The sequence below is a fragment of the Quercus robur genome, chromosome 7, assembly GCF_932294415.1.
Source record: "Quercus robur chromosome 7, dhQueRobu3.1, whole genome shotgun sequence".
NCBI lineage: Eukaryota > Viridiplantae > Streptophyta > Magnoliopsida > Fagales > Fagaceae > Quercus > Quercus robur.
Window position 1 is genome coordinate 11781873 of NC_065540.1, and position 72089 is coordinate 11853961.

The 72089-nt window shown below is 36.9% G+C and overlaps 4 protein-coding genes across 4 annotated transcripts; all 4 read right to left on the reverse strand.

Annotated features, from left to right (window-relative positions):
* Positions 1–23580: 23580 nt before the first annotated feature.
* LOC126692259 (NDR1/HIN1-like protein 1) lies at positions 23581–24629 on the reverse strand. The gene has a single exon (XM_050387791.1). It carries the CDS (start codon positions 24457–24459, stop codon positions 23833–23835), a length of 627 nt encoding a protein of 208 aa, XP_050243748.1. The 5' UTR covers positions 24460–24629; the 3' UTR covers positions 23581–23832.
* Positions 24630–39618: 14989 nt separating this feature from the next.
* LOC126692260 (NDR1/HIN1-like protein 10) lies at positions 39619–40635 on the reverse strand. The gene has a single exon (XM_050387792.1). The coding sequence runs from the start codon at positions 40570–40572 to the stop codon at positions 39832–39834; it is 741 nt and encodes a 246-aa protein (XP_050243749.1). The 5' UTR covers positions 40573–40635; the 3' UTR covers positions 39619–39831.
* Positions 40636–61929: 21294 nt separating this feature from the next.
* LOC126691013 (NDR1/HIN1-like protein 26) lies at positions 61930–62790 on the reverse strand. The gene has a single exon (XM_050386098.1). It carries the CDS (start codon positions 62788–62790, stop codon positions 61930–61932), a length of 861 nt encoding a protein of 286 aa, XP_050242055.1.
* Positions 62791–64645: 1855 nt separating this feature from the next.
* Positions 64646–65431, reverse strand: LOC126691014 (uncharacterized). Its single transcript, XM_050386099.1, has one exon. The coding sequence runs from the start codon at positions 65429–65431 to the stop codon at positions 64646–64648; it is 786 nt and encodes a 261-aa protein (XP_050242056.1).
* Between the last annotated feature and the right edge of the window lie 6658 nt (positions 65432–72089).

A 72089-nucleotide genomic window follows, 5' to 3' on the forward strand; every position in this document is an offset into this window, starting at 1 on the left:
ATGGAGAATGTGCGTAGATTTCACTAACTTGAACAAGGCTTGCCCCAAGGATAGTTATCCGCTGCCATGTATTGACCAGTTGGTAGACTCAACTGCGGGCCACAAGTTGCTTAGCTTTATGGATGCTTTTTTTGGATACAATCAGATAAGGATGGACGAGGCAGACCAAGAGAAGACATCCTTTGTCACCAGTCAAGACTTATTTTGTTATAAGGTGATGCCATTTGGCTTAAAAAACGCAGGGGCGACTTATCAAAGATTGGTCAACCACATGTTTCGTCCACAGATTGGGCGGAATGTGGAAGTCTATGTAGATGACATGCTGGTGAAGAGTCAGGACGAGGGAAGGCATCTAGACGACCTGCAAGAGACATTTGACACACTGAGACAGTACCACATGAAGCTAAATCCTAGCAAATGTGCTTTTGGAGTATCATCAGGGAAATTCCTTGGCTTTTTGGTCTCCCACAGGGGAATTGAAGCGAATCCTGATAAAATTCAAGGAATACTGGACATGAAACCTCCGCAAAATACCAAAGAAATCTAATCCCTTACTGGACGAGTTGTGGCACTCAACAAGTTTGTCTCTAAAGCCACTGACAAATGTTTGCCATTTTTTAAGGTTCTTAAAAAAGCATTCGAATGGACCGACGACTGTCAGAAAGCTTTTGAAGATTTGAAGGAATACCTTACCATGGCACCGCTGCTGAGTCCGTCAGTGGTGGGAGAGGAGTTATATTTATATCTAGCGGTAACTCCGCATTGATAAGATAAGAAGATAAAGTGCAAAGACCTGTGTACTATACGAGCTAGGCATTGAGGGGAGCGGAAGGACGGTATCCACAAATGGAGAAATTAGCCTTCGCATTGATCACCGCTTCTAGGAAGCTGAGACATTATTTACAAGCACATGTCATTAATGTCATGACAGATCATCCGCTCAAAAAGGCAATGAATAGATTGGAAGCTGCAGGACGATTAATCCAATGGGCTGTAGAGCTCAATGAGTTTGACATTAGGTATCAACCAAGGCATGCCATAAAAGCTTAAGTACTAGCAGATTTCATTAGAGTTTACCCCAAGTCATGATGAGACAGAAGATAGTAAGAGATGGGTCGTCCATGTGGATGGTTCGTCTACACGGCATGCAGGCGGAATTGGTGTGGTCCTACAATCCCCAGAAGGAGACAAACTGAAACATAAAGTTCGTCTACAGTACCAAGCAACTAATAATGAAGTCGAGTATGAAGCCCTTCTCAAAGGGCTAGAATTGGCTAAGTTTGTGGAAGCCAAGTCTATACTTGTCCTGGGGGATTCTCAATTGATCATGGGGCAAGTAAATGGGATGTACGAAGCGAAGGAAGAACGGATGAGGAAATACCTTAATAGGGTAATGCGCCTTATAAAAAGATTTGAAAAGGCTGACTTCGTTCAAATCCCAAGGGAGGAGAACGTGAAAGCTAATACAATAGCAAAAGAAGCCTCATCGAATGAATCTATGGATGAAGCCAGGAAGTTGAGGGTGAAATCGGCTAGGTACGTCCTTATGAATGAAATGCTATACAAGAAAGGCTTTTCTCAACCTTATCTTAGGTTCTTAGCTCCGGACGAAACAAACTATGTACTGAGAGAAGTTCATGAAGGAGCATGTGGTAATCACTCAACAGCCAGATCACTTATCCACAAGGTCGTCCGTGCAGGGTATTACTGGCCAAACATGCAAGCTGATGCTAAAGCATACGTTAAGATCTGTGACCAATGCCAACAGTTTAGTAACGTCCCCAGACAACCATCAGAATACCTCACCCCGATGGTGGCACCGTGGCCCTTTGCACAATGGGGACTAGACATTTTGGGTCCCTTCCCTCTGGGCACAAGGCAGATGAAATTTCTAGTGGTGGGCATCAATTATTTCACCAAATGGGTGGAAGCTGAACCATTAGCAAATATCACACAACAGAATGTAAAAAATTTCGTGTGGAAGAACATTGTGTGCAAATTTGGAGTGCCGAAGGTATTGGTGTCTGACAACGGACAACAATTTAACAATGCACTCTTCAGGGACTTTTGCTTACACTTTGGAATTCAAAACCATTATTCCTCGCCTGCACACCCTCAAGCCAACGGCCAAGCTAAAGTTGCAAACCGATCCTTGTTGAAAATCATCAAGACTCGGCTTGAGGAGGCGAAAGGAATATGGCCAGATGAATTATCGGGAGTTTTATAGGCGTACAAGACCATAGTGAGAACCCCTACGGGGGAGACTCCTTTCAAGCTAGTCTATGGAAGCGACACAATCATACCTACAGAAGTACATATGGCCAATCACAGGGTGATGATGTATCAAGACAATGATAATGAGGAGCAACTCCGTCTGAACCTTGATCTGATAGACGAGGTAAAGGCAGACGCAGAACACAGGGCAGCAAAGTACAAGAACCTCATGGCTCGGCAGTATGATTCGATGGTGAAGCCAAGGCGTTTCAACATAGGAGATCTCGTCCTAAAAAAAGTCTCTTTGTCAAACAAAAACCCAGCACATGGGAAGTTGGGTCCAAATTAGGAAGGACCCTATAGAGTTATCAACTGTAAAAGGCAAGGATCCTACTACTTGGAGGCCCTGAACGGGAGAAAATTGGAACATCCTTGGAATGTGAAGCACCTGAGGCAATACTATTAGTAAAAGTGAACCTATGGACGAGCTTGGACCTTGTCCGTCTACTTACGTTTTACTCATGTTTGATGTTGTTTGTGTTTGATACTACTTATGTTTGATGTTGTTTATGTCTGAAGTTTGAAACTACTACCTTATTACTTATTATGGTTGTGTCATGGTTATGGACGAAGTTATGAAGTCTGTACTTATTAAATAAAAAGGCATCAATGTGCATGTGCCTTATCTGTAAATAGTATTTATGTTATATACAAAATGTTGTGTGAATTTTATATCTCCATGATATTTTCGTCCAAGCCAATCCACAAGAGAATTGAAAGATTCAAGATGAATAAATTCTCTAGACGCAGAGATGTAACGTCTAAATTTTCCTGAGTAAAACAAGGAAAAAACCATAGATACACCCATCCAACTAATGGACGAGGAAAAGCCTTAAATAGCATTTTCGTCCAAGTTAAGGGCGAGAATCAAAAGCCAACTGAAACAATCCAAACTCTGGACGAGAGAAAAGTTAGGCAAAATAAATTGAATGGTATGTAAAATCAGCTTGTAAGTCTTAAGACGAATAAAGCTAGATAAAAATACTACCTGCAAAGACGAGTTAGACTAACATAATATGAAGAATATATATTTTCGCCATGGACGAGCCAAAGCTGGAGTTGAATTGCATAACAGCACTCGCCCATGCAAAGAAAATAAGAGCACTCGTCCATGCAAAGAAAATGAGACTTCATTCATTCAAAGGGTGGACGTCCTACGTCCAAAAGCCCTTTTTTAGTCCAAAAAACTGAAATGACTGATTAAAAACCCCGTCCTAAAACCATGGACGAGGCTAGTGTATTCTGGTTACATAAGAAGGTCCCAAAACAGAGGACTAAACAAAAACCAAATAAAAGGAAAACAAACAAAGATTGCTTTAAGTGTAAAGCTCTCGTCCTTAAGCAGAGGGAGCATTGACATTGGGGTCATCTTGGGGTGGTTGAGTGCTGGCATCATCCTCCACATTGATGTCATCAGAGCCGGTCTGAATAAGAGAGCTGGTGGCAGTAGCAAGGTTAAGTTTGATTGAGCTAAAGTCAACTTCAGGGAAGTTCTCAATAGCATCCATTCTGAAATCCTCAAAACCAGCTGCATAATTACAATCCAGGGTATCCGTATACACTTTGGACGACTTGAACTCAGCCACAGCGTCCTCTTTTGCCTTGGAGAAACGGGTATTTAGCTCGTCGTTCATCTTTTGCAAATGATCAATATAGGTATCCGTCTCCAGTGCATCAGTCCTTAGCTCCTCTATCAGCTTGTTATGCTCAGTGACTTCCTCCTTAGCTTTTGCAGCAGCCCCAGCCCATTTTTTGCAGTCAGCATTCACCTCTTGAATCCTCGTCTCCAACAAGACCCTTGTCTTGTCTAGTTCTGTTGGCTGTCTGGACGCTGCCATAAACTTTGACATGGCCTATGAATAGATAAAAGAACATAGGATGGTCAAATGAAGAAAGGTTGTTAACTGAACAAGGATGAGAAATGAATATTAACATACCTTAAAGAGGTCATGGATGCCAGAATGCTCAAACTCCTTTAAGCCCATGTTATAACACATGTTTATGTCTTCATCCAGGACAGCCAACTGAAAACGTTCCCAAGCAAGATCTTCATTTTCAATGATGTTCGTAGAAGGCTGGGACAAGCCAGGCGCAGTTGACTTGGACAAAGGAGTTCTGGACGGAGGAGTTTTGGACGGTGTGGACTCGACCGGAGTGGACGAGTCCACATCAACTATCTGGATGGAAGGCTGAAACTGTGGAGGTTTAGACTTAACCACCTTGGACAAACCCTACTTCACTCTTTTGTCTCGACGACTGGGGAGCCCTTCTAAATTGATGTTCTTTGGCAAGAACTTTCTTTTATCCCTAGCCGTAGGACGTACCTGAACCTCAGGACGATCCTGGGTCTGAGCCTCAGGACGTTTTCCCTCACCCACAATTTCTTTCCCTTTGTTTTCTTTCATTGTTGACATTCCTAAAACGAGATAATAAGCAAATCAGGAATGTATAACATAGAACTTTCAAAAAAAATAAACACAACAACAACAACAAAACCCTTAGCTTAAAGCTTACTTTTGCGCATAGTAACCTCGTGTGCAATAGCCTCGTCTGACGGCTCAGGACCCAAACCCCACTTGGCAAGACGTCTAAGAGTGACAAGAGAATGAAAGCTCTTGTCTATATGAAGACGAGCCCTGTGGACACGGTCACGATGAAATTTGCTCAAAGATGGACGCTTGGCAACTACAACACAGTAAATAAAGGTTAGAAATTGTAAACGGATCAAATAGAAAGAGAAGGATAAAAATAAACAAGGGGAAGGGACGTACCTTCTGGACGAAGGTTCCCTAAGTCCCCAGTATAAGGAGGAAAGGGATCCCTGCCAATGTCCACAGGGTTCCCTGCCCAGAAGCCTTAGATAAAGATGAATTCCGTCTTTCATTTTCTATCAGACGAAACTAGGGACTTGATTAACCTACAATCATTCCCCCTAGCAGTGAACTGGTAAAAACCCTCAGACTGACTTATTCCAGAAGGTTTATAACAATAAAGGAACTCGTCCACAGTAAGAGGACGATCCCCACCAAAAACTTCCCTCCACAAAATTTGCATGGAGATAACTAATCTCCATGCATTAGGATTAAATTGACAGACACCTAAACCTAACTTGACCAACAACTCTCTAGCAAAGGCATTTAAGGGAAACCTAAGGCCACCCAGGAAGTAAGATTCATAGACACCTATTCCAAAACGTGGATCACAACACCACTCTCCACGGACGGGCAGCCTAGGGTTAAACTCGTCCGGAATTTGATACCAAGATTTAAGACTATTTAATCTTTGTTCGTCCGTCTTAGAATGAACGCCTACTGCACAACTAAAGATGGTCTCCTCCTCGTCCGTCCGATTAGACTGAGGCACGTTGGACGAAGAGCCAGCTTGAGAGCCAAAAGCTCTTCTAAGTTGTTCTTGGACGACTTCAATAGGGAGCCCAAGGGTCCCAGAAGAATAATTCTCGTCTGTACTTCCTCTACTATCGTCACTAGCACTACTAGAACTAGATCTATCACTACTGTCCTCATAATACTCGTCTATAGCCTTATCAAGGCTATCAATGGACGAAGAAGCAACTGACATTTTTGACAAGAAACTCAGAACCTAAAGACGGAGAGAATAAGAATACCTGGCTCTAGACGGAAGAAGACTCTAGACATAGAGGAGCTCCTAGATGAGGCTCTAGACGATGGATGTCAAGGAAGAAAATCTCTGAAATGAGAAGGGTTAAGGGAGGCATTCCACTATTTATAGGATGTTGACCTGGGCATTTGAAACGACTCTACCAATACGAAAATGACACGTGGTATCTACCTCGGAAAACTAAGTCGACGGGATCAGTCGCCAATAAAAAAATGACACGTGGCGCATTGATTTATTAACCAATTATATACGTCCAAGGACATGTCGGCAGCTCACCCAACTCATTGGACGACTCACATGGACGAGGGGGCAACTGATGGTGTCACAAAAAACATTCAACTCCTGAACTCGTCCATATGTCTCGTCCAACGAAAGACAAGCTAGGACAAACTAAACAGGCGAAGTGATCGTCCCAAGCATCCCGGCTAACCTCGTTCGTCTTTGGACGGACGAGATCCCATGGGAATCTTACCCATCATCATTTGGACAAAGGACAAGCTGTCCTAGATGGTCTCGTCCGTCTTTGATGAAAGATGGACGAGTTCACCATGGAACGAGCCGTCCAACCTAGGTAACTTCCATAGCGGTTATGGAAGTTACCCCCAATTCTCCGAACTCCTCGACATTAGGAACGGTTATCAAACAGATAACCGTTCCACACATACTATATAAGGATTCTTCGATGAATGGTAAGTCATTGAGACATTTTTATTAAGAGAATACTCCTTTCATACAGATAATTCCAAGTTCACTAACTTCATCATTGGAGGACTTTTGGCCGGTCCCCACCGGTCTCCTCTGATTCAGTGTTGTTGTTTCATAGGATATAGTCCAAAGATCATCATCGTTCGAGACTTGTCAACCTACTGGTATCCAAGGAATTATCAGGTTGTACTAAGAAAGACTCATACAATCAAGAATTGAAGAGTTGATGCAAAGTGAACCTCTTGCTTGTTTTGAGTTACGTTTGGACTACAAAATATTTTTCAATAATCAATATGGACTACTATGTATCTAGCATATGGACTTGACCAAAGACACTAGTATATAGGTGCGGTTTGGATCTGCATCCACGGCTGCGTTTTATGTTTTCACGCATTTTCAGTTTTTTTTTTTTTTTTTTTTTTTTTTGGCTTCAGCCGCACCTTTTGACTAAGTCAGCAGTAAACAGTGCACTCATACACTGTTTACAAGTCCCACAAATTACACTTTTTAGCAACTTTTTCATTAAAAATGAGTTTCATGATACTATTCACATATTTAAAAATTAATTATTTTGTTACAGTGTTTTCAGTTTTAGCAATATAAGTTCTATCCAAATAGACCCTAAGTAGTATGTAATGGATGCGTTTGTGTTAGTTTTTTATTCTGCTGATAACTCCAGTTTTAAAGAGGGGAAGGTTCCCAACTAATTTCCTCCCTTGATCTTCTTGTATTTTCTATTTTGTACCAAGCAAACAAAGAAAAAAGGTTTAAAACTCCTGCAAGATTTGAAAAATCAAACAAATTCAACGATATTGCCGGTTTTGAAAATAGTATTGAATGGTGATTTGATGGACTGGTTGGGAATTATATTTTGCCCCGTTAAAATATAAGATTGTTAATGACCTTAACCTGAATTTATTTGTCTTCTTTCTTATCCAAGTTCTTGTGAGTTGTGAGTGTTTTTCTTCTGCTCTGCCATATGCTTTTGAATCATTGGTCTTACTAGCTCTTTACTTCTTAGCAAAGGTTACATTAGTTCAAGTTACATAAGAACGGATTGTTGGCCTAATTTTGTGAAGTGTGACCTTTGAGAATGGATTGTTGGCCTAATTTTCCTGTTATAATGTGAACAGATGAACGAACAAAATTCCTAAAAAAAAAAAAAAAAATGATGAACGAACAAAAAGAGACATCTAGGCCAATTTTATTAGAAAAGAATAAACAAAATAAGAGTGGAGATGAACTGTAGTGTTAGAAATTAGGTTGATTTTCCCTTATTCATGACCCATGGAGGATTCACATGGGTCATGTTAAGTAAAACATTAGTATTATTCGATAAGAGAGTTATGAGATATAAGTGGAATAACCAACCATTATTTTAAAAGGGTTGTGTTTATTATGTACTATGTACACACAAGCTGTTAGTAAGAGAGTGTAATTATATGTGTGTGTGTTTAGCAGTTAGTTTGTTTCTCCAAAAAAAAAAAGTTTTAAACAATTTTATTCAATCCAAAATACAACTAAACCCCAAGGTTGGCTTAGTGGTTTTTAAGGTCTTATGATATTTATGAGATCCTGGGTTCAAAACCTCCAACATCTTGGGCTGTGTTTAGTTCATGAAAAATATTTTCCGAAAAATAATTATTTTCCGGAATTGCTATTTTCGGGAAAGGAAAATATTTTCAAATGTTTGGTTGCATTATGAAAATTGTTCTAAAAAATATTTTCATGTGTTTGGTAACATTCTAAAAATGCTATTTTCCATCACCACCCACACAAAACCCACCACCACACAACAGGAAAACCACCAAAACACCACCACCCACACCACCACAACAACAACAAAAAAATCAGAGATCAAAGAGAGAAAGTAAAAAGTCAAAATCACACAGAAACGTAAATCGATTCATGGGTCGATCAAAATCACAGAGAGAGAGAGAGAGAGAGAGAGAGAGAGAGATTGGTTCGTGGGTTCGTGCCGCGAAGGCTCTAGGTCGCCGGCAAAGTCGAAGGCTCGTGGGTCGAAAGCTCTAGGTCGAAGATCGGTTCGTGGGTTCGTAGATCGGTAGGTCGAAGGCTCTAGGTCGAAGATCGGTTTGTGGGTTCGTAGATCGATTCGCAGATCGGCGAAGTCGAAGGCATGATCTGAGCTCTGGGTTCGTGGCATGATCTTGGTTCATGGGTTTGCCGGCGAAGTCGAAGGCGTGATCTAGGCTCTGGGTTCACCGACGAAGTCGAAGGCGTGATCTGGGCTCTGGGTTCGCCGGCGAAGTCGAAGGCTGCTCTCTCTCTCTCTTTGCGCATGAGTCCGAAAATGATTTGAAGTGAAAATTTTGACTGAAAATCATTTCCGGCTTTGGAGGGGTATTCTACAGTCAACGCGGAAATTGATTTCCGTTTAACCCAATTTTCTGTGCTTACCAAATACTCAGGCTGGTGTAAAATGATTTCCTGAAATCCTTTTCAACCAAAACAAACACAGCCTTGGAATCACCCCATGAGATAACACCCTTGTTTGTCAAAAAAAAAAACAAAACCACAATTAGACTGTATCTTAAGATCATGACTTCAAGTCACGGTTTTAATTGTTTTAGGTTGTATGTAAAACAGTTTGCATGCAACAAGTAAAAATGTGTAAGACAATTTGTATTCTTAAACTGCTTAAATTATATTTAAGTTGACTATAAATAAGTATATTTCAAAAAAGTCTTAAAATTTTTTTATATATTCATTAATACTTGAAGTTATAGTACTAATCTAAATATAAGATATTCAAACAAATCATTTAAAAACTTAAAATTAAAATGATCGCGAACTTAGAAATTTTATAATGTTTTATGTATGCCTTGATATTTTGGAAAAAAGTTGTATGACGATTTTATTTTTGATTTATTTTAGAAGTATCAATATTATTCTTTCAATCTTAGATTTCAATTTTTTTTTTATCATTAAAAGGTGGGTTAATTGCAAAATACCTTTCTTTCTTTCTTTCTTTTTTGATATTGCAAAATACCTTAAAAAGTAAATAGCATTGTAAATTTTATTTTTTTAATCTAAAAATCACAACATATATAATTCGACACAATGGTTAGGGGATAATGCAATAATAGTTACATAAAAGAATTTTTTTACCTTGACTACATTAAGGGAATTAAAAATGAATAAAGAAGTTTGAGTTTGAAATATTAGTACAAAATTGAAATCTTTTTTTTTTTTTTTAAGGGAACCAAGAGGGAAGGGTTGGGGCAAATTGTGCCCCTCTCATTTGCCCCTCTCGCCCCCTTAGCTTTGTCCCTAACTCCCAATAAGAAAGTGTGATACACCCCTCACAAATGGTCAAATACATCCATTAACCATCGTAAATGTCTTAAAACCCAAACACCAAAATGAGCATAATTTATGATGTTGGAAACTTGGGAGAGGTAAGGGTAATATGGCTAGGATAGCAGTGAAGCTCACACGTGGCCCAAAAGAGTGGAGGAGCAGAAAAATAAGTATAAAGCAAGAAAAAGAAGGCTCGTATGCATGGAGGCACGTGTGGGCATGTGAGACAATTTCGTGGGTTCCACTTTGACTTACATGGCATTTGTAGGACCCATTTTAACACGTGGAAAGCCGTGCCAGGTTAGATAGGGTAATTTCCATAGAACAAAATTGAGATACTTAATCTTTTTTTAGGTTTCCTCTAGATTTAATCACGTAAGATTTAATTATGTAACTATTTAATTAAAAATTTCACTTTTATTTTATGAGAAAAAATCACATAACAAAATCTTAAAAATAAAATCTAAGGAACAGTATCTAAATATTTAAGTGCTATACTTAAGTCTTGCTCATTTTCATATAGCATTATAAAATAATTTATTTTAATGTAGTGCAATTTTTAATTGACAAATTTCCCTAATTTTGTTCACAATTTAGGTTGAAAATTTTAAATTAATTTAAGGAATTTGAAATTTTTTTTCTCTTTTTTGGAGTGCAGTGGTATTCTAACTCCAAACACCAGAAATTATAAAGGGTGGTATGAGTGGCGGTACCACGTTGAGGTGAAGGTGTTCCTGAATTTTTTTTTTTATATAATAATTAATTTTTTTTATTTATTTATCCTTAAAAAATATTAGGAACACCCTCAATCAAAATTAAGAACACCCAAAAATTATATATATATATTTGTTCTACTTTCAAGCCAAAAAAAAAAAAGCCAAAAAAAAAATTTTGAACTAAAATCTTTAAAAAAAAAAAAATTAACAGAGCAAGCCCACAAGAAAAAAAAAAGGCCCAACATCAACCCTAAACAACAGATTACAAACCCAATCTAACGGAAAAAAACAATGTAGCAAACCCAACACGGTAGCAAACCCATGGATCGTAAAAACAAAATAATAAAAAACCAAAAACGCAATTTTAAGTTGTCAAAACAAAAAAAAAAAACCTCAAATCTCTAAAATTTTTACCTTTCTTTTGCTCATTCTTGCTCTGCTTTTTTCTCTCAACTCATGCTCTCCGCCTCTCTCATTCTCTCTCCACTCCCACTGTCAGGGTCGGCCCTAGACCAAGCTTCCTCCGATCTCATCTTTTTTTTTTTTTTTTCCAGCTGCTGCTGAGTGCTGCGTTTGGGTTTTGATTCTGCAAATGCAGAACTGAAGAATGGCTGGTTTTGAGTTTTGAGGTACTGCCTTTCTCTAGACTCTTCTAGTCTTCTTTAGATTTGTTAAAGATAAGTTTTCTCTGGGCAGTTGGCTGGACGTTTCACCACGTCTGGGCCTTTTTTTTTTTTTTGCTTTGTTAAGCCCAGCCCCACCCCCCCCCCCCCCCCCCCCTTTTTTTTTTGGGTGTGTGTGTTATTGGTGCAATAGGATTTGTTTTATTTTATTTTTGTGGGTGCCATCTTGGCAGGCATCCTCTTGGCTAGGCTAGGGCCCTGGGCTTGTATAGTATTGTGTTTATTTATTTTTTTTTTTTTAAACTTGTGTTTTTATATATATATTTTAATTATTGGGAATATAATGAATAAATCTTTATCTATGCAGGTTGAGATTGCTAAAAAAATTTTATTGTTCCGTGAAACTACAATAATACTTTTTATATAAATCAGATTTTATTTCTCATTTGTTCTACACTTGAAAGTTATTTTTTTATTTTAGTCTTTGTAAATATATAGTTTGATTAGAAATGTTTACTAGAAAATATGTATCTGAATATGAAAAACTTAAAAAAAAAAGAAAAAAAAGAAGAAAAACTAATGGAGTCTCAAAAGGATCAATGGATAAATTTGTTATTAGTAATAAATAAAATATAACACAAAATTTAGATGAAAATATCACAAATGAGCAAGAAATTCACCCAAAATGGATTTTAAATGAAATATATTATAATATAAAAATATTAAATAAATATTAATTTAATTAATACATAAGTATAAACAATAATTTAATTAACCAATAATTAATTGGGGGAAACAACTAATAAACAATAATTAATAATTTAATTAACCAATACATTATAAAAAACAAACAAATTAAATTATGTTAGGCTAAACAACAATTAATAATTTTATAATTAATGAAACAATAATATAACTGTGGGGCCCGATAGTTTATAAACCAGGCCCACTTGCTCGTGGGGAGCCCGCAAGCCCAAACTGAAAAAAGTTATGGCTCAAGCTTAAAAGTATAAGACCAAGGATGGTCCAGATTTGCTGCCGAGGACGGTTTAGTCCTCGGCAAGCCTAAAGCTCCCTTGACAAAAGGGATAAAAGAGAACTATAAGAACAAATCCATAAGAAGATCAGAAAATATCTCAGGGAAATTGTCCTTAATACCCTTCACTGATAAGACTCTGCACCTAACAGAGCCGGATTTTTAGGCTTTATTAACCATCCCAGCAATTCCGGGATTAGACTAACGGGACAAATATCAGTCCTGAAAAAACTGACCCTACACGTGGACGAGGGACAACAAACGTATGCTAGTATAAAAGGAAAGGTAAACTAATTAGGTGAAGGATCCCCCATCTCACTTCCTGGGAAAAACTCCAGGGATGAGAATGACCGGACAATATAAGTACTCCACCACAAAAAACCCACCGCCGGGTAAACGGGAAAAGGCATTAGTGCTGCTCGGACATGATCCGAGGAGTCTAATCCTTCGAGATACAAAGTTGTAGGGCTTGGATGTCTAGGCTGAAGCCTTTTCTTACCTAAATTTCCCTAAAGTCCGGTTTGGACCAACGCCCCGTGACCAGACGCCAGCCTTTCAAGCCCACTCTCTACAAATCTTATTGTGAGGGATCCTTCACGTGCGAGCCCAACGTCTTTGTTGGGCCGTTTGAGGATCGTGTCCCTACAATTGGCGCCGTCTGTGGGAAGGCTTGCGCGTTGGCACGGGTGGCGCATGAGTCAGCTCTCTAGCAAGCAGAGATTCACGAGTTTTTCCCATCTCCGGCGACGTGCAGTTGTTGCTCCGCCATAAGCTTCTGCTAGGGGCTACGCCTTGCACTGCTAACGGCGCGGGCAGCTCTAGGGGCTTCCGGCCTCAAGCCAACTCTCCCCTCCCTGGCCTAGGGGTTAACCTTCGAAAAATAAATAAGTATAGAGAAAAAATTACTTAAAAAAGAAATCTTACAAGTTTTGGACAGAACCAAGGCCTTGTATGGTCCTCGGACCCAAACCTATGGGGAAACCAAGTACAAAAAAGAAATCTTACAAGTTTTGGACAGAACCAAGGCCTTGTATGGTCCTCGGACCCAAGCCTATGAGGAAACCAAGTACACAAAAGTATAATCGAAGTTCCCTACTTCCCAGTCGACTGCTCGCCTGGACTATCTAGAGATTATCAGTCGTGGACGGTATTCACACGCTTATCACAGAATATTCAACTGTTACTCCGGTTAGTTTCCTAAGTTTAATTTACTATGAATTATAGATATAATGCCTGGTAGTATTGGTAAATTAGAGTTAGTTAGATTATGTTTCAAGGTATCTTGCTCTAAATATTCTTGAAGAAACACACCCATGGAGCACACTCATTCACAAAGTAGTGTTGCGAAAATATCAGTACTCAAAGCATGTAATTAAATTTCTATTTTTATTAAAACAAAGAAATAGTATAGCGTACAATGAAAAGCTGGAATCAGCTTATGTCAGAGCTCACTACGTAACTGAATAGGAAGATACAAGAAAAAGTGTGTAAAACAAAGCCGAGGAGGTGGCACAAAAAAGAGGTTGGCTACTGCCTCAAGACCTCATCCTTCCTCGGAGCTTTTACATGCCCAAAACTCGGGCAGCAAAAGAACCCAGCCTGGGGCCCGCAACCTCGAAGCTCTAGAGTGCAAAGAGAACCCAACTTGAGCTTGACACCGTTGAAGGAAAGGTGCAGGGAGCCGGAAGTTGAGGGGCTTTCTCTAAATATTTGCCTGCCACAAGGCAGAGGCACTGATGGCGGAGAATCTTTCTTCTGACACGCCAAGATTCTGGTATGAACAGAACCTGCTTCGGATTTTGACTAAAAGGGGGAGAAACACCCTTTCCCCTCGGTCGAAATGGAGTATTCCCCTGAACTTATGCTTCCTGCGCCCATACCATACTATTTCGAGTCTCATGAGGACACGGCGCTTCCGTGGCGGAGAGAGTTCTTCCTTCCCAACCTTCGCCTCAAACATGTTATGTTAAAGGAGGACAGTACCAAATATAGGAGTTGTGATTTGGGAGGAGGCTGAAGGAGCTGTGTGTATATAAAGCAGCTCTCTCTCTCTCTCTCTCTCCCTCCTATTTATTTGAAAAGATAAGGTAGTGGCTGTCAACTCACGCAGCGTCCCAAGGAACGCTACAGACAAAATGGCTCATGTCCAACTTCCAACGTCAACTGCGACCACAAGAATAAAGGAGCCTCGTAAAGGCGCACCTCGAACACTGGGACATCAGAAAGTACCGCGTGGCCAAAGATTGCTTAAATACCTCTTAATTCGTGGGCCTAGTGAACTCGCGGCCCAGGCCCGTTCTGCATAAGGGCCCAAGGACTATAGCCCACGCCGAGGAACAGCCGCTGCCGAGGGAAACCTCCTGCTCGGCGCCTCGCGATATACCTGAAGAAAGGGAGAAATTGAACTCTAAAAAGTTTTGGACAGAACCAAGGCATTGCATGGTCCTCGGACTCAAGCCTATGGGGAGACCAAGTACTCTAAAAAGTTTTGGACAAAACCAAGGCATTGCATGGTCCTCGGACTCAAGCCTATGGGGAAACCAAGTACTCTAAAAAGTTTTGGACAGAACCAACGCATTGCATGGTCCTCGGACTCAAGCCTATGGGGAAACCAAGTACTCTAAAAAATTTTTTGGACAGAACTAAGGCATTGCATGGTCCTCGGACGGGAAAGTCCTCGGCTCCAATACTGTAAAATATTAAGGCCAGTATGCTAAGATGGCAAAACAACCCCCTATTCAATAACCCAAGGAAACTGTTCGTTTCGCGGACGACATGTCCTCGGATAGTTACTTCTTACACCGTATCAAATACTTAGTCCTCATCTTGGCTAATTTTGAGGTAAGTGTCGTCCCTCCCTGGTCGGCATCGCAATGTTAAGTAATTCTGTTAAAGTTATGCTGGCATCTTTTTATTAGCACGTATTTTGGTCTTAGTTGTCATTGATTCGACTGCTATACTATTGTGCCGAGTAATGTTTGCAAATATATTAAAACATATAAACAGAACATGCGAGGTAGAGTAACAATAACTTTTATTAATATGAAAAATTATTACAACGTACAAAGAAGGGCTTAAACAAGCCTATACAAAAAATGAATTGCTAAAAGCAACAATAGCATCCGCAATACAGATCAGTAGACCGTCAGGTGTCTTTTAAACTCGCCTTCAAAGTCTCTCCAATCTCTGCATCCGTACTGCTCATATCAGGAGAAGAACTTCCTTTAGAAAAAGATGAAGGAGAAGGAAGAAGAATTGGAACACATGGAAGCACTTCAGCAAGCTCTTGTCACCAAGGAGCGCAAAAGAAAAAGAAGATGGAGGACATGAGCAGAAGATGGAGGAGATGAATGAAGAAGATGGAAGACATGAGTAGGAAGAAGGAGAAGAAGAGAGAGAGGCAAAGGGGGGCGCCAGTGAACAAAGAGAGGAAGAAGCAGAGACACTTGGTCCTTGCCCCAGTCCTGACTCCTAACACGCTGGCGCCATGTTAGATATGCTCGTGAGAGAGCGGACGGTGGTGATAATGGCTGTTTTTGACTCAGTCACACCGAAAGTGAGATGTGACGAGTCCCTGCTTCGGATTTTGGCTAAAAGGAAGGGGAGACAAATCTTGAGTCTCCGCCATCCTTGCCCTGACCGAGCCATCTCAAGCTTTATTAGGACATGGCGTTTCTGGGAAAAGAATGGTCTATTCATGGGTGACTGCTATGGTGAACGTATTATTGGATAGGGTATAACCAGAGGGAAGAAATGAACTCTGGGAAGAGCCTGGGGGATTCGGATATGAGAGAATCACTTTTTGTCTTCTCTCTTTATATAAGGGACGAAGAAAAAGGGTGCACAACACGTTCAGATCCCCAAGGAAACCTACAAATAAGAATACGCCGTTTCGCTCTCCCACACCATCAATAACCGTCAGATCTAGGAGGCCTCGTAAAGAGAGGATATTAAAGACGCGCCTTGAATACCCAAACGGCATGAACGTATCGCGCATAACTTGAGGGAAACGTCCTGTAGACCGGCGCATTCCCTGGGGAGGTGAAGAGTTACCCGCGTCCTTCAAGGGTTGAAATGAATGATCCATAATGAAGGCACGGTATTACCAAAACCCACCTTTCCAACCAAGATGTTGGACAGCAGGGTTTTGAGGGGCTATTGTGGGGCCCGATAGTTTATAAACCAGGCCCACTTACTCGTGGGGAGCCCGCAAGCCCAAACTGAAAAAAGTTATGGCTCAAGCTTAAAAGTATAAGACCAAGGATGGTCTAGATTTGCAGCCGAGGACGGTTTAGTCCTCGGCAAGCCTAAAGCTCCCTTGACAAAAGGGATAAAAGAGAACTATAAGAACAAATCCATAAGAAGATCAGAAAATATCTCAGGGAAATTGTCCTTAATACCCTTCACTGATAAGACTCTGCACCTAACAGAACCGGATTTTTAGGCTTTATTAACCATCCCAGCAATTCCGGGATTAGACTGACGGGACAAATATCAGTCCTGGAAAAACTGACCCTACACGTGGACGAGGGACAACAAACGTATGCTAGTATAAAAGGAAAGGTAAACTAATTAGGTGAAGGATCCCCCATCTCACTTCCTGGGAAAAACTCCAGGGATGAGAATGACCGGACAATATAAGTACTCCACCACAAAAAACCCACCGCCGGGTAAACGGGAAAAGGTATTAGTGCTGCTCGGACATGATCCGAGGAGTCCAATCCTTCGAGATACAAAGTTGTAGGGCTTGGATGTCTAGGCTGAAGCCTTTTTTTATCTGAATTTCCCTAAAGTCCGGTTTGGACCAACGCCCCGTGACCAGACGCCAGCCTTTCAAGCCCACTCTCTACAAATCTTATTGTGAGGGATCCTTCACGTGCGAGCCCAACGTCTTTGTTGGGCCGTTTGAGGATCGTGTCCCTACAATAACAAATTATAGTTTATAAAAGACAAATAAATTAATGAACAACTAAACAACAATAATTAATAATTTTATTAATATTTCAAATGGACTTATAGTTTATTATTTATTATTTTGCTAGAATTATAGACAAATATTTGATAAGAAAACCACGTATAAGACAATTGTAAACTTTATTTCTTTACGTGTTTTTTAATTGTTGTTGTTGTTAATATACAAATTTTTCTTTTTATTAGATCGTATAATTTATTCTTGTTGAGGAATACCCTGAAAAAAATTTCTGGAGCCGCCACTTATGACAAATCAAATTCCAAATATCACACCTTAAAACAAAGTATGGATGCATGGATACATTTTTTTATTTTTCTTTTGAATCGTAACGAAAATAAATAAATAAAATCACATTTAATTTCATTCATGCAATTTTTTTTAATAATAATTTGATAGTAACAATAATTGAGAAGAAAATTTGAATTTTATACGTTTCTATTAACAATACCAAAAGATACTAGTTGACAATTTGCATTGGTCCTTATGATCATTGATCAGTGGTGCCTCTGCCCCTTATTCCTATGTGCTCATCTTTTATGATACTATTTTCCAAGATACAGTTGAGGGAACATCCAAAAAAGAAGTCCATCAATGTGTTTGAAATACCAGATTCTCTCCACCTCATAGAAAAAATTAGCGGCCAATAGGCAATCCCCAACCCAAAAATAAATCCCAGTTCTGCAATTATGTAGTTCCAGTCAATCACAGTCCCGGAAGTTGAATGAGTTTCTTCCAACTCAGATATGGTAAAAAATATTAGCCCTGCCAATTTGGTGGTACTTAATAAACAAAGTGTGCCTTCTGAGTCTACTTGACTAAAAAATGGGTCATTGGAAAGTTGTAGTCTTTGCAATGATGGAATGGAAAATAGAGACACCAGAATACTCCCTTCTAGTGAATTGTAACGCAAGTCATGAAGTCTCACTAGATTCAGAAGCTTTTCTCAGTGAGTTGAAGTAATCTGACTTGTTAAATTATTATTACTAAGGTTTATTTGGGTCAGATTCTTGAACATGTTGAATGATAAAATCAAAGAGGAATCGAGATGGTCTGAAGGATGATATAGCAAATATGCTTAACACTCTTATATTTGACTGTGAAGATGGTAAGCCCCGAGACCACTCATTCATTTGAGGTGAAACTTTTACAGCATCAAGATAAAGTTCCTTGAATTCTGAAACGTTTTGAACTAGCATAGCTAAATTTGGGTGTTCAATTTTCAGCAAAGCAATGTTCAAGAAAGAATCAGTAGACAAATTGAGAGTAACCAACCTTGTGAGGCATGAAGTCTCAATCGGAATCTGCCCTGCAAAGCCTGAATTTGACAAGTCGAAAGAACTCAAATTCTTCAGCATGTTAAACCGAGGAGAACTGAACTTGTTATAAGCTAGACTCAGGTTTTGGAGACACAAATGTCCCAAATGGCTACTTGAATGGTCAAGTCGATCATTAATTGATTCTTTGATCAGGTTTTGACCAATAACACTTGCGTCGTTGTAAGCTACACCTTCCCATAAATAGCCATAGATACTTTCATTCCAGCGCACCAGCTTTGTGGACGAAGTATTGTTGAATTTCAGGTCACCAAGACAATATTGGCCAGACACTACAAAGATACTGAAGCTGAATATGGGTATCAAGAAAAGCCATGAAAAGAGTGGAATTCTCATTGGATGTTGTAAAAGAAAGACTCATACAATCACGAATTGAAGAGTGTAGACTCATACAATCAATGTAAATCTCTTGTTTGTTTTGTATAACATTTGTACTACTATGTAAGGAAAATGGATGCGTTTGTGTCAGTTATTTATTTGCTGATGACTTTTTAAGTTTTTAAGCTTATGATTATTACTCCAGTAAGCTTAGAAATACCAAACCCATTAGTAGAAAGACTCCTAATGGAGCACTTGGCTTCACTCAAAGTCCTATAAAAGCAGAGCTCTACCACACACAAAATGTATGCAAAAATACTATCTCAATCTTTTGTCTGAGAAAATTCTCAAGAATTACAACCTCTATTTGAATATCTCAATTCCCATGTGATGTGAGAATTCTAAATCTCATATTTTAGGTAGAAAATATCAATCATCACTTTGTGTACGGAGAATTACTAATGTGATACTTAAATCCAATCTGCCACTTTTTCTTTCGTAAAATAATCTAAATAGAGTTAATTTTAAAATAAAAAATATTTATTTAACTTTTCACATTATACATTACAGTCAAATTATTAATTCTGTGGTTACTAAAATAATGTATATAAGATTATTTTAAACAATTAAAATTTATTTTTTAAACATGTGTTTTCTATAACATGATACAAAAGGTCCGTTTGGATAGAACTTATTTTGCTGAGACTGAAAACTGAAAACACTATAGCAAATTAATTTTTAAATGTATAAATAGTATCGTGAGACCCATTTTTAATAAAAAAAAGTTGCTCAAAAGTAAAGTTTGTTGACCAAGTCAGCAATGTTCATTGCTAACTTGGTCAACAACTACGTCTGAAGCAAAAAAAAAAAAAAAAAAAAAAAAAAAAAAAAAAAAAAGGAAAACGCAGACTTAAAATGTAGACTTGGATCCAAACCCACACAAATACAAATTTTAATTTTATCTAGAAAAATATAACTTTTCACTCTTTAGATTTTTAAATTTTGTAAGCTTAAAGTGTCGAGATCTTACGACTCTTAAGATTTTACGTTCTCAATAGCCAAACAGACCCTAATTAGAGAAGTGTTAGTCAAAATCAGCTCGAAGTCCTTAATTCAATGTTATTATATTCGTAGATATACTGCCAAAGTTCAATATTGTTACATATACTGCCTAAAAGGCATTTAAATGATATTACCCAGTACGCAAATAATAATAATAATGATAATAATAATAATAATAGGGTAATGATAAGGTATGGTTAACAACCTACTTAAAGAAAATTTTTATGGATAAAAAAAAGTAATTAATATTTTGACAGTTTTTTTTTTTTTTTTTCCATAAAAATGATATCAAAACTTTCCTAAAATAGATTGTTAACTATTGCCTTAAGAATTACACTCGTTAGCATGACTCTTTATCTCTTAATGTTGACATCATTTTTGCATTCTGATTGGCCTTTGTAAGTATTAGTGTTGAAGAATAGAATTTGCGATCAAAATGATTGCGATAAAAAATGAATACTTTAATGTTGTGAAAACAATGATCAGCCTGGCATCTTGGACCAAATGAACCTACCAATCATCAAAGTCATGTCGGCCATGGTTGATATAAAATTATGTTTTCTAAGCCCTTTGATCATCCTAATTTCAATATAATTGACTTTACTATTGGGCCAGATCATGCGAGCATGTTTTCTTATGCGTGGCCTTTTTTTTATTTTTTTATTTATGGTAAAAGAGGAGACTTTATTTCATATAACTATTAATTTGGTTCGTTGTGACATTACATTATATTATAATATTATGTTATTATAATTTAACATTAATATAATTCCAATACAAAAATATAACATTAATGTCATATTATCGTAATATGCATTACATCTATCGTCCCTTAGTATGTTCTAATGCTAAGTTATTCGCTATAGATGGCAGGATACAAAAGGGGTCGTGGGGAATGTTTATCTGCAAAAGATCCCAGGGATAATTACAAGATACCAATATTCAAAAAAAAAAATTACAAGATACCAGGAATAATTACATGGTCTTCAAATCTGCTTCCTTGTTCTCTACCCCTCTTTGCAAGTCCGTCTACTACTCCATTAGCTTCTGGGAAAATGTGATGAGGACGGACCATTCATTCTTGGCACATGGGGGTCGTGCAATCAAAAACAATATTTTATTTGAGCAGTCGGTTCTCTCTACAAAACTGCAGTATGTGTGTGTTTTATGGCATGCATAACAGCATAGCATTTTACTATTTTGCACTACACACCGCTTATCTTATTGGTCAGCATACGCCAAATCTGCCTTGTAAAAGCATAGTCACAGACTTAATTTTGTGCCTCCGGATAGGCAGATATGGTTGAAGAAAGTTGTTTCTATAGGTCTATAATAAATGCCATTTCTTGTTGGCCAATTGTTTTGATTAGGTTTTGTCAAACTCCTGTACTATATATATGATTTTTATCCATTGTTGTTTAGCATTATTGTAGTTTAATGAGCTCGTGAACATTTAATAAGTCATTCAATTTTGAGGCCCTGTATAAGAAAGATACAGATGCATGCCCCCAATAAACCTTTTATTGATGACACTTTTTTCTACCTTGACTAGACACAAGTCACACAACCACACATGCCACAAAATAGTAATCCGATACATATAAGATAAGAGCACCGATCCTATATATTCCTAGAGTAGAGAAGACGTGTACCATTTCTCTTCGCAACCAGCAATCCAGAAAACTTCTAAGAAAATGGTAAATCAATCTGGACTAACTTTAGAATTGTTAATTGTCGGGCCCAAAAAGACAATCTATATAATGGACCTGTCATTTTCCTTTATTCCCCTTTCTCCGTGACCAATTCGAGAATTTTTATAAAAAAAATCACAACTTCTTTCACTGTCAAAGCATCCATGAATAAAAAATTGTTCTTATTAGCAGAGTAGTGCTTTCATATAAACTCAACTGGATATTACTTAAATTAAGCAGTTTCATTTGAACCGGTTAATTATTCGATATACTCTGACAACAATAATTTCTCTTCTCACATAATAATAAGTGCCACTTTATGAGCTTGTGGGAGATTCTCCATCCAAAAGCTATGAGTTTCGAGGGCTGGACGAGCCAAGGCATGTGCTAATACATTGCCCTGTCCTTTTACAAGAGAAAACTTGTGCCAAAAAAAATAAATGCCACTTACTAAATCACTCATGTGAGAACTGGTAGCATTAGTCTACCAGTATTGAAATAATTTTTCCATTTGAACACATTTTGTTTCTTATTGCCCATTGACCCAGCCCGGCCCCATAAGACTTCATTTTCCACATGGTCATGGCCCAAGCCCGGCCCATACGCAAAATAAAAAATGGCTGAAGTGAAGGACTTTCCAATGTGAATATCCTGGTCAAGTCTGGGCACGCCCATTAAAAAACAGTACATTCTACAAGCCTTTCTTGACCGACCTAAACCTACTTTTGGTGTAACTTTATAGCAACTTCATGTGATTGGCCATTACGGCATTACCTGTCTAAATAAATCCAATTTCAGTCTTGAAAAGGAAGTCGCGATCAATAAAAAATGGCTACTTTATCAACAAAGATAATGTGCATGTTATGAGTGTGATTTTGTCTTTAACAAATAGGTCCTGCTAAATTATCTGTTAATTGAAATACAAAAAACTGTCATAAATTTTTTTTAAAAATAATTACTAAACCAAATAGGGCACCCTATCCTTGCTCAATATTTCTGATTAACAAATCACATATTTTAAGCATGTGTTGGGTGGCTAAATCTTTCATTAAAATTAAAGGTAGATATGGGCCATTGCTTAAGGGCATAATGAAAGTCCCTTTCCATCAAGCTATCATTATTATTATTATTATGTAGAGCAGGTGAGAGATAGAGGTGTTGTTTTTGAAAAGGACCTCCACCAAGACCATGTGGAAGTTAGAAGAACCCTCCCCAAACACGCCAAGACCCCCTCAATAATTCAATGCTCCGACCTCTATTTCCTTATGTAAATCAATGGCACACTGATAAAACTACTGACTTTCAAGCACAGGCCCATTCCTAACTCGTCCTATTCACTAGCAGTATTAATGTACGTGTTTCGGAGTTTCGGAGTTTTTTTTCTCTATATTAAGTTGAATTTAATTTCGCCTCCATTGATTGCACATGGAAAATTTCACTATAACTAGCAAAGTGTCAATAATTATCAAAGGAAATTGGAAATATACATATATATATACAAGTGCCCATACCCTAACGTTTAGGGCATTCTTATCCTTTAAAAAAAAAAAATCAATATAAATTTTACAATTTATTTAAGACGGTAGACTGTGATTGGTGTGTCATGTCGGTTTTAGTAGAATTACTATTGATATCAAGTCTAATATACACAAATCAATCACAATCAACTATCTTAATAATTATGATTTTTTTTATGATTTTTTTTTTAATCATACTAAAGAAATGGAACAAAAGTGAACAGCGAGTAAGCAACAATAGAGTAATGAAAGAAAATGACAGCACAACCTCCAATAGACACTCAAGTTATTATCTATTAAAAATTTATTAAAAAATAAAAACAATTATAACATTCATATAAAAATCACACAACTTGTCACCGACTATAATTAAGCTAAATATTGTCTCATATATTTCGTTTTTTTTTTCTTCTTACAATTTTTCCCCGTTTATTTCTTTAGCCAAATGTACAATTCAAACTCATAAACCCAACGTGTAACAACTAAAGAAAAAAGACAGAGATTTAATATTAAAAATCGCAACACATAATTATGAAAAACAAAAAACTAACGGCGTTAAATAGAGATATTCGGTGAGGCTGTGGAACTTTCCTCTTTCTTCATCATCATCTCATATTCTCCTCATACACTGACGCTGCACTGTTGGACTAACTGGTACTTAATGGCGTTATTCCCGACCACAATTCCAGTGCTCCTCGAACCGAAGGTTATGTAAGCTGGACATCTCACGTAGAAATGGTACCTCCCTGAAATAAAAGTCCCAACTTTCCATCTCACCCGTCCATCAGCTTTGATCAACAGCATCACGGTCCCGGAGCTCTGATCCTGTGAGAGCGCTTCGGCGTTATAGGGCGAGACAGGAACGCTGTTGCCGTAGATATAAGGGGACCAAACGTTGATGTCTTTGTGGCCTTGATAGGTGGGTGGGATTTGCGTACGGAGTGTGATTTGCTGGTTGCGGTAAACGGCATAGACATCGAGCTTGTCGTAGTAGACGCCGATCTTGTCGTTTGGGTTGCGAGAAGAGAGGGTGACTTGGAAGCTGGAGGTGAGGAGGTTGGGGGTGACGTTGAAGGCGTAAACGGTGGCGTCTTGGAGGATGAATTTTGGTTTTGTGGGTTGGAGTATGGCCCAGACTAGGAGGATTGTGAGGAGGAGGATGAAGTTGAAGACTAAGAGGCAAGCGCAGAATCTGCGGAGCCGCATGCGCCGGATCTTGCCGTGGTTGCCGCAGTCTTTCGCTGTCATGGTGTTGTTTGGTTTTTTGAGTGAGTGCTTGATGAAGATGAAGAAGAAGAAGAAGGAGGAGGAGGGTTTGAGAGAGAAGTGGAGGAGAGGGACCTTTCTAAGCTTTTGCTGTGTGATTAGAGAGTGCCTTGCGACCAATGCGCTGTGAGCGAGTGTGTGTATTTATCACTATGATGGGAAGTGTTATTTATATGTTTATTAATTCAATTATGACTTCTCAAAAAAAAAAAAAAATGTAGATAAGATGTGTGAAAAGGGAAAAGAAAGGGAAAGAGAGAAAAAGATACACAAATATAATGTATGGGGTTTACTTAAAGTTTTTTGAGTATAATACATAGTCGTTATGTGTATGAACAGTTAGGTGTTTATAAAAAGAAACATTAAGTTATTTATGTGATGACACATGTATATGTTATTTTCACATAAATTATTACTACAAAGAATAATATTGTGTTACACTCAAAATACCATCAAAGTTAGTGTTACACAATGAACAAGTTACACACAAAATATTTTTATATTTATTTTTAAAAAAATGTATAAGATGGTATTATCAATAACATTGTGATTGTAACGTATAGCTTTAGTATTGAAAATGATGAACATATATGAAATATTTGTTATGTATATATGATGTAAGAAAATATAATTTGTGATTTGTGTACGCACTAGCTTTTATGGGAAAGGTATGCTTTCTTTTTCTTTTCTTTTTTTTCTTTTTCTCTTTTTTGTTTTCCTTAATGGATGGAAATGAAACTTTTTGGGTTGAATGACTAAAGTGTTTGCTTTAATAAATACAATGGCGTCATTTAGGTTAACAAGATAAAGGAAATATATATATAATAGTTTGAATTAAAAAGAATTGTACTCATTGGAGTCTTTGAAGTTAGTGATGTACGAAATGTGGCTTTCATTGGCATTACCATAAAGTTTAGCAGATTAGACAGACAGCATTACCGATCCAGCCAAGCCCCATGTGCAGTATCAAAACTCGAAGTAGATAACTTACATTTAAGATCATTAATAGGTAAAAACGATGCCATAGATTAGGTAAAAGTATGGGCATCAAACAGTTCTACCCCATCCATGAATTGATATATTGCTGTGGTTATTTATTCTTCTTCATCTTCTTTGACTTAAAGGACTATGTTCTATTATTATAAACAAATTTGATTGGAATATCACATGTGAAAGCAAAAATGTGATGTCTTCATCAATGACATATCCAGATCCGAATCATATGATATATGCAGGTTGTCATTTTTGTCATTTCAATGACAATAATATGGGTTGGTGTGACTGTGAGAGGCGTAGTCTTGTAAGAGTGTAGCACAATATTATCATCCCTACAAATAGAATCTATCCATAAAATTATTATCATGGAAAAAGTTTAGCTACAAAATTAGTTGTAGCCTTAGACTTAAGTTACAACCTTATTCAATATCTTTTTATTGAAGATGAATTTTAACAAATTCACCATTAGATTACATCTTCTTCTTATATCCTCCATACTTGAAAAATTATTTAAATTGTAAGTTTTTGTAGTTTAAAATTATGCATAAAATATAAGCTTATAAATTATATAGTAAATAATGTCCGATTGGTACAAAATTTGACATGTGTATTGAGAAAGTAAATAACATGCAATTCAACGGTTAGATTTTTAAAATATGTAATAATGTTTATTTTATTGAGTAAAATTGTAAACTTAAGACTACAAATAATTTTGTAGTTAAACTTTATCTTATTATTATTTTAGTAAATACTTTTTTTTTTTTTTTAAAGAGAGAAAGTTTCAACCTATGGTAAATATTCCTGATGATTGTCCTTTATCATCATACTAAAATATCAATTAATTTTTGATCTAGACAGGGATAAAATCACACATCTCTTATTCGACGATAATAAATTTTACCATGAACTAGTTGGAATCCACAGCACTGATCCCTTAATAGACATAAGATTAGAATTGTGTTACAAGTTATAAAACTTGGTGGAATTAAAAATAAATAAGTTATAACCCTTGGTGGTGCTTTGTCTAGTCAACAAGAGAGCTACGTACCCTTTATGTCAATCGAACTTTTATTTAATGGTAATTAAGAAAACTAATCAAAACGTAGAAAGACAAAAAAAGGTAATCGAAATAAAATAAATGAATAAAATAATTAACAGTTCTATTTGTGACTTGATGAGTAACTCGATGACTTTTTTATTTGTAGAAGACTAAAAAGATTCAAAGCGTTCAAATACGCAAGTGCGTTAATCACCGTCCGATGTTTATCAGATAACTTTCCTTAGTTGATAGGGATATCCTAGCGACACGTTTCAAGTCCATTCCTGGGCCACATATCATGACAGAGAAAATTCCCCAGCTCAGCCAACCGACTTTTTTTTTTCTTTTTCTTTTTTCATGGGTTCTAGAATATACACACAACTTCTAAAAGGCCTAATATTCATGGAATGAGGAAAAGAATCAATACGTATCATTGAAAAGAAGATAATAATAAAAAAAAAAAATATATATATATATATATTTAATCAAATTTAGCTAAAAGCCTAAAACACCCATGAATACACACAAAAAGGAGAAAACAAAAAAGTTCAATTAGAGCTTGAAAGTCTTCATTTTCTTTTCTTTCCATCAATTATTAATGCTTAAAAAGCACATAACATTTCCCTTTGAGAAAGTTAACATAGGTTTCCTTTTTTCTCTTTCTTTCTTTCAATTTTTTCCATTCAAATACAAAAATGAGAGGAATATTGTTAAGTATTGTACATGTGAAAGAGGTCATTGATACTGACAGTGAGTTCAGTTAACTCAACTGGTAAAGTCTCTAATGGTTTAATAAGAAATTTGGAATTCAATTCCCGTCAACACCAAAAACCGATTAGTGTCTTAATCTAATGATAAAAACATCAGCTAGTAAAGTCTCTAATGGTTTACTAAGAAATCTAGAGTTCAATCTTCATCCTACACCAAAAACCGATTAGTATTTTAGTCTAAGGATAAAAAAAGCAATCACCGGAAACAAACGCTATAGGTTGAAACTCTATAAAAAATTTTTTTTAAAAAAAACCTTCTTAATTGCAGCAAATTACTTGGGAAGAATTTGATATAATAATCTTTGTTACAAATGCTTGCGTTAAAATTATGGTTAAATGATTGAATTTATCAATTTTTAATAGCTAAAGTTTTTGGGTCAATTGGTGAGTGCTCATGCATAAGGGAGGGTATTAGAATTATGATTAAATGATTAGATTTAACATTTCCTAATAGTTTAAAGTTTTGGAATAATCGGTAATTTACTAGCTTAGATTAGTTTTTTTTTTTTTCAATAAAATTTATGACTTTTTTGTATTATAGTCTTCAACAACTAATTCCAGCAGGAAAATAAATAGTTATAGATCACTGTGGTGGGTGTAGATATGACCCCAGAACTTCACAAAAAGTCTTGGTCAAAACCAAAGAGTGTACTTACTTCTTCTTTTTTTTTTTCTTTTTTTTTTTTTAATTAATTCGAAGATAAAAAGTAGGTGAAGTTGTATAGACTTAAATTCGACATGCAACATGGCATATATATATATATATATATATATATATTACTCTTATGATAGTAATTAATTTAGACACAATTAAAATCCTCATTCAATTAACTCTTGTTTTAACTATGTAGGACAAAACTAAGTGGCAAAAAAAGGTGTGATTATTGTATAGAGGCTTCCTACTCGCTTTCTTATTGTCTATGATTTCCTGATTTGTTTGACATTCCAGCTACCATTATGTACATGCATTTCTCTCTCTAATTCTTCCACACAAAAAATATAAACAACTCTCTAATTTAAAAGATGTATTAGTAGATTTATAGTCCACAAGTTTAAAGATGGCAAGCAACCTGTAGATTGTAACACACATCACCGTCCAATTAATCCGGGTCTGCTTAGACTATAGTTCATGAAGTCCACAAGTGTTGCTTGGAATTTTCAACACATGCTCATGTGAAACAATCTTTCAGTACATTTTATTCATTCATGAATGTGAAGGCGGCTTCAAATCAGTGGCCCACACTCTGAAAAATCAAACCACCAAAATTATACATATATAAGATGGTAGGGCCTGTAGAGCTATAAATAAATTGTTTAGTTCTAGAAGTCTCAGTATGTTTAGATTTAATTTAGAAAGCTCTCACTTTTGTGAAATTTGAAAAACGCTTACTTTCTTTTTTTTTTTTTTTTTTTTAAGAAGGTGATTTTTAGATTCAAACTTGTGACATGTCGTTTTTGGTGTTAAACGATCTTATATAAAATTAGGATTTGATTTGGCAGTGGATCGTTATGAACAAGGCACAATTTTGTTTCCTTCAAATTTGAAATGTTATATATGTTACATCCTCGTACGTACTTAATGGGTCATAACTAGTCAAAGTATGATGGATTAATTATTATTCTTTAATTATATTAGGACATGATAGTTATACAATCTTGACACGTGCATGATAATTAAACAAAAAGTTCCATATGAAATGATATTGCCTGGAACGTGCATAAAAACCATGTGAAGTTGAAATAGTGGCCAACCAATATTGAATCACACAAAAAATCTCAGGACAGAAAACAAGAGATAGGACCAAATGAGAACCACATAAAGTATCCCAATTATAAGGGGGAAAAAAAATAAAACCAATTTAATCAGACATCCTATTATGACATCTTTAGAGGCCATGTTTATGTTCTTAATATCTTTCTAGTCTTATCATATCACATGATTTTGTATATCTCAATATAAATAGAAAGATTTTATTTCATGGCTATGATTTTATTTTTTTTATTTATTTAATTATATGCTAAGTGTCATATTGTTTAAAACTAATGGTCAAATAAAACAAAAACTTTATATTTTGACCCTTAGTTAAAATACATCAAAAACATGACAATTTAATAATAGCACAATAAAAATACATTTCTAATCAAAATGCAAAGTGTCACGTTATTTAAAACTAACGGACAATAAAACAAAAGCTTTATATTTTAACATTTTAGTTAAAATACATTAAAAGCATGACATATAATAGTGTCACAATAAAAACACATTCTTAGTCGGATTTGGCTAGAAAAAAAAAAAATGAAATTTGGCTCATCTGAAACAAAATTGGAAGAAGATTAACAATTAAAAAAAGAAAGAATAAAAAGTGCCAAGACTAATAAGAGACGTGTACAACTCCAAAGGATGAGTTGCAATGATGATGATGAGATCACTGTATGTGAAATTGGCTGCAAGTGAAGCATTATTGTAAATTCCATTGTGCACAAAACTCTTTGCACTAACCACCAAAAGGAAAAGGAATAGATAGATAAATATATATAAATAAATATGGGTGGTTAGATAAGAAGCATAGGCATCTTTACTACTAGAACACAAAACTGAAGCCAAGCATATATGGCTGTGTCCGTATGTGATGGGGTTTTTTTTTTTCTGTGGTCTATGGCAAACTGTGTAGATCCTAAAAGTTGGGTCTGAACACTGAACCAATGCACTTGCACTGACATTCAGGCTGATTCTTATCCCCATGTTTGTAGCACTCAGTCCCTACAAGATCTTCTTCGAACCTCCAATTCCTCGTTTTCACTTTCACTTCGGCCTTAATTCTTCTTCCCTGCGCTCCTTCTATTAAAAAAATCAAGCCCCAATATATTCCTTCTGTCACCAAACCGTTTGAGCGCGTGGTTTACACTTCCAATCACAGAGAGGACGAGGGTAAATTTTGGTAGAGTTCTATTGGGTTATATATATTCAATTGAATTCAATCATATAATTATAGGGAAAAAGTTAACCGATATCTTAAAAGTATTTATTAATAAACTATTTTATGAAAGTTTTTATGAGAAAATAAAAAAAAAAATTAAGTTTTTTACGGTCTTTTCTATTTTTATAAAAGTGGTATAAGAAATTTCCTAAAATTGTTTATTAAAAAATGTCTTAAGAACACTAATTAATTAGACCCTAATTATATTGATCCAATGTAATTCATGGTTAAATTTAACTTGAAGGAAAAAAAAAATTGTGTTGCATTAATCCATGTAATAAATGAATTTAATTTGAGAACTTAAGGTACAATACATGAAGAACTGTATTTAAATTTTGTCCAAAAGATGACATACCACCTTCATGATTTTGGTTTCATTTCCCACCTACACCAAAACTGATTGATGTCTTGGTCTGATGATAAAAAACACAATCATAAAAATAGACGTCATAGATTGAAACTCTATAATAATAAAAAGTATAATTCTTTAAATGCTTTAGTTTATATTTTTCAATTAAATTCAATTATATGACCATATTGACCAATAAATTATAGAGATTAAATTCTGTAAGGATGTGGTGTAAAACTCATGTTTTACCTCTTCATTCCAACATGCCACATCATTATATTATATATTTAAAAATAAGCACAACCACATTTAATTAATTCTAATACCCATATATAAATTCAACCAAATTACAAATTTATTGAAATTTTATTAGATGTAACGAGATATATTGAATTTTAAGTAAAATACTGATGTGACAATATCTTATTGGATGATGTAAAACATAAGTTTTACACCACATTCTTATCAAATTTGAAGTCTAAACTATATAATTAAATTTAAATATAAGCGGTTGAATTTAATTGAAAATTTAAAGTAACAATACCTACCGAATTGTACACTAAAAAAGTTTTACTTTAATTCTTAAAAAAAAAAAAAATGTTTTACTTCAGAATTCAGACCATTAAATGGGCGCGTTTTGGACACGGTTTTTTTGGTACCTAGGATTTTAGCTGAATCTATGACCCACGTTTTTATAGAGAAAGAGACAAATACAAGAAAGTGAATTGTAAAAAAAGCATGTTGGGGTAGAGACTCCTAATTGGTGGGGAATTCCCATTTCAAAGAATACTCCAAAGTCGAAAAAAGTGGGGGAAAAAGGTTTCCTTGGGAAAAGAAAAGAAAGAGATTTCTGGAATCAAAATAATGACATATTAAATCTTAAGCTAGCTGATTAAATTAGTCTTGAAAGGGCTTTAGTGCTTCTTGACTTAGTAATAAAAAGATCAAGCATATATGTAAGTGAGATTTGGAGGTCTAGAATAATTTTGGATGTTTCTTATTGCCATCACTATGATTATGAAAGTAATAAAAAGTAGGTGAGAGTTCATGGTGGAAAAGTGGGGCTTAGATCAAAGTTGTTGTAATAAATAAACAATGGAAATGAAGGGTGTATACATAGGAGCTACATGGCATGGTATAATTACTTGTCACAGTAACCTTCCAAGAAAGAGAAAGTAATATACAAAGGAGCACAGAGAAGCAATATACAAATGAGCAAATCTTGTATTAAGTACATTAATGTACTCGACACGATATGATTTAGATATATATTCAATTTTTGATACATGTTCATATTGTATCTTGTTCAATATATAAAAAGACCGGACACAAGCTATATTGATATACACATGAACACCCGCTTTGGAATTTTCAGCATGAATTCCAAATCTGATTTGGAATTTTAGAGTATATTTTCAAAGTAAGAAGCTTAACAATTGATGGATCTCATCATTGCAAAGACACAATGATGGATCTCATAACGCAATGACATTTCCACATTTCATATCAACATTTGATTAGAAAAGCAAGTTCATGAAATAGTCGATGTGACTGCCACTTCAACTACCTCTATCTCTGGGCTAATAATTCTATCTCTCTGCTTTATTTATTTGTGTTATACTTGTCTCTAGTCTTGAACTGTTATTTAACGATTTTCTTTTCCAATATTTTCATCAAGTGGGGTTTAGGCTCTCCATGTCACAATCTGTGTGATTAGACTTGAGGACTTTTTTGATTTATCGTACGTTTGAAGACATTATTGAAACGAGTCATTGTATTGGCTGAGTTTTGAGCAGGACGTAGGTGCACCACGAGATCCATATCCATTAGCCAATAATTTTATATACCTAACAACACTTTCCCTTCAGCAAGAAGTTTATAGATTATCATTTTCTTTCCATTTGACCTTCAATTTAGCTAGAAAAAAAAAAGTAATAAAGTCGCCAAAATAATCATTCTCACGCTAACCACCCATAAATAATCTAAGTGATAACTTTTTTCTGGTTTTATAAATGTAATAGTCGTAAGATTTTTTCGGTAAACATAGTTGTAAGATAAAACAATGGGAGAGAAGACATTAAAGAAAGTGATCTAGCTCCACGATGTAACCTTTCATAATCAATTTTTTTTTTTTGAGAAAACCTTTCATAATCAATTGATTGAAACTGTTTGCATGGTGTTAAAGTCTATGTACTGTAAACTCTAAAGTATTTCTCTTTACCTCTTTTTACAGTTTTCCTTTTTCTTTTTAGTTAATTACTTACCAAAGAAAAAACCTCACCTCATTGGCTTTCATGGGACATATAAATATATATACAAAACCCTTTTTTTTCCTTTTTCCTTTTTCCTTATTACTTTTTTTTAAAAAACTTTTTCCATATTACTTAGTAGTTGTTAAAGGCACAAACCCACCTTTGGCTTGGTGGTAGGTTGTGTTTTTTGCTATCCTCAAGATCAAAGAGTAAAGGTTGGTGAAGGGAAAAGAAAAAAAATGAGAGTCAGGCAAAAGTCAAATAAGCCGTTAGACAGACATTTCTTTTTATTGTTCCCTACTTGCTAGAAATCTAGAAGCCTCCTTCACAAATACAGAAACGTCATAGACAAATGTAAAATTGAAGACTGCCCAAATTCTTCCTTAAAACTTTCTAAGATGGAGAAACTAAAAGAAAGTGAAAGCCCTTTTAGAACATGGCTTAAAAAGTGAATTGCCAAATGAAAAAAGAAAAGAAAAAGAGCAACAGATGGTTCCATCGAGTGTCACAAATTATTCTAATCAAGAACTCTATGAGTTGATTATAGGAAATAACTTGTTTTCTATACCATTTTTGCCTAGTGAAAAATGGAAGCCAAAGAGAATGGAACAACGAATTTTAAATCCTTAAATAATCTTGGGATTAACTGGCTGTAATTACTTATTTCTCTGTGATTTAGAAATTTTATGGATGAGATTGGCACTATTCTAGTTGTTTCTGCACCAGACATTCTCTTTCACCCACAAACAATTTCCACGGCATTATTCCTTAGAAAGCATTCTTGAATAGTTGAATGCATTTGGAAAATGGAAATTTCCTTAGTTGTTTAACCTTGTCGGAAACTATGTTCCAAAACTAATTTTATAAATGTGTGTGTTTCTTCTCTCTCTCTCTCTCTCTCTCTCTCTCTCCACCACCACTGAGGGTCTTAATCATGTCCAATTAGGACAATACCATATGGTCCCTCTTTTGTGATCGAGAATCTTATCATGTTTGTATTATAAGCCAAGTGATATATAGCCATTTTGATTTCCATTGCCTAGGCTTTTATAAATTTTATTTCTAGCACAATTAGGCTTGTCGGGCAGAGACAACAACCCATCCACTCACTAGTTTCTATGGGGAATGGAGAAGCCTAAATGCCAATTTTGATTTGAGAGGGATTGAAATTGTAGAATAAGAAAGTATTTTTTGTAATAGACATGCATGCCAAAGTCATTTGTGTAACAAATCAATTACTAAATGTCATTTGATTCAGTTTTATATTATTTTATCAAAGTTAATCTTATTAATATCAAACATTATATCACTCATTGAATTATTACATAAGTGACTTAATAAGTTAATGAAAATTATTACATTCTCCGAGAGTATATTCTTTTTCTCCCGTATAGGAGTGGACCCTCTTACAAAAAGATAGATTCCATGGTGGATGGGGTCACCTTTATATGAGAGGGATGAAGTATACTCCCGGAGTACACAATAACAACCCGTAAATTAGTATGTCTGTTACAAAAGATACTTTTTCTTTAATAGTTTGAAGCTGGGATCTAGATTTGAAAGGCCAAATACACCTTAAACAAAACCTTCAAACAAATACAAAGGAATATACCAAGAGCACCCCCAAAATCCTTCAACAATCGAGATCCCAATTCCCATCCCTTTTTGCACCGCCCAATAAAGTCACATGTGTGGTAAATTATGCACTCAACTTCAAGTGGAAGTTTTCATTCAAGAATCTTAAATACGAAGAAATATGATGAACAAAATTTTCGTCCTCTCCTTCATAATGAGGCATACCTAAGGGGTAATCTATGCTTGCTCTTTTTTTACAAGAGTGTAAAGAAAAAAAAAATGATTTGGACATGCATGGCAAGAAATCCCAAAAAGACAGCCCATGGGAACACAATGCTGTATATACATAAGTGTTTGCTTGAAAATATATGCTCACATATTTGATATTTCACAGCAAATACGAGTTCCCAAACTTTCACAACCAGATCCTTCTTTTGGGACTGTGCTCAAGGGGTTGTATGAATAATAGAAGATCATAATAGTAACCATTAAAGACGTATAAAAAGCATCCCAAAATTAATTATAATAGCTAAGCACTTAATTTTACACATGCAAGATGATCCTAGGAGTACTTGTGAGTTCGATTATATTACGGTTTTTTTTTTTTTTTTTTTTTTTTTTTTTAGTGTCAGGCAATTTTGTAATGTTTTGGTTTCTGAACATGGCCCATATTAATGGTCCATGGGGTCTTATTTTGGTCCAATTTAAGTTTAATTATTTAGTTTGGGCTTAGTCTTAAAAGAACCAGGAGTCCAACTCGTTTAAATTGGTGTTTCAAGAAATCAAGTTCGATTAAGAAGTAAGAACAAGTATTTAGTCATATATATATATATATATATTGAGAAACAGTCATCTATTAATATGAACTTAATAATTTCAAATCCAAAAAAAAAAAAAAAAACTTAATAATTTATATTCAACAGGAATAACTTTATTAGCTAACTTTATTAACTTTTTCAAAAGCTATGAAGCTTTGCTAGATATTTGTGTGAGTTGCAACCTTCTCCAATTTGTGCGGTTGAGAAAACCCTAGATGTGATGTCTCCATCCTTAAATTTCCAACAATCCAGATTGAATTGCCAGATATTTGTGTGATGCAACCCTAAAATACAAAACTTTAAAACATTAACCATCCATCAACTAACCCCAAAATAATCCACAGAAGGCTAAAATAATGTTCTAGAATAACAGTTCACATCACTAAATAAACTCAAATCCTAGTTTTTCCTCCTTTGTTTCATCCCCAAATCCTACTATTCCTTCTCACCATTAGAAACCCCATATTTCCTTCTATTTTCCAATACCTTTTCATTAATAAAAACCCTAATCTCAGTCATCCAAAATACAACAAACCTGCTATAGGTAAATTCTAGAAACCTAAATCTTGCAATTCAACCTTATGTTACTGTCCTATGTCAATGAACAAGTGTTAAAACGCTTCAACCCCAACATAAATTGGTCTATGCACCATTAGAAGGAAACAAATACCTAAATTACAATCAATATAACACTATAATCCTCGTTACCTTCCTAACTTCCGAATTTTATAACATAGTTTGATTCAACCTTTTGATTTTGAGCTTTTTGAAAATGTGGCAATTTGCAATTGCTGCTCAGGAGATGCAATGCAAAAATGCAAATTTTCATACCTACAGGTCCTACAAGATTGTAAAGCACGATTTCAAAATTTCATCAAACGCTTAAAAGTGGCGATTTGAAACTTCCAACATAATTTTGGCCCAAAAAGGTCTAACTGAATGGGCCCAAGGTAATGAGCAAAGTCTTCAAGATCCTCTCCATTTGCATTGAGATGGAGAGGATCCATATCCCTCATAGTGCACAACATGACTATCATTTTGGAGGATCCATATCCCTCGTATCGCACAACATGACTATCATTTTGTAAGACTGTAAAGCACGATTTCAAAATTTTATCAAATGCTTAAAAGTGATGATTTGAAACTTCCAACATAATTTTGGCCGAAAAAGGTCTAACCAAATGGGCCCAAAGTAATGAACAAAGTCTTCAAGATCCTCTCCATTGGCATTGAGATGGGGAGGATCCAGAACCCTCGTATCGCATGAGACAATATCCATGACTATCATTTTGCAGTTATACATATGGACATAGAGTACGGCAAATCCTTGGTTTTCAGTTAAGATTCCTCATCGTTGCATTTGCAGTTATCTTTTATTTTATATACTTTCATGTTTCGACAATACTTTTATCAACTCAATAATCCTCATCTAATAACGAACCGATTTATGGTGAATAGCCATTCAAATTAACAAACTAGACTCTTTTTAAGTGACAACTGACAAACAATATGATTATGCCAACATATTAAAATACTGGCAATGTAGCATTACTCACCCAAAAAACTTTGTAGCCCCAAGATGCACTGGACAGTCTCCAAGAATTTGCATACAGAATAATCTTATCTTAAAACTTACCCAAATCAAATTTCATCTCACCAAATATCACCCAACCTCATACCGAAACAAGGGCAAACACCTAAACTTAAAACATAGTGACAAAAGGAATTCGGGAACTGTGGGCAAATCTCTACTACCCGAGCATGGACACAAAATCAAAAGTTGAATGAACCTCACAGATTGTGATTTGATCCTTGTTACATTATGTCATCTCCCAAAAGAACTCATGTTCAAGACAACCAAGTAGAAATCCAGCTCATTTCAGACCTACTACTGTAGGAAATTTTCTAGTTAGTTTAAAAGCAGAGGTGCAGCAATGAAAAGTGAGTGTCAGCTCCAACTTCACATACCTACCATACAAGGGATTGAGATTCCTAACTTTTAATGATCATTACCACAAATTGAAGCCTTCAACGACTTGAATAGCAATAGAAGGTATAGGAGAGTAATGTTAATAAAAATAGAAGGCAATGAAGAATTATAAAACTCCTTTTGTATTCTTGGTAAAGCAAAGACTTATGAAAATCTTGAGGTTTTATATCTTTCAACATTAAAACTGTTTAACTGAAGGTTATCATTAAAAAGAGAGGGGGAAGGCGGTGAACAATTAGACTAACGCGGACCAACCTTAGAATGAATAGATCTAGGAAAGATGACAATTAAATTAACAGTTGAAGCATGAACCTTAAATCTGGAGGCATTTACTCTAGCCTAGTCACGCATGTATGGAATGGACATACACATTTAGAAAGATAAGTACAACTATGGGAGGAAAAGATTGACAATCCATCATCAGACATCTCTGCTCTCTGCAAGTAACCTACTGACAATAAGAGTTCTAGGTTACAAAATTTAGAATTCTTACATGGCAATAAGAAATTACCTATGAACCACACTACATTCCTATAGGGTTAAGAAGTTTTTTCTGACTGACTGTCTGTCTGAGGGATTTATCAGAACTAGAATCAGTGAAGAAGTGCAGTTAGCAGAGAATGAAGAATTATAAGGAAAGAAAACAGGTGAAGAATATAGGCATTCTGGCATCAAGACAAAGCTTAGTAATAATGAATTCCTGGTAATCTGTCTGAATCAAAGGGGAGAATCAAAACCTCCTAGGCTAAAAACATAGAAACATTTAATTATAGCCTTGCAATAAGTTATTTCTCAAATCAATGAATAGCTTAACTAAAACTAGCCAAAAAGGATAAAAACCACTAACAAGTTTACTGCTACAGTAATGTGAAAAACACCATATTATAGTAGCCTGACCTCTTTCCTACTTTAAGGATAGAGATCACAGATATAACAAGATTAACAGTTTAAATTTTTTCAAACAGGCTACTAAAAGTCCCAAAGAACAGACAGGCAAAATCTTCTAAATTTCTGTGGTGGTGTATAGACCTAGTCTTTGAGACTCAACTCACCATGTGTCTTCCAAAGCCTTTAATATTAACCCACATTTCAACACAGCTGCAACCAAGTCAAAATAAATAATCTGATTATTCTTACCTAAAGCGCAAAGTGGGTAACCCATTCTTGATTCCAGAAACAAATGGCCTAAGATAATTGAAGTTGATGCCCCACTTCTTTTAGCGTTTCAAGAGGAGAATTGACAACAAGAAGGAATTCAAAATAAAATCAACTTTAACCCCTAGGGGTTGGCTCAAGTGGTCAGGGCTTGGTGGTATGCTCCCTCCAAGTCTAAGGTTCAAATCCCCTTGGATGCAAACAATTTCTAGGGGTCAAGTCCCATTGGCAAAGCCAATGATTTACCTGATCTGTATGATGTGGGTGCATTACATGGGTCTGGGGTTTAACTAGGTAAAAAGACACAACGCTCTGCATGGCCTCCAAGGTTCCTTGTCATCCCCCTCCCCCCCAAAAAAAAAAAATCTACTTCAACTTCCATGTTCAAAGGACTAGAGTTATAAAATCTACAAAACTTTAGGCTTAAACCTAGCCCAGCCGGTAACTAGCCTTTATGCGCTTATAAGTTCAGATGATTTTTGCAACAGAAGAAAACCAAAGCCACCAGATGACCAGAAGAATAAGTCCTCAAGATGGTCATAGCAAATCTGTCTAGCTTCTTATTTTGTTTTTTCCCCCTCTAAAAAGGCTGACGTTCTAATCAGCCTAACCAGATTCCTATTTAATACTCATTCGCCAGGAAAGCCGGCAGTACAGCAGAGAGAGCACAAATCATTTCAATTGTACTTTTTATAACAAAAAGTTTGTAGTCATAGTTAATCACCAAGTTAGCTAATTTAAAGGTAGAATCTTTGAGAAGAGAGATAAAAGAGAACCAAAATTGAAATTTTAAGGAAAAAAAAAAAATATATTATAAATATGAGAATCGGATTTCCGGCCCGAAAATATCTAGCACAGTACATGTTCAAAGCATTTTTTTAACCATAGCAAATGTAAACCCATTAAAATTAAAAATAAGAGAAAATCTTAACTTAACAAGACATAGTTCACATTGAAAAATGTCCTGGTTGATATAGGAGACCAATTCCTCAAGCATAATCCAGACCTAAAGCATGATATTACAATCATTTGAGATGCAAGCTCTTTTAGTAGAAATTGGTCTCATAATAACAATAATAAAAGCTAAAGCTGAAATTTTGAGCTTTTTTAAGAATAAAAAAAAGGTACAATTTACTGTTCATGCTCTATAAATCAGAGCACTATTCAAGTAAATTTGTTAAACACTCAGTAATGCCATACAGGCATTTAAAACTTTAAATAGTTAAAGTTCTACTACTTCATACAAGATATAGTCCCAGCAAAGTACACATAGCTAGAGCAACTCAATTCAACTCCGTTTCGATCATTCAAACCTATGTGCAATTGTTTTATTTATCTTATTGACTTAAAATACTGTAATTGACAATAATGTCACATAGTAAAAGACCCATTTTGGAAATTTAAAAAAAAAAAAAAAATACTACTCACAGTCTTACAGATTAACCTCACAAGCTCCGGGTTGACCCATCAAAGACCCGGTCCCATTTTTCGGGTCAACACCGATTTGAACCCGGTCACAATAAACCCGCAACAAACGCTCTCTCGTCCACCAAAACCCAGACCTAAACTTCACCAAAGCGAAAACTCGGACCCTAAAACCCACCGACCCGGTCGATTTCTCGCCCGAAATCCGAGCCGCCACGTCTTCGCCGACGTACTCGCTCATCACCTCGAATCGGACCGGGACCCAGGTCTGGTTCCGTTTGGATTGAGAAAACGGCTGCAACGGCGTCGTACTGAGACTGTCTCTGCTACTGTAGTAAAACAACGAGGCTTCGAGGCGATCGTAGTAGAGGCTGAGCTTGGTGTTAGGGTTTCGGACAAAGAGGGTGAAGTTCCAATCGGCCGATAACTCGGACTGAGTTACGTTGAGTTCGGAAACCGAGGCTGAGTCGACTCGGAACTCGGGCATACGTGGCTTCAGAACTAGCCAGGCGATGAAGAATATGAACCCGATGATTCCGAACACGACGGTGCCGAAGGTGATCACACGGCAGAGGAAGGCGTTCCGGCGCCGGTAATAATCTTGGACCGGGTTTGGGCCTAGGCCCGGCCCATAAGATGGAGGTGGCGCCACATAGGCGTAAGCTGGGTACCCGGCTGCGACATGGCTCGACTGAGCCGGGTAACCCGTAACCGTTTTTTCCGGAGCTCCGGTTGTTGCTGAAGCCATTTTTTGAATCTGAAAACTTTGGGTTTTTCTCTGGAGAGTGAGAACGAAACTGTGATGTTTGTATATATACAAGGAAGATTGGATTTGGCGGAGAAGTCTTGCACACGTGGCATGGAATGACAAACGTTAGGCGCTGTTCCTTAGTCGGTTCTCTTTTTAATGTCGACGACGTGTAGATTTTTTCTAATTAGATTAAAGTATATTTTTTAATTACTTAATTTTAAGAGGGAATACTTAAGGTATTGTACCTAAATTTTGTTCTTGAGAAAAAGTGTGATGTTGCACGCTCTGTCTTATAATATTTTCACAATAAATCATAAATGTCAAATTGTTACTCGTTATTGATGAAAGAAAAAAAAACAATTTAAGTAGCAATTTCAAATTAGAACCAATAACAAATTAATACCCATAATTTGTTGTAAAGTGTTGTTGACTAGGCAAGAAAAGGAGGATGTGACTGATTTTAGTAGGAAATTGATTGATAAAAATTGATATATGTATTTGGGTATTCCTATTTATAAAAGTTTGATAAATATATCCTATCAATGAGATAGAATTTGATGGAATTTAGAATGTGATTTAACTTAACGGAAAATGTCAAAATTACAAACTATTTTAGAAATTGTCGATGTGGTTATTGGTAAGTAAAAAACTAATATTAGTGGTGGGCCTAAATAAGAATCAAGTAAGAATTAGGCAATAGTTTGTAAAAATGTTATAAAATAATTTGTGTTTATAATATTATTTTAATCTAACAACATTCAAAATAGTTTTGATGAAATTTGGATTTTTTTTATTTTTTTATTTTTTTATAAATGCATGAAATTGAAACTGAAAATTGAAAACTTTTTGTTAAAAGTACAGTAGATAAAGATAAAATTTAGCTAAAATAGTACAATAAAATTCATGAATTGTACCAAAAAGTGCAGTGAGGCCATGAATTGTAGTAAAAATAAGCTAAATAGTAAAATAAATTGGCTTTTTAATTTGGAGCCAAATGCACACAAATTTTTTTTTTTAATACAAGATAAAAACTCTACTTTAATCTATGTGTAAAGCTTCCTCCTAGAGACTTAAATCTCAACCTTTGCCCCCCTCACCCCACACTCCACAAGCACTTATACTTGTGGAGTGACCATCACACAAAAGATATGTGGTGGTATGCACACGAAATTTGGATTAAGAGCATTGAGTTGAGTCATTTATTGCTATTAATATTGTAATTTAGGAATATAACAAATTAAATTATATAGTTTCAATAATAATTCATCAAAATTTTAATGTTTGAAAAAAAAATAACAGATCAAACTTTCAACTCATATTAACTTAAATTTCAATAAATAAATAAAAACTCATATTAAAATCTAAATATAATGTAATTCCACTTAAATGAATAATGTTTAATTTGTTTACTATTGAAAGTATAGAATTTAATTTATTTATCTTTTTATCATTCTAAACTATAGATTTGAAATTATCAAAAATAAATAAATTATTGATTTGTGTAGGGACACGATTTTCGTTAACCCTGTCCTGGACGATCAGGCCCTGGTTCAAGAAGTCCCACACACAATGAAGTTTGTAGAGTATTGGCTGAAGAACTCAGTTCCAGTTGGCTCAAACGGTTCGTTGCATGTCCTTCGTGGATATAGAAACGTGAATCCAGAAAATGGGTGTGAAAATGGAAGTTTTATTCATGGACCTACTTTCATACAAAGACTTCTTCTTTTTCTCTCTCCTTTCCCTCCTTTTTTCCGTCCCCCTTTCTGGGGGACTCTTACATATGATATAGGCTCTCTTTTATCATCTGAACCCTACACTTGTTGATCATCCAAACCCCCACTTGAGCGCCTGTCCCATCAGATGCCCTTACCAGTTCTTTGTGAGTTGCAGTGACCAAGGTAACACTGTTCAGGGGTCTTCTTTTCATTAATGCGGCCATGAGAGTAGTTGTGGTGCATTTAATGTGGTGGTGGCAGCCTTTGCTGGGATATTTTGAGTCATCTTTCTTTTTACGCGTTTGGAGTGAGGGCTACAGTAACTGGGATGCATCATTGATTTGGACTTTGGAATGTCCGAGGAGGAGTTACTCCTCAGGCGTGTTTTCTTCGTCCCAGTAGGTTTGGGCAGGGATTATGGGCCACGATGTCTCTTCGGACAGAATCATCCTCGGACGGGCCCAAGGCCCAGCCAACTTGTTATTCTGGGTCGGTCCCCACAATAGCCCTTCAAAATTTCGATTTTGATCTCCCTCTGAGGAGAAAAGCGGGGTTTTGACATTTATGAAGGATGGAACGGATGAACTCTTGGTCCGCGCGCGTGGGCGGTTACTTTTGACGTGCCACAATTTACGAGGCGCGGCCATTTACTCCAGACAGCTTTATGTCTCCTTCATCCAACGACGAGATGTGGATCTGACGGCCAGCATTGCTCCTTGAATTCGTGAGCGGGAGGGATTTTTTCTCTCTCCCTCCTGCTATATAAAGCGCCTGAGAGGTTCCTTTTTTCTTTTTTATCCGCACATCAGAACAGAGAGCTCCAAAGAACTTCAGCGCTCAGAAATCCTTGAGCACCTTCTTCCTTCAAATCTCCACAATCGTTTCTGTGAAGCGCCCTTCTAGAAGAGATTTCCGATCACCTCACCGGTCATTTGTGAAGATATCTGTAAGTTCCATTCGCTCCGTCGCTTCGATTTTCTCCTCGGATTTTATTTTTCTCCTCAGTCTTTATTTCCATTCCTCCAGTTCAGCTTAAATGGGTAGATTCAAAAAACTAGTAGACACTCCGGCTGCTATGGAGGCTTTTAGGGCAAAATACCATATCCCGCCGGGGGTGGTTCTGCGGTACTGTCCCTCAGAAGGAGTACTGTTAGATAGAGGAGTGAGTGAAGTAGTCATTCCCATGATTGCCTTTATTCAAGGGGGAATGACGCTCCCCGTGCGTAGGATTACCCGGGACTACTTGTTCCACCATAGGTTGACGCCACACCAGTGCGCTCCAAACATGTTCAGGGTATTAGGCTGCATAGACGTCTTGAACGAGCGAATGGGTCTGGGTCTGACTTGGCATGACGTGGTACGCATGTACGAGTGCCACTACGTCGAGAATGGAGGGTATTACCTTAAATCTCGATCCGAGATGGTTAGGCTAATCTCCTGTCTCCCCATATCCAATAAGACTATGAAGGATGATTTCCTCATTGCCTCAGGAGAATGGAGCGATAGTCTTCATTGTCCAACTCAGGCAGGAACCCCAGGTGCGGCGCCTTTAGGCCCAATCCTTTAAGGGAGGGGCTTAGCTCCTCGGACTTACTCTCTTTTCCGCTTGTCATAAATCTTTTAGTTTAATTCTAATTTTCTTCTCGGCTGTATTGCAGATAGAGCTTTGGTTGCTCCCAGGCTGAGCCACGTGAACGTTTCGGCCCTAAATTATCTTTTAAGGACAGAAATCTACGTCCACGAGGACGGGCAGCTGCGTGCGTGTCATCTGGTTTTGGGCTATCAACCACTAACTCGTGCTTTCCAACCCGTTGGCCACGCCATTAGAGCTAGTAGCCCCTGGTTAGCTAGGATTGACGTGTCCAAGCCCAGGTGTTTGGCCGGAGTAAATCTTAAGCCGGTCGTGCTACCTGGAGTTCGGGATCCTCCTCCGGCCATGCAACTGCCTCCAGAAGACCTTGAAGCCGCCGTGCCAGCTGAGGAAGAGGCCGAATCATCTCGTCTTTCCCTTGAGGAGGAAATAGACGAGTTTTACTTTGAGGAGGAGGTTGACAAAGCCCCCGTAGTTGAGCTCTCGGACCCTGAAGGAGAGGGATCGCAACTTCGTGGCTGGCGGTCCAATCATTATAACTTGCTCGGACGATTCTTCAGACGGGGAAGTAGGCGATATGGCTGGTAAGGGAAAATCTTTGCGAGAGCTGATGTCCAGCCGAGGAAAGGGTCAGTCCTCAAAGGCGCCTGCTAAGACACAAACCCAGGACCCTCCTCCAATCGCCCCTCAGATTCCTTCCGACCTTGGCCTCAAGGTTAACCCCGACCTAAAAAAGAAGAGGCCGGTTGACATTCCTGAGGAGGGTGAAGTGGCCCCCCGCCCGGCCAAGCAGCAAAAAGCCACTCGGGGACAGAGGAGTAAGAGGGCTAACTCCACGGAGAGCCGGGATGAGGAGAATCGGGCTGAGGTGTGCGTTAATCCCCGCGCATGGAGTCCGAAGATGGAGCTGGACGGGGTCGCTATCCCCTATACTGCCTCGGTTCGAGAGTACAACAGGGGCAGAGCGGGCTATATAGCTGATGCCCTGGAGCAGCCAGTGCTCCTTCCTCGAGATATGGAGGCCTACAGGCGGTTCTCCCAGTCCGAGCTCTTTCTGTCCCTTAAGAGGGACCTTGCGATGGTAAGCCCTTCTTGCATCCTTTTATTAAGCCATCAACACTGCTGCATTCTATCCTAATTCTGGTTTTGTTTTGTTGGCAGATCACCCAGCAGGTGTTTGTGGCTGAGGAGTTTTGCCGCAGCAACCGCAGCTTGGCTGAAGCTGAGGTTCAATCCCGGACCGAGGTGGAGAAGACCGTGGGGTCCCTTAAGCAAGAAATCCTTGAACTGACGGAGAAGTTCAAGGAATCGGAGAAACAGCGCAAGAGCGCGTAGGCTGGCCTAAAGAGTGCTGAAACCCAAGCCGAGGATCAGCGCCAGAAATTGTTCGTAACTGAAACCAGTCTTGCTATTGAGAAGCAGAATGTACTAGAACTCAAGGCCACCCTACAGAAAGCTGGGGACGAGATACGACGGGTTAAAGAAGAGGCTCAGCTAATCCGAGAGGCTGCAGAGGCAAAAAAGAAAGCTTCTCATCAGCTCGTCCAAGAAACAGAGGCCAGGCTATCCGAGGAGATCCCCAAGGTATGCGGGGACTATTGCAGCATCTCATGGGCTCACGCCCTTGATGCTGCAGGAATTCCTGCGGATTCGGCGCTGAGACTGCCTGAGAACATCTTTTATCCTCAGGAGATCCGAGAGAATCCTAATGGCGCCCAAGCAGCTTCTGAGCAGGACTTGGCGATGCCTGATGCCGTCCCTGTGCTTGACAAAGTGAAGGATCTTGCCATAGACTCTATCTCCGAGGCTCCTCCTCCTCAGCCAGAGCAGAAGAAGGATCCTCCTACTAAGGCTTAGTCTTTAGGTTTTTAATTTGTGTACTTCCCTTTTTTTTTTTAAATGAGAGTCGTCCTGTTTTTGTGTTCTTTTGTAAGAACCTCTCTTTGTATTGACCTCAGAATATTAATATAGAATGTTCTCTTTGTTTTCTATTGATGTATGCTGGTACCATCCTTTTATTTAACGTTTGCAATGATACAAATAAATATAGACGGTTGAGATAAAAAGGATGTCGTGCGGCGGATTTGAATAAGGGTTGCAATAATGCTAGACTGCGCGCACACCTTGAAATGATTTCCCTTAAGTAATAATTTCCCCTAAGTCTGTGGTCCGAGGACGATGCAAGACTTAGGTTCTGTTTAAAACTTGGATAAATTGTCATAAGTAATAATTTCCCCTAAGTCTGTGATCCGAGGATCCATGCAGAACTTAGGTTCTATTTAAAATTTGGATAAATTGTCATAAGTAATAATTTCTACTAAGTCTGTGGTCCGAGGATCCATGCAGAACTTATGTTCTGTTTAAAACTTGAATAGTTGCCATAAGTAATAATTTCCCCTAAGTCTGTGGTCCGAGAATCCATGCAGAACTTAGGTTCTGTTTAAAACTTGAATAGTTGTCATAAGTAATAATTTCCCCTAAGTCTGTGGTCCGAGGATCCATGCAGCACTTAGGTTCTGTTTAAAACTTGAATAGTTGCCATAAGTAATAATTTCTCCTAAGTCTGTGGTTCGAGGATCCATGCAGCACTGAGGTTCTATTTAAAACTTGGATAAATTGTCATAAGTAATAATTTCCCCTAAGTCTGTGGTCCGAGGAGCCATGCAGGACTTAGGTTCTGTTTAAAACTTAAATAGTTGTCATAAGTGATAATTTCCCCTAAGTCTGTGGTCCGAGAATCCATGCAGCACTTAGGTTCTGTTTAAAACTTGGATAAACCCTAAGTCTGTGGTCCGAGGAGCCATGCAGGACTTAGGTTCTGTTTAAAACTTGAATAGTTGCCATAAGTAATAATTTCCCCTAAGTCCGTGGTCTAAGGATCCATGCAGCATTTAGGTTCTGTTTAAAACTTGGATAAATTGTCATAAGTAATAATTTCCCTTAAATCTGTGGTCCGAGGAGCCATGCAGGACTTAGGTTCTGTTTAAAACTTGAATAGTTGCCATAAGTAATAATTTCCCCTAAGTCTGTGGTCCGAGGATCCATGCAGCACTTAGGTTATGTTTAAAACTTGGATAAATTGTCATAAGTAATAATTTCCCTTAAGTCTGTGATCCGAGGAGCCATGTAGGACTTAGGTTCTGTTTAAAACTATGAATAGTTGTTATAAGTAATAATTTCCCCTAAGTCTGTGGTCCAAGGATCCATGCAGAACTTAGATTCTGTTTAAAACTTGAATAGTTGTAAATAGACCAGCGAGCACAGGATAATCATGAAACAAGACATGGGCGAAGCCATTTTCATTAATAATAGTATCTTCTTAGGTTATTTACATTCCATGGTCGAGGTACAGTTTTTTCATCCAAATCTTCTAGATAATAAGCGCCTATCCCAGCCACGGATGTGATGCGATACGGTCCTTCCCAATTGGGCCCCAACTTGCCCCAAGAGGGGTTTTTTGCGCTGTCAAGAATCTTTCTCATTACGAGGTCACCCGGGCCTAAAGGTCGCAGTTTAACATTGGCATCATATCCTTGCCTTAGCTTCTGATGATAATAGGTCATATGGATCGTAGCTTTTTCCCTTCTTTCCTTGGCTAGGTCTAGGCTTCTTTCCAATAACTCGTCGTTACTGTTTGGGGTGAATGACTTAGACCTCAATGTGGGAAAGTTGTTCTCGATTAGGAGCACGGCCTCAGCCCCATAGTCATCGAGAAGGGGGTTTCACCGGTTGATCGTCGCGGCGTTGTCCGATAGGTCCATAAGACGTGTGGGAGCTCTTCTACCCATCTCCCCTTTGCCTCATCCAGTCTTTTCTTCAGTCCATTTACTATGACCTTGTTCACGGCCTCGACCTGCCCATTTCCTTGGGGGTAGGCGGGAGTGGAGTATCGGTTAATGATCCCAAACTCGCGGCAATACTCCCTAAAGTTGTTGCTGTCGAATTGGAGACCGTTGTCCGAAATGAGTGTGTGTGGAATTCCGAAGCGGGTAATAATGTTTTTCCAGATGAATTTCTGGGCATCCACGTCCCTAATGTTGGCCAAAGGTTCAGCCTCCACCCATTTGGTGAAGTAATCGATTCCGACTATTATGTATCGCTTGTTCCCCGCAGCTTTGGGGAAGGGACTGACAATATCAAGCCCCCATTGTGCAATCGGCCAGGGGCTAGAGAGGGGGTTGAGGACCCCTCCGGGTTGGTGGATATTTGGGGCGAATCTCTAGCACTGATCACACTTCTTGGCGTATTCTTGGGCCTCTCTTTACATGTTCGGCCACCAGTATCCTTGGGTAAGTGCCTTGTGTGCTAGCGACCTTCCTCCGGTGTGACTTCCACAAATCCCCTCGTGTAACTCTTCAAGTAGAGGCTCAGATTCTTCTGGATGTATGCAGAGTAGGTATGGCCCAGAGTAGGAGCGCTGATATAGTTTGTGGTCCTCCGATAGCCAGAACCGAGGAGCATTCCTCCGTATCTTCTCGGCCTCCAATTTTCCCTCTGGTAGGATGTCGTTTTGGAGGAAGTTTTTTTATGGGGTCCATCCAGCTGGGACTCTTTCTGATCTGATGGACCTGGGCCGGGTTTCTTCTAATGGGACTCGCTTGGACTAGATCTTCGACAAGGATCATCCGCGGCAGATTATGCGCCGAGGATGTGGCGAGAGTGGCCAGGGAGTCTGCGTGGGTGTTTACACTCCTGGAAATGTGCGTCAGATTGAAGGACTCAAAACTTGACTGTAGGCGTTTGACTTGTCCTAGATACTCTTGCATCCTAGCGTCTCTAGCTTCCAGCTCACCCATCACTTGGCCGACGACCAATTTAGAGTCTGAGAATGCCTCTATTACTCTACCGCCCAATCTTTGAACCATCGTCATCCCTTGAAGTAGGGCTTCGTACTCGGCCTCGTTGTTCGTAGCTGAGAACCCGAGTCTCAGTGATTTTTCAATGGCAACACCGTCCGGCGATAATAAAACTATCCCAACTCCAGATCCTCTCTGGTTGGCTGCGCCATCCACGTAGACCTTCCAATGCAAGGTTCCCCCTGCTGAAATTGTACCAACCGATTTTCCATCCATGTCTTTCTTCTCGGTTATTGTTTCTATAGAGGGTTTAGCAAACTCGGCTACCAAGTCTGCGAGGACCTGACCTTTGATGGAGGATCTGGGCATATATTTAATATCAAAGGCCCCCAAAAGCGTACTCCACATGGTGATCCTTCCTGTGTAGTAAAAAAAGGGGAAGCTGAGTTAGAACGATGACCATAAGCGCCTGAAAGTAATGAGGGAGCTTCCGGGTGGCATGTACTATCGCCAGAATTGCCTTTTCCAAAGGTAGGTATCGGACCTCGGCCTCATGTAATGATTTGCTTACATAGTAAACCGGTCGCTGCACCCCATTATCATCCCGTATCAGTACCAGGCTTACAGCATGGGGAGCTACAGCGACGTATGCAAACAGCACCTCGTCTGCCTCAGGGCTGGACATGATGGGTGGTCGTGATAGGTATTCCTTAAGTTGCTGGAAGGCTCGAACACAATCCTCCAACCATTCAAAGCCTTTCCACTTATTTATCAAGAGGTAGAAAGGTCGACATCGATCCGCTGATCGTGATATGAACCTGTTTAATGCTGCGATCATACTAGTGAGCTTCTGCACTTCTTTCGGATTCTGAGGAGCCTGTAGGCTGTTAATTGCTTTGATTTGATCGGGACTTACTTCGATTCTCCTGTGGGTTACCATATACCCAAAGAATTTCCTAGACTCGACCCCGAATGAACATTTGGAAGCATTGAGCCACAACTTGTGCTCCCTTAAGATAGCAAAGATTATTTCAAGGTTTTTCACGTGCTCGGACACCACTTGACTCTTTACGACCATATCGTCTATGTAAACCTCAATGATTTTGCCCAACTGTGGCTCGAACATCCTGGTCATCATCCTTTGGTAGGTTGACCCTACGTTCTTTAGTCCAAATGGCATCACCTTATAATGATAGTTTCCGATGGGCGTTATGAAAGCCGTCTTCTCCTGGTCTTCTAACGCAAGGGTTATCTGATGATAGCCCTGGAAGGTGTCCAGGAAACTCATTCGAGGGTGACCCACGGTTGCATCCACCAATCGGTCGATTCGAGGTAAAGGAAATGGGTCCTTTGGGCACGCCTTGTTTAGGTCCGTGAAGTCCACACAGACTCTCCACTTCCCTGTTTTCTTCCTTACCACCACTGTGTTTGCCAACCACTCGGGGTAAAAGACCTCTTTAATAGCCCCTGCTTTTTTCAGTTTTGCCACTTCGTCTCTTACGGCATTAGCATGTTCCTTTGAGGGGCGTCGGGGTGGTTGCTTCTTTGGAGTGGAAAATGGGTTAATGTTCAGGTGGTGACAAATAAGGCTAGGATCAACTCCCGGGGCGTCGTAGGCGTCCCATGCAAACACATCGACATTTCTTCTCAGAAATCTGACCAGTTCCTCTTTTTCTTGAGAAGGCAACTCGGAGCCGACCTGAAAAAACTTCTCCGGATCGTTGTTGACAGCGAATTTATCTAAACTTTCACACCTTATCTCCTCGGTTAGCCCATCGTCTTGCCCTGCCGAGGTGGCTGGTTGCTATAAGCTCTTAGTGGCCGAGGACTCGGCATGGGACCGATGTAAGATAGCGGCCACCATACACTGCCTGGCCATGGTCTGATCTCCACGAATCTCTTCTACTTGTCCTCTGGATGGGTATTTTACTTTTTGGTGAAGTGTGGAGGATACGACTTCCAGGGCGTGGATCCATGGCCTGGCAACTATCGCAGTGTAGGGTGAGTAAGCGTCGACCACGATAAAATTTACCTCCACCACCTCCGATCCAGTCTGTATGAGTAGTCTGATAAGGGGGGAGTCATAAGCTGTCAAATCCTCCGGCTTCAGGTTCAGCTCCTTGTATAGATCAGGGTACATTATCTCTACCGCACTTCCTGAGTCTATTAACACCCTTTTCACATCGAAGCCTCCAATTCTTAACGTAACCACCAGGGCATCGTCATGAGGTTGGATAGTTCTTCTCTTATCCTCGTCCGAGAATCCTAGTATCAAGGAGCTTCCCTTTTTTGACCTTTTGGGTTCCCTTTGCCTGTCCTCGGAGGGGAGCCGATCAATAGCCAATACCCTAGAGAGGGGTGGCCCAGTTCTTCCTGGTGCGGCGAGGATGACATGTATCGTTTCGGTGGGAGGTCTTAATGACACATCCTTTCGAGGCTCTTGCATTGCTTGATCGGGATGGCCGCTCGAGGGGTGCAAGAGATGACGTAGCTTCCCTTCTCGGACCAACTGATCTAGGTGATTCCATAGATTCCTACAATCCTCAGTGGTATGCCCATGGTCTTGATGATAGTGGCAGTACAGGTTCTAGTTACGCTTAGAAGGGTCTCCAGCCATTTTTCCTGGCCTACTGAAATAGGGCTCGTTCCTTACTTTCTCCAGCACCTGTTGTACTGGCTCCCTGAACACGGCATTCACCGTTTGCGTGTTACTCTGTCCAGCCTGCCTCGAAAAATCTCTCCTCGGCTGGTTATGGTTATACTGTTCCGACCTAAAATCATTTGCTTTAGGGGGGATGGTCTTCTCCTTTCCCCTTCCTTGCAGCTGATCTTCCTCCACCCTTTTGTACTTGTCAATCCTATCCATCAACTGATGAACGTTGGCAACTGGTTTTCCAGTGAGGGACTTCCTTAAGCCATGCTCGGTGGGGAGACCGCTTTTGAACGTGCTGATAGCAACATTATCATGGTTGTCATCTAACTCGTTATACACCTCCCAATATCTATTCGAATATGCTTTCAAGGTCTCTCCCTCGTGCATGGATAAGGACAGTAGCGAACTGAGGGGTCGAGGGACTCTGGTGTTTGTAATAAAGCGGGAGCAGAAAGCCTGAGTAAGCTGCTTGTATGAGCCTATGGAATTTGTCTTCAGGCTGTTGAACCACCTCATCGCCATTGGTCCCAAGCTGGATGGGAAAACTTTGCACATTAGGGCTTTATTTTGCGAGTAGATAGCCATTTTTTGGTTGAACTGACTAACGTGCTCTACCGGATCTGCTCGGCCATTGTAGACGGTGAACGCTGGTTGGTTGAAGCGTCGAGGCAGCTTAGCCCCTTCGATTCTATACATGAAGGGTGACCTTGAAATCTGGTCTAGCGCCCTCTTCATAGCATCATTTCCTGAACCCTTACTGGATGGGCTCTCATACTTTCGTACCGGGCGTGGTTCTCTTTCGTAAGAGAAGGTTTCACTTGGGGGGGTCCTTGACCTCCGTCGGTAACTCGCATCCTCCCCATTAGAGGACTCACCTGAGCTAGAGAGAGATCGTTTTCGCTGCACACGTCGTAACTTCCTCTTCAGGTCATTTATCTCTCGCTGCATGGCCTGATGACTATTTCGCCTCTGGGATACGTGACTACCTATCTGAGTGTGACTCTAGCTCGTCTGGATAGTATGTACACTTCCCTCACGATTCCCTCTGCCGCCCGGGTTAGCAGGGTTATTTTGCCTCTAAGACTCAATGGGTTGTGTCTGTTGGGAGTTAGCCTGGTGAGGAATCTCCTAGTGTGGACCTAGTTCTGCCATGCTCGACCGTTGTGCTAGCTAATACCCTAGTTCTTCCCACAGACGGCGCCAATTGTAGGGACACGATTTTCGTTAACTCGATCTTGGATGATCAGGCCCTGGTTCAAGAAGTCTCACACACAATGAAGTTTGTAGAGTATGGGCTGAAGAACTCGGTTCCAGTTGGCTCAAACGGTTCGTTGCATGTCCTTCGTGGATATAGAAACGTGAATCCAGAAAATGGGTGTGAAAATGGAAGTTTTATTCATGGACCTACTTTCATACAAAGACTTCTTTTTCTCTCTCCTTTCCCTCCTTTTTTCCGTCCCCCTTTCTGGGGGACTCTTACATATGATATAGGCTCTCTTTTATCATCTGGGCCCTACACTTATTGATCATCCAAACCCCCACTTGAGCGCCTGTCCCATCAGACGCCCTTACCAATTCTTTGTGAGTTACAGTGACCAAGGTAACACTATTCAGGGGTCTTCTCTTCATTAATGCGGCCAGGAGAGTAGTTGTGGTGCATTTAATGTGGTGGTGGCAGCCTTTGCTGGGATATTTTGAGTCATCTTTCTTTTTACGTGTTTGGAGTGAAGGCTACAGTAACTGGGATGCATCATTGATTTGGACTTTGGAATGTCCGAGGAGGAGTTACTCCTCAGGCGTGTTTTCTTCGTCCCAGTAGGTTTGGGCAGGGATTATGGGCCACGATGTCTCCTCGGACGGGCCCAAGGCCCAGCCAACTTGTTATTCTGGGCCGGTCCCCACAATTTGAACTGTAGTTTGCCTTCATTTTTTAATTCCATGGAAAGTTTAAGTAGATTTCAAATAAGTCAATAATATTCTCTATGGCTTCCGTTAATAGTACTTAAGAGACAAGTCTGCTATGTTACGTAACTTACTATATTGTTTATAATTAAGTGAAGAAAAATTGCTTACTCTTTCATTTTTATAAGGGAAGAGGTAAGGTTTTTTTTTTTTTTTGAATCAGGACCAAGCCTGCAGAAACTTTATTATGGACATAAATAATTTGCAAGAATAAGAGTGTCTATTTCAGACGGAACAGTCTCCATCCAAACTAGCAAAGGAAAAAAAAAACGAGGTTTCTGAGTTAAGGCATGTGTCACAGGATTGCCTTGCCTAACAATGTGAGAGAAAGAAAAACTTCGAAGTGAGTTAACAAAAACTAAAGTATCCCTAACTAAATGACCAAAGGAAGAAGAGAACATATCCCCTGTTTTGAGAGCCTTAATGATAGTTTCTGAATCGCCCTCAAAATGGCATTGTTGTAGACCGATTTCTTGTGCAAAAATCACCACTCTTCTCGCTGCTATCATCTCCAAACAATCAACAATATGAGAGTCTTTTTTTTTTTTTTTCAACTAGTGCAGCAAGTACTTGACCCGTGGAGTCCTTTACTACAATCCCAATTCTTCCTTCCTCGCTTTGGTTGAACCATGTTCCATCGAAATTTGCTTTAAAATCTCTTGCTGCGCTGGAGGAAACCATTTGCACCTGCGTGGTTGTTTAACCAAGTTCCGAACCTCATGAACTGCCTAAACTTGCTATAATAATTTTTTTGCAGCTTCTCCAACACTACTCAGTGGCAAAGACTTCTCCCTCAACCTGACCTTATTTCGATGAGTCCAAATGAACCTAGCCATGGTTCCAAACAGCTCACCAACTCCTAGTTTAGCCAAACACAGCTCCACAAGATCTAGAAAAGACCCATAAGATGTCTCCAACTCACTCACCAAGTTGAAATCCGAGCACCAAACACACCTCACCACTTCACAATCCACAATGCATGCTTAGTGTTCTTAGGGAGTCTTCCACACAGCTAACACACAAAGGATCATTAACAATTTTCCTTTTCATGAGATTGACTTTTGTTGGCAAACAATCAACACAAGCCCTCCACAAGAAATGATTTATCTTTCCAGGTACCTTCAACTTCCAAATCCTAAAACACAAACCCGCCAACCGTTGTTTGCTTGAGCCCGATGCTTCCTCCATTCTTGCCTCTACACAAAGCAACTTGTAACCCGACTTCATTGACAAATTCCATTCTTTTCCAGACTCCAGTAGAGATAATCGGATTGAGGCACAACACATAGGGGGATTGCCTTAATTTGCTGAGCTTCATGAGGGAGGAAATAGGTATCTATCACCTGCACATTCCAACTACCCTTATCTGATGCCATCAGTTCAGCCACACTCAAGTTTCTATCCAGACCCGAATGGATAGAGCTTATTTTTCCACCCAAAAGACCTGGTAACCAATTATCCTTGAAGACCTTGATGGATTGTCCATCCCCTACCCTCCATTTTGCCCCCATTGCAACCACTTTTCTAGCCCTTAAGATGATCTTCCATGCATAAGAACTAGATTTTTGCTTGGCATAAAAAATGGTGTCATTAGGGAAATACTTAGCCTTAAATACACGATAAAACAGCGAGCTTGTATCATGACTGAGCTGCCATACCTGTTTGGCCAACCTTGCATCATTGAACTTTGTCAATTCCTTAAAACCCAACCCTCCTTCATTCTTTGGTTTACAAAGTGAATCCTATTTTTTCCAATGGATCTACCTTCGTTCCCCACAATGTACCCACCAAAATTTTCTGATTAGCATTTTAATGTCCCTACACAAACCAATTGGGAGTTTAAAACAACCCATTGCAAATGTGGAAATAGCTTGTACCACCACCTTCAAAAGCACTTCCTTTCCTGCTTGTGACAATAGTTTTTCCTTCCACCCTTGTAATTTCTCTCATACTCTATCTTTGATGTAATTCAAACTTGCTCTTCTATTTTTATCAACCACTGCAGGTCATGGTTTTCAGACCCGGACCGTTCATTGAACCGTAAAATGGAGAGATTCAAGGTTTTTAATATATTTATTTAAATATAAATAAATATATTAAATTTGTAAATATTAGCAAAATTTACTAAAAATATCTTAAAAATTGAAACAAAATTTCAACAAAATTTTCATGATATTATAAGGTTAAAATAAAATAGTACATTATAAGGTTAATAAAAAATAGTACAACATAAATAAGCATAAAAAGAAATTTTATAATAATCCTTCAAGAGAAATCATTTGAATTAACTAAAAACGACTTTTAAAATAAATTCATAAATTGCATAAGTATTATTCTTAAATAAAAAGTTAATTTAGCAATGAAATTTTTTTTAGTAATATTTAATATGTTGAGAAAGATGACACAGAAGTTTAGAAACTATAAATCATGTAAATTTGATATAAATTTAATAATACTACGTATTAGCTCCCAAGAAGGTTACTTGGTCTGTTGGTCATGGCTTCAGTCTTGGTGCTTACAAGGTGCGAGAACTCAAGTTCGGAGCCTGGTAAGCGCATTTTTCTTTAATTTTTCCAAATAAGTTCTAATCCATGACCTGATTGAACTGACCTATGGTTCAAACGGTTTTCTGGGTTGAACCCCGGTTAGTTTGGTTCTCTTAGAATTCATGTATACCCGATTCTCATAGTTAAAAAACAGAATTTATTACCGATTCACGGTTAACCCAGTCGAGCTGACCAGTCCAGTTCTGGTTTAAAAACCATTCTACAGGTAGCCCCAAATATTTCTCATATTGCTTTTTTTAATAAATGAATGTACAACAACTTATGTTCCACATACTAATGAATTTCTCTTTTAATATCCATAAAATTTAAATACTAATAATTATGATTGTCAAATCATGACGCATGCAGTTTTGGTGTTGATGTGTGAGTGTATTCTCTTATCTCATCCCCCTTCCCCTATATGTGTGTGTGTGTGTGTTTCTCAAATAAAAAAAGATACTTAATGTTGTCGAGTCATCCCACATCAATAAGGTGTGATATTGAGAAGGGGTTTATCACTTACTCCGCGACACTAACTACCGCATGCAGTTTTAGTATTGGCGTGTGAGTGTATTCTCTTATCTCATCCCTCTTCCCCTATATATGTGTATGTGTGTTTCTCAAAAAAAAAAAAAAACATAAAGACGAAAAGTTTGTATATTGAATTATGTGTAAAATTGTATTAGAATTAATAGCCTTTACGTAGATAGCATGTGAGTGACGAATGACGTCCAAGCAAAAGGAGTGTAGAACAAGTAATATCCAATGGGCTTGTGTGCTTATAGTCCCTCAAACTCATGTTGGACAATGCGAGATCAAGGGTCCGTTTGGATTGAGCTTATTTTTGCTGAAACTGAAAACTGAAAATACTGTAGCGAAATATTTTTTAAATGTGTGAATAGTACCGTGTGACCCATTTTTAATAAAAAAATTGTGAAAAGTAGAATTTGTGGGTCCGTAAACAGTGCACAAATGCACTGTTCACAGTGAAATAGTCAACCTATGCGGCTGAACAGTACCGATTACACCTGAAACGCGAGAAAACCAAAAAAAAAAAAAAAAAAAAGGGACACGTTACTGTGTTACTGTAGCATGGGTCCCATGCCCAAAACGCAAACCCGTTTTAGCAGCAAAACGCCCAAAGCAAACGCTCACCAAGTTGACTTTGGAGATAAGATCATGGAAGTAGCTTAGTGGAGGAGGTTTGGTGAACTAAACGCATATTTATTAAAATTCAATGAAATTTGTTAATATTTATTGCATATCTATGAAGAAGTTATCAAAACTCAAAAGTCATTTCTTACTAAAACTATTCTAATTAGAGTCATTCTTAGATTAATTTTCAAAACATGGGAAGCTTGTGCATGAAATTTTTAAAGAATTTAAATTAATTAATTTCAATTTAGAGTAGGTAATTTTAAATAAGTTAGATGTGATTTAAAGGAAAATATTAAAGATATTATAAATTTTAATACATAACTTGATGCATCAAGAATGCCACTTTATATTAAACATGGCATAGAGCAAGATGCAAAAAGAAAATCTAATCTTATTGTATATATGGATAAAGCACAAAGATTTATGTGCTATATATTGAGCATAAAGTTTTGCCCTCAATATACCAGCTATAATTATCTTTTCAGTAGGCCGTAGCAAGAAAATTTTGTTCAATCTCTACTATGTTTCAATTTTGTTATCCAGCAAATTAGGTCATAAATTGTGAAAAAGATATAAGGAAATCCGGTTAACAAATCCAAACGAAACCCACTAAAAGTATTCCAATATTTCAATCTACTCGTTTATTAATTTCCTTGCAATCGAACCCAATATTATCTTGTCAAGAGCTTATCGCTCAATTAGTATTTTCTGTGTTTCTAAAGGGGAGGTCTAATCTTCAAATCCTCCAACTATAGGGAAAAACATAAAAATATTATATTTACATGCAAGAGAAAAGCAAAAGTAGCATCTCTAGTGTTTCTAATAAAAATGTCTAGCATTCAAATCACCCTCAAAAAAGAGCAGATTTAAATTGATGCATGAAAATTAGAGAAGATAAAGGAACAATAAATAAATAAAAACTAATCTTCGTTTTTTTTTTTTTTTTTTTTAATCCAATAAAAAATTGTCTTAGTCATGAAAATATTAAACAGGTCCTAGAATTGCCTGCAGGTAATATTCCAAAACTTGCAGAACCAACAAACTGAACGTTCAAATTATTACATAAAAGTTTAATCACACCGTCCCTGGTCCATGATTTATCCATCAACGTGGCCGACACCACCAACCTCATTTTGAAACTCAACGACCCTTCGTTTATTCGGTCTCTGATCATATTATCCACCACGCGTCGATCCGTGTCGTTCGTGGACATCTTCAAATGCAACATGCCATGTCCCATTGGTTCTAGGTACAATTTTGATTCCACAGAAGAGGACCCTATGTGATCATCTCCGTAATAGAGTAAAATCTTGATTTCATTGAAGGAAAATTTGAGTTTGAGACTTGGGTTCTTAACCGTAACATTAGCTTCCCAATTGGCTGTGAATTCTGAATTGGAGGTGTGGAAATTGGAAATATAGAATGTGTCCACTCTGAAAACTGGGACTTGTGGTCGTATCACGAACTTAATCATGATTATTATCGCTAACATGAACACAATAAACAAGATCACTATCACAAGCCAGTAGCGATTGAAGCCACAATTGCACGTTGCATTGGATTGTGTTGGTGGCTCAGTAGTATAATCGTACGAGTTATATGCATTGTGAGGTAAAGTAAAACGATGATACTGCTGTGCATAGCTTTGTTGTCCTTGTAAAGGAGGGTACTTCATAACTGTTGCATTGCCCATTGTGTGAGAATAATCTGTTGCCTGTGGCAGACTATTGGATTGAGCTGTGGGTGTGAGTGTGGCTTCAGGGTGAGCGGTTCGGATAGAGTCCGAAGACTGATAGGGTTCATCTTGGGATGGAGTAACCATGGCTGTATGGCTTCTCTGTCCCGAGAATAAACCCCAGAAAGGCATGAATGTTTTGAGGTTGAAATGATCAAAGAAAGAATGACAGTTTGGGATTCATAATAAAAAAAAATTAAAAAAAAAAAAAAAAGAATGCCAGTTTGTGTATATAAAAATAGGATAAAAATTGTTACACATTTTTTTTAACTGAAATTATAAGTTGAAAACTTGACAGTTTCGATTCAAAAAATTTATGTAATAGTGTGTGTAACACCGTATATGTAACAAATATTATTCTTAAAAATGGGACATTATAGACAGTTTTTTTTTTTTTTTGTTAAGAAAGTGAGGACAGATTGTAATTTAATATATGGTGCGGATGCAATTGATTTGGTATGTACTAAAGAAGTTGAAAACAACATTTGTCACTGGTGGGAAGGTTTTATATAACATTAATAAGAACTAAAAGATTTTTAACTTCTAACAATGAAATCCACATTTATCCTTTCTTCTATAACGAGAAGAAATAATGTCCATATATTTAATTAATAATCTAATTGAAAAAAAAAATTAAAATTATTAAATATATTTACTTGTATATTTCTAGAATACATTCTTAATATTCTTTGGTTCAATAAGCTATGTTGCTATAAGAGTAATTAGATGGAAAAACTTTATAAACTTTTATATATATATATATATATATATTTTTTATGAAATACATTAAATTCTCTTTGATTTAATGAGTTACTTATATTAAAAGAGTAATTAAAGGGAACAAAAATTGATGAATTAGTCATCCCTATAAATGTATTACATGTTTTTACTAAATATTTAAGAGGGGATATTATTAAAATAAAAAATAAAAAATTAACAACAATATAGTAAAAAGTAAGATGAATTTTTGAAAAGTCAGACTCTTCGCCTCTAATGGAATAACAAATGATATTGCCGTACGCATCCGTTTCCATAACTACTCGGATTAAAATGATGCTAACAAAATGTTGTGAATCTTCCTCATAGTAAGTAAGGCAAGAATTATTATTAGATGCTCACCCCCCACTAAAATGATCCAAAACTATTTGTGTGTTATTTCGTTTGTTTAAGGGACAGGTTAAGGTTACTTGTGTTAGATTTTGTGCATGAAAGGGAAATGAAATAGTAAAGATCAAGATCATGAAATTAGAACTGAGAATTGTACGTACGTACGTAGTTGCAACCTTGACTAAATTACAGAGTAATAAGATCTCTATTTATAGAGCATTACAGAGCTTAAGCCTGTATAACAAACTTTAGGCCGAAAAGTAAAACTAACAGACTAACAGAACCAACGGCTAGTTGAACTAATTCTGTTATGCACGTGTCATCATCTTATTAAGTGAATAACACCCATTAAGTGAAACGTTGTCGTTTGAAACCTATAGTGTATGATGTATATATACCAATGGATTTTATTTTATTTTATTTTTTCTCTCTATACGGAATTCAAATACATGTTCCTTATCTAATAACAAAAGCATGTATTCATTGAGCTAACAGAAACTTATAACTTATATATCAGATCTGATTACTCAAACATGCTATGATCGATGGTCAAATATTGCACACAAAACATTAAGACGAATCCGTTTGGTTAGAAGTTTCTAATATAATTATTTAAGTATTATGGAAATACGTGTGTATTAAAAAGTATTGTTGAAATACGTGTTTTGGTGTTTAAACACTAAAAATTGTTGTTTAAATAATTGTATCAAATACCAAGTCTGTATTTTATATATATATATATCAAATCTAATTACTCAGACATGCTATGATGCTCAAATATTGTACACAAAACATTAAGACTAAAAGTCTGTATATTTAACTCTAGGTAAAACTGTACAATAAATTGCCTTTATACAGGGGCACGTGAGTGACATATAAGCAAAAGGAGTGTAGAATAAACAATATACGATGGGCTTAGATGCTTATAGCCTCAAACTCATGTCAGGTAACACGGGAGACTAATTCCACTTTCCAGTCAAATTTTGTGTAGTTGATAGCAAGAAGTATGCCATGACTTTTTATTTGCCTTATTTGTCTCCATGTGATTTTTTATGATATTTTAGGATTAAGAATAAAAATTGATTTGTCCGCGATAGGGTCTCTTTCGAGTCCACAAACATGGGTTCCAATGTATAAGTTATTGTAGCGCTTATCAATGAGGACCTAGAAATTTTCATTTTTGAACAAAAGATCAGTTATCATTTTCATCAAAAGTAGTATTCGATCAATTACGTATTAATCAATATTTGTTTGATTGGTATGTGGTTATTGACAAAAAAGATTTGTCATATATTTTTACACTATTGAAAAAAAAATAGAATTCTTGAATTAGAAAATAGTAATCAAGTAGAAAAAGAGTTCGTGGACCTGTTTGGAGACAGAATCCCAGGAAGAGAGGCGGTTTGGTGAACTAAAACCATGTTTATTAACATTCAATGAAATTTGTTAGTGTATATTGCATATTGTTAAGAACTTATCCAATTTCATCCTTTAAGAAAAGCTATTATAAAGACATTATGAGATTTTCAAAACATGGCAAGTTAGTGCAAGAAATTTTAAAGAATTTATAATTTTGTCGCGTTAGAAGTATGCACCCAACACAAAATCTAGAATTCGAGTGAATTATCTTTTTTTTTTTTTTTTTTTATATTAAACTTTCACCTTAATTTTTTTAATTAAGAATAACAAAACAAAACAAGATGCAGCAAGAATGTCTAATCCGATTGTATGGATATATAAAGCCCAAAAATTCATTAGAGAATAAAGTTTTGCCCCCAACAAGAGCTATCTTTTCAGCTTGGCATTAGGCTATAACAAGGAATTTGATGTTTCAATTTTCTTATCCAGCCGATTAGGCAATAAATTGTGAAAAAGATAAAAGGAAATCCCGGAAAACCAATCCAATTGAAACCTAATAGAAGTATAATATTTCCATTTCCTTGCCTATTGTTTTCTTTGCAATCAAACCCAACATTAAAAAAGAAAAAAAAGAGAGAGTAGACTTATATTCATTTATATTCATCATGAAAGTTGGAGTCTAGGAGAAGATCTCAAGTATAAATAAATAAAATAAAAACTTATCTTAATTACTCACACAAATAATAAACACGGCCAAGACTTTCCGACAGGTAATGTTCCAACACCTGCGCCACCCGCAAACTCAACCTTCAAATTATCACAGCGAATTTTCAAGGTACGGCTTTTTTTCCACCATGATCCACGTCGAAACGTGGTCGACACCATCAACCTTATCCTAAAAATCAACGACCCGCGGCTTCGGTCAAGGGCCATATCATCCACCAGCTTCTGATCCACCACAGGTTCAAAAACATTGTCCACAGATAGCTTCACATTCATTACAACATGTTCCTTTACTTCTACGGACAAAGGGCTCACAAAAGATTGCGTTAAATACTGATCTTTGTAATCCACGTAACTCTTAATTTCGTTAAAGTAAACTTTGAGTTTCTGATTTGGGTTCTCAACCGTAACATTAGCCTCCCAATTGGCTGTTTGATCAAAATTGGTGGTGTTGAAATTGGAAACAGATAATGCGTCAACTCTGAAAGCTGGGGCTTCTGGGCGTAGAATGATCCATATCGCAACGGTTGACACTACTGCGAATAGAGCAGCTATGGCCATTATCAAAAGGACAAGATGAACAAAGGTCGAATTGCGTCTGACATTGGATTGTGTTGGTGTTTGAGAATAAGCGTAGGAGCTGTATCCATTAGGAGGGTATCCAATATGAGATGATGCATAGCCTTGTGGTGCTTGTGGATAAGGGTACCCCATGACGGGTGAGTACCCCATTGTATTAGGATAATTTGTTGTTGGCTGTGGCTGAGGATGAGATTGACCTGTGGCTGTGGCGTGAGGGTGACTGGTTTGGTCCGAGTAGGAGGACTGGCCGGGTTCTTTTTTGGGTTGTTCTTCGTACAGAGTAGCCATGGTTGTATGGTTTCTCTGTGTCCTAATTAACAACGATTCCAGGAGAAAGACAATGTTTTTGAGATTGAAATAATCAAACAAAGAATTAATGACAGTTGAAGTGGTTCCAAAAATAGGCTGATTATAATTAACAGGCTTGAAATTCGTATATATCCACATTATTGTGGCTAGGCTGTTAATTTACAGATGTAATGTACTATATGTTGTCCATGAAATTGATGTGGCAAGTACTAAAGAAGTTGAATATAGCATTTTCGAAGCTAGACATATAATGAACTGTATATGATATAGCCATAAAATTAATGCTAAGAAATTTTCTTTAATTTTCCTCATAGTATGGAGCCAGCCCCACTATAATCATAAATTTTTTTTTTTGTTCGTTTATTTTTTTTTAATAGGTAGATAGTGAAGGAATATGAAGTATGATTCGAACCACAAACATAAAACATCATCAAAAATATTATTACCACTAGGTATCACTTGAACCACCATATAATCAGAATTTATAATCCATTTCAATTTATTAGTAATTTATTAATAGGTCAAACTCATTGTTTGATAATTGGTAGAGGGTATTTTAGTAACTTTGTAATGGAATATTCAACGAATCAAAATATTTTGTTATGTGCTAACAAAAAAACAAATGGTTGGATGTATTTGCCTATTTCCATTACTTAAGGAGAGACATTGATCTTAATCGAAAAGAATAAAATAAGGAGAGACATTGATCTTAATCGAAAAGAATAAAATAAGGAGGAACATTGATCGATTTTAGGGTTGGTGAGGGAGGGAGGGAGGTTACAAATTGTGAATTGACTAATAGATAAATGGGAGAAAGTATAAATTACCAAATTAATATAAGAACATGGCTTTTCTTAACTGAAAATAGGAGACCTAGAAGGTATAGAGACGGGGTTTTACTTGCAATCCATTACCTTTTAAATCTTCAAGATTTAATTTGTTATTTTTAAAACTATAAGATTTTTTTTTATATATACTTATTTTTTTTAAATAGATTGTGTCTGTCCACAATTACCACCAAGTAGATAAGATTCTATCTCTATGTATGGACTATGGCTCCCATTAGAGTGCTTTTTTTCTTTTTAAGTGAAAACATATCAAACTTTCATAAGCTAATGAAGTAAGTCCTCCTCTGCCAACCATACAACTTCATGAGGGAGATCCTCCATCCATAGTTGCAGGCTATTATCAACTCTGCGAGCAACTGTGGTAGCTAGTGCATGTGCCAGTACTCTATTGACCATTCAATCCAAAGCTCCTCCATTGAAACCCCTGCTAGGGTGTAATCTAGTATATATCTGCAATTTATTGGCCTATCAATACTGAGTTTGCCTCTTATTCACTCAGAATCCCTTGAATTAGCGCCAGTGATTTATCTCCTTCGAACACCACTTGACTTAGGCCAATCTCACATCGCTTTGCCAGAGACGGGTTTACTATGTTACGTAACTTACCCTATGATGTGTGTATAATGTGTGTGTATATATATATATATATATATTCCAATATATCCATTTTCTAATTATTGCCTATTGCTTTCTTTGCAATCAAACCCAGCATTATCTTAAAACAGGAGAAAATATAGAAAAGGGCATGGGAGGACATTAGGTTCAATTTGCACCAGGTGGTATAACTATAAGTAATATTATATAGTCTAATAATTATAAACTTATATTTTATGCATTATTTTAAACTACAAAAACTTAAATTTAAACCATTGATTTGACGATATCATTATTCATCTTTAATCATCTTACTCAAAAAGTATACAAAGATATGGGAAAATCAAGGAAAAACAAATAAAGAAAAAAACTTATTCCATATCTTATAGTCGTCACATAGATATTGAACATGGCTTAGATTGACCGTTAGATAAAATTCCAAAACTTTTGGGACCGGTACCTTCAAACACAACATCCAAATTATCACAGTAAACTTTCAAGATACGGTCCTTACCAGCAAAGTTGAAAGTCGCAGCTTTGAAAGAAGATGACACCAGCATTCTCATATTAAAGCTCAACGACCCTTCGTTTCGGTCTCGGCTCATAGCATCCACAACCCACTGTTTCACTTCGGGTTGATCCGGATTGTTCGTGGACATTTTCACATGCAACAAGCTATGTCCCTTTGGTTCTACGTGAAAACTTAGGTCCGTATTAGAGGTGGCTAAGAATTCACTTTGGTAAAACATATAGCTCGCAACTCCATCGAAATGAACTTTGAGTTTCTCACTTGGGTTATTAACCAAAATATTAGCCTCCCAATCGGCTGTAAATTTTGGGTTGGAGGTGTTGATGAAATTGGATATAAAAAATGTGTCCATTACGAAAACTGGGAAATCTGGGTGTACGACGAAATATGCCAAGAGGAAGGTGAATAAAACGAACAAAATGGACACGATCGATATCGCAATGAAGCAGCGAATGCAACCAGAATTGCAAAATGTGTGTGGTGCTGGTGGCTGCAGAGTTGCGTAAGGGTACGTGTTAGGAGAGCAATCGTAACCAACATGGCTTTGTGCATAGCTCACTGTGTGAGAAATATTTCTTGGCTGTGACAGACCATGGTCTTGGACTGGGTTCGAAAACTGACCTGGTTCATCTTGGGACAGAGTAGCCATGGCATTATGGTTTCTGTGTCTCAAGAAAATACAATGTTTTTTGAGGTTGAAATGATCAAACAAAGAATGGCAGTTACATAAAAAATAGGATGATCATGAGAGGTGTCTATACTCACATTTAGAGGTTTTTTTTTTTTTTTTTTTTTTTTTTTCCCTTGTTAAGAAAGTGATACAACTACAACAGTACCAACTGAAACTCACAGGTGGTTTTTGCATTATTAATAATAATAATAATAATAATAAACGATTGAATTTTCAATCTATTGCATCTGTTTCATGAAAAAGTAAATGAAACTCACACTATAATCCCAAATTTAAAAAATAAAATAAAATAAAATAAAAAAATTGATGACAGATGTAATGTAATTACTATATGTTATCAATGAAATTGATTTGGTATGTACAAAAAATGTTAAAAATAGCATTTCCACTGAGTGTCCATTTGACTGTATCTTATTTAGTCTTCCAACAGCTTGATATAATTTTCTGAATGGCGTGGTCTTGCTTTAGAGGCTTTCAATCAATTGCGACTATTGATTGAAAGATATTGTTAAAAAAGAAACACTATTGAAAGTTGAAATTCCACATCAGCACATTGCATCAAATGAAACAATTAAGCAATTACCAAAAAATTATACCACTAGCAAATAAACTTATCGTAATGTTATAAACAAATTTTACTCCCTCTGTCCCAGTTTATTTGTCCTCTATTTTATTTTGGAATCTCTCAAAATATTTTCCTGTTTCTAAAAATAAAAGTCATTAATTTACTAATATTCCTATTAAACCCCTACTTTATTTTCAAAACTACTCCATTCGTCTCAATTTGTTTGTTCTATTTAAAAAGTCAAATTTTTTAAAAGAACATCATTTATTGTCTATTTGCCTTATAAAAATGTATAAGTTTACAAAACTACTCTTAAATAAATTTATCAACCTTTTTAAAAAAAAAAAAGAGTTATTCTTAATAAGGTAACTAAAAAGAGGCCCCAATTAAATTGATTTTTTAAAATATTTGTTAGATTTCTTTTCAAATAGTTTTGAAAATAAAGTAGGGGTATAATAGGAACATTAGTTAATTAATGACTTTTATTTTTAGAAACGGGATAATATTTTGGGACATCTCAAAATGGCAAAATGGAATAGAGGACAAACAAACTAAGACCGATGGAGCATTTGAAAAGAAAACTAACAAATATTTTAAAAAATCAATCTAATTGGGACATCTTTTTAGTTGTCTCATTAAGAATAACTCTTTTTTTTTAAAAAAAAAGACTGATAAATTTATTTAAGGGTTGTTTTATAAACTTATACATTTTTATAAAATAGACGAGACAGTAAATGATGTTCTCTTAAAATTTTGAATTTTCAAACAGAACAAACAAATTGGGATAAAGGGAGTATTATGTAAGACTGTAAAATTGATATGTCAATTTTTAAAAACAGATAAAAATAATAAATAAATTTATTTATTATGTTGTTGATGTGAAATTAATTAATTACATTAATTGTCATGTTAATGTTATACTACCATAACATGGATTCAGATTTTCTAGAGTTCTTAGGGTACTCTACCAAGTAGAGTTTTTTAAATCTCCACCATTCTTTTAAAAATAAACGGCTAAGATGTCACCACATCATTAATTCATTAATAAGTCCCTAAATTTATCTTTGAAAAAGAAAAAGAAAAAAAAAATTAACTCCTATTAACGTTAAACTACCAAGCTTCAAAAACTCAAAATTCATCAATGCCTAAGCACTCATATTTGAACCCAGATTCATCAAAGTTTATCTCTTCAAAATTAAATCGTACGTGGATAGTTGTTAAGCAGTTGTTGCTTTGATCAACCTAGCTCTCAAGAATCCACTTAAAAAAAAAAAAAAAAAAAAAATTATGGTTACAATTCCATCTGTTGATTTCAAGAGAAGGGAAAATGAATCAAAAGCCCCCACATATGGGTTTCTTTGCTCTTTTGACAAATAGCCATGGATGATTTGATTTTACTTATATGGTTTATTTGCTCTTCCAATAAACATACATGGATGATTTGATTTTGCCCTTGATTCAGGTAGGACTGTAGGAGAGTTTTTTTTGTGTTTGATAATTTAAATAAAATAAAATTAAAAAAAGAAAAAGAAAAAAAGAAGGAGATTTTATTAGACTTGTTTAGTAATCCTACATTGAGAGTAGTACTTTTCTTTTTCTTTTTCTTTTTTTGTCTTTTGAAAGACAAATTTAAGAATGTATTAATGGATTGATGATGTGGTATAATCTCAACCATTTATTTTTAAAAGAATTGTGGAGATTTAAAAAACTCCACCTGATAGAATACCCTAAGAACTCTAGAAGATCTGAATCCCCATATCAACCATTCTACAGTTTCCACCATTAAAAATTATAAAGTAATTAAATAAAAAGGAAAAAAGAGAGATGAAGACCCACATTATCAAACAGACCATTACATTCAAAATTCTAGCAAAGGAGCTGAACAATTATGCTGGCCTCCAATTATCTGTCCCTCTCCAGTAGCAGCTACAAACTCAACCTTTAAATCTGGACATTGAGATTTGATGACCATGTTGTATAACCAAAAAGAGATCCCATAGTCTGCCTTGATATGCATTCTCACACTGAATTGCAATGTTCCACTAGCACCATCTTCAACAATCTCCTTGAGAACTTGATCTTCTACAAAGGGCTGCTTACCCCCACAACCCATCTTACCATAGGCCCAAGGTGTATTGGCTCTGCTACAGAAGCACAAGAGAGAGGGGCTTCTTTGTAATACACAAAGCAAGTAAAGGGATCAAAGAAAATTTTCAAGTGAGCATCACGGTTCCCTAATGTCAATTTGGCATCCCAATTGGCCAACACTAGAGAATTAGTGATCGTAAAATTTTTCGTTTTATTATAATCTATAATATTTTACTAATAATAAGTGTGTTTCATTGCTATCGTAAAGGAATGAAAATTTAAATATGTCAAACAAAATGCTTACGCAAGAAAAGAAAATTCACACCCACAAAATATCAACAATTAGATGCAACTCCTCACGCATTCAAATATCGTATATTTTCGACAATTTTGTGCACAAAACCACACTATTTAGTTGCACGTTAAAAACAAATTCACTCAAACCAAGCATAAAATCCAAAGTGCGAGTATACCCAAATCTAACACCATTAAGATCCAATCACTACCTTTGTTGCTTCCTCTAATAAACCCATCCAACCACTATCGTATGTCACATAGAGTCAAAGACCTATCAAGAGATTCAAGACCAAACCCCTTATGGAAACCAAAATCCTCATTGTAATACGAGTTTGCTCATTGAATACAAGCATGAGTCTAGTAGATACATATTCTTAAATACAATACATTATATTCTTTAATTAAATTACAAACACATCGTTGTATTAATCAAAATACAAATATTCACTAAAAAGAAGTACATAAATACAAATACGGGATTCAAGCAATATCCCAGTAATAATGATAATGATATCATTTGTAGTGCCACACCACTACCTATATTTAGTTCAAACCCCACTTTTCGCTCCATTACTATCTATTAATACAATGAATGTAAAGTACGGTTCCATTTAGAAACATAGAAATCTTTGGGAAAATCTAAAGTAGCCACCCACTTCAACTGATTAAAATCCACCATCAAATCTGAACACTGAGCCCAATAAGACCTCCTGTATCTTGGAGTCCACATGACTAACTGAATGCCAAAAATCATTGTACCATTGTCTCTATCCTTCCTTATGTCCTCCAACACCCAATCCTGCACCTCCCTTTGATCTCCTTCCAAACCCTCTGTGGAAAATTTGATGCTTATGGTCGTGAGACCAACAATATCCGACTCGTTTTTTACTATATTCGTAGAGTTGACGGCTAGTATGTGGCCCTTGTATGATACAAAACTTTCAATATATTCGAATGTCATTTGGGCCACAAAAACTGGGTATGTGGAGCCCGGGTTCGCATCATATACGCTTACGGAAATAGTGAATTGGGCTACCCATTCAGCAACCAATCGTGAATCTAAAGTTTGAAACTTGGAAATAGAGAAATTGTGAAGGGCGACATCAGGGAGTGGATCATTATCCCTTGAAAGCATGAACCATGTGAGTAAACATAGAACCAATATTATTGAGAGTATCACAATTAACGTACATAACCAGGAAAACTCTTCTTTGGGGACCCTACTTGGACCTGTGGACCCATTAGATTGTGGTGGTCGGTGAGAAGAGTTGGAGTTGGAGGCCATGGTTAAAACTTCGAGGAAATAATGGCACGTGAAGGTTTTGTAAAATTTTTAGAGAATGACACTGAAACACAAAGAACAAGGGAGAGAGAAGCAACAAGAAGGCTAGAACAGAGAGAGAAAGGTGTAATCAAATTAGCGATTTCACGTCATACCAAAATATTTAAATTAATTATATATAGATTGTGTGGTTGGTCCATGGGTGAATTGGTCATTGCTAATTAAGGGATGTTGTAAAATTGTTATGATATTTTGTTATGTCTGTAGCATTACTCTAATGAGAATTAGAATTACAATGATATTTATATACAAAATCAATCCTAACGTAAAGTTCTAAACCAACTCTACAGCAGATATAATAACAGAAACTAAACCAACTCTAACAACTAGCAAAGCAACGGCTATAATCTCTACACTGTAGGCAAAATAGCTTCATGAAAAGACAACAAACCCATTTATAGGAATAAATTAAGTTTAAATACAAACTAGTTTGGAAAAAATCCCTCCAAACCACTAGATGACAACATAAAAAAGTTACATATCTCATAGACGTGTGAGATGCACATAACATGACCGACATTATAAGCTAGCTACTTGGAGGAATGGTGCTTCAGTTGTCCACAAAATTGGAATTCTTTATACAATTGCATTGATGCTTTGTCAGGGCGACTCCATGTATAAGTTAGGGTGGTCACAAGACCACCCTGACTTGCAAAAATGTGTGTGTGTGTGTGTGTGTGTGTGTGTGTGTGTAAGAAAAAAAGAATTATATACTAAACTAACCTATTTTGATCATCCTAATAAAAATGTTGAACACCCTGCTTTGAAAAACACAAGAATTTGAGTTTAACAAAAATTATCATAATGTCTACATTAACAATATTTTCACAATAAATCCGATGTGGTAAGTTGTTACTAATTCTAATTCGGACTTAATACTGACATCACTTTTTACCCACCAATAATAGCTTGTTACATAGATTTGTTGTAAATATAATGTAAACATATGTAGCATTACTTCAAAAATAATTATGCTCCCTCAAACATAATCCATAACCCCTTAAACAAAAACAACAAAGCTTAAATAACAACAATAAAAATTAACCCAAATAACAACAAAAATAACCCCAAAAAAAAAATTAGACCAAACAATAACAAGTGAAAAAACTATTCAACAAAAAGCTTATTTAAAAATAAGAATCCCTAATTATTTAAATTTGTAATTCGTTCAACCTATTGTATAAAAATAAGACCTAACTTTATTTTTCATTAAAAAAAGGTACCAAGAAAAATATTGTAGTCGTGAGTTCTTCTTAGCAGCGACGGTAGCTATGCTCTCTTTAGTTTTGTAGTTGAAATAATTTTTCTTTACTTAGTGACACGACTCGTATTTGTAGCAGATATCATCTTTTTTATATCTCTCCATTGTTTTTCTTTTCTATTATCATATCAAACTCTCTCTCACTTTATTACTCTTATCTCAAAATCCTTAATTCCCATTTTATCTCTTATAAAAAAAAAAAAAAAAAAAAAAAAAAAAAAAAAATCTTTTTCTCTTTGTTAGTAGAAAGAAAATGTAATATTTCATGATTTTCCATGTGTGTGTGTGTGTGTGTGTGTTTTTTTTTTTTGGGGTAACGTTGATATATTCAATTTATCTCTTTATTAAATTTTGTATAATTTAAGTTTCTTGGTGACCACTCTAAAAAACATTCCTAGAGCTGCCACCAAATGTACATGAAATGAGGTCAAAATGGAGAAAAGCAAAGGCCATAACCAAGATAGCAACAATGAGTACAAAAAACAATAAAACACAACAAATTCTACAATGGATCACAACTAGACCTTGGCAGTATCATTTTAGCGATTTATATAAGAAGATTGAATATGATAATTTTTGCTTATTTGAAGATTGCAAATCTGTGATGGTAGGAAGAGAGGAGGCCAGAGGTTTTAGAAAGTAGAATATCTGAGGAAAAGGCAACAGTTGGAAGCTTGAAGTAGTTAATTTGTAAGCCACCTTGAAGTATCGATTTAAGTTTTTGAAAGTGACTTACGGTTTATTGGGACTTTTTTTTGGTGACAAAGGAAATAACATTTTTTTTTAAGTAGAAGTTTAGTTTATTAACCAATAGATATGGTGACACAACATTTTTTTTATAATTTGTTAAAATGCCATGTTGTGAATGTTGAAAAAAAATATAATGTTAAAATTAAGTGCATCTACATGAAAATAGTTGATCATCATTCACAACCTATCATTTCACTAAGTTGTGGAAAGAATTATACCCAAAATAAAGTTGTTGATATAATGCATTTGGATTTTGGAGAGCATGAGCATGTACTTGTCCAAGATAATATTTATAGTGCAGTCAATAGCAGAG

Coding starts and splice junctions, on each gene's coding strand:
- LOC126692259 (XM_050387791.1), bottom strand. CDS start 24,459: ATGACAGCGAAAGACTGCGGCAACCACGGCAAGATCCGGCGCATGCGG.
- LOC126692260 (XM_050387792.1), bottom strand. CDS start 40,572: ATGGCTTCAGCAACAACCGGAGCTCCGGAAAAAACGGTTACGGGTTAC.
- LOC126691013 (XM_050386098.1), bottom strand. CDS start 62,790: ATGGCTACTCTGTACGAAGAACAACCCAAAAAAGAACCCGGCCAGTCC.
- LOC126691014 (XM_050386099.1), bottom strand. CDS start 65,431: ATGGCTACTCTGTCCCAAGATGAACCAGGTCAGTTTTCGAACCCAGTC.